This window comes from Lynx rufus, unplaced genomic scaffold (assembly GCF_022079265.1).
Source record: "Lynx rufus isolate CCGP_SWC_20201006 ecotype Redwood Valley unplaced genomic scaffold, mLynRuf1.p SCAF_15, whole genome shotgun sequence".
NCBI lineage: Eukaryota > Metazoa > Chordata > Mammalia > Carnivora > Felidae > Lynx > Lynx rufus.
In genome coordinates, this window is record NW_025814829.1 from 58,341,181 (window position 1) to 58,412,575 (window position 71,395).

The following is a 71,395-nucleotide window of genomic DNA, read 5'->3' on the forward strand; positions in this document are numbered from 1 at the left end:
CAACCCGGTACCATTCGTGCACTAGATGTCTTCCTCTTCTTACCTGGCCCTCAGAAATCCCCCCCCCCATCTCCTACATCATCAATTTCTCTCTCTTTACAAACAACTATACCTTGGTATTGCTCATCTTAAAAATGTCCTCCATTGGCCACATAGTCCTATCCCACTATTGTCCCCAGTTGCCTGTGGGTCTGTCTCCATGTCCTCACCTTATATTCACTCCTCAAACATTCCAGATGTTCTTTGGATCCCACTCTTCCCAAGACTGCTCATGTCAAGATTACCAGTAACCTCCAATTTGATACAATCTAATAGTCTTGTGGCTCCTGAGTTGCATGTTCTCGTGTCTCTGCAGTTCCTTTTCCTTCCCAACTTGACCTCTAAATGAAGGATCCTAGAACTTAGCCTTTGGCCCCTTCCTGTGTTTTTAGCTACACATTTTCCTAGGTCATCCAATCAGTCCCAAGGCTTAACAGTCTATTTATAATGGCCGTGTCTCCAGCTTACGCCAATGCCTATTTGATATCATGGATGTCTAGAAGGCATTTCTAACTTAACACGACCAAACCATAATTCTTGATTTCCCTCCTCCCAACCGTTCTTCCCAAGTTTCACATCTTATAAATGCCACCACCACCCACACAATCTCCTAAGTGAAAAATCTAGAAACTGCCCTTGAATGCTTTCTCCCTAACAAACGCAACTCATTAGCAAGCCCCACGAGACTCCACTTTCAAACTATTGCAGATAGAATGTTCTCAGTGTTCCCCACTACTCCCAATGCCCAAGCCACCTTTTGGTATGCACTGTGGAACAGCTTCCTAATTGGTTGAATGTTAGCTTTGCTGCTCCCCCTTGATGCGGTTTTTGTCCGGATGGATAGCCGTCCTTCAGATCTCAGTCTAAACCAGACCTTGTCACCAAGACGTTCCAGATGCAGCCACCCTAAGATTACTGTCAATCACTTCATCCCATTTTGATTCTCTCCAAGGCACATACCACCCATATTTATTCTTCCTCCTCTTATTACGGTATTCCCCAGGGCTCACAACACTGCCCGGCATACGGCAGGCACACAAAGATTTGTTGAATTAAATGCAAAAGCAGCTACTGTGTCCTAACGTTATGCTAATCTGTGAATGCTGTACTCTCCTCCCATTGTCAGCAAGACAGTTTCATAAAACGTAAGATTTCATACTGAGCACTAGCTGGACGCGTGTTATGCCCCCCCCCCCCCCCCAGCAACCTGCCTTCCTCCATTTCCGCACCTTCTCCACGTGCAAAAAAATAAGCAAGGAAGGAGGGTTTGGAAAACAGGGTCATCGCTACGGTCTTTTGCCACACTCCGCTGGCTTCGGCGTGCTCAACACGACGGAAACTAACAGCAGTGGCCCCGACCAAGAAGGGTTGAAGGTAGAGGACTTCACCTGCCGCCAAGGGCGGACCGCAGAGGACCGGCGCAGATCCCCAGCACTGCACGCTGGGAGCTGTAGTCTCCGGGGGAGGCCTGGTGTGGTAGGAGCGGGATGCCCCGCTGCATGCTGGGAGTTAGAGTCGACGGCTGGAAACCGTACTTGTGAGATTCGGCCTCTGCGCTGGGAGCGGCGAGCGACGGAGTCCTCGCTGCATGCCGGGAACTGTAGTCTTTCTGGGACCCCTCTCTGCTTCAGCGTGGAGAGGCGCCATCTTAGGTCCCGAGGTGCGGCCGCGCCGAGCCAGAGCGCAGGCGGGCTCAGCCCCCGCGCCGGGCCGGCCCCGCCCCCGGGGCGCCTGGCGCCCGCCCCCCGCTCAGGCCCCGCCTTTCCCCACGTGTCCGCCGCCGAGGGGAGGCGCCTGAGCCGGAGCGGGCCCGCCAGAGGTCCGGCCCCGTCGGCGCTGAGGGTCCTGTCGGCGGCGCCCGGGAGCGGCCCGGCTCCCCGATGCTCCCGCGCCGGCTGCCGCGGGCCGGGCTGTGCGCTTAGTGCCCGGCTCTGGCCCCCCGAAGTGCCCGCGGGGGTGGGAGCGGCCTCGGCCCCGCGGAGACGGAGCGGCTGGAGGACGAGGCGGCGGCCGCGGGGAGGAGGATGGGGGCTAACCAGTTAGTGGTGCTCAACGTGTACGACATGGTGAGTGCGGCCCAGGCCGGCGTCCTCCGGCCGCGGGGCTCGGACCCCGGCCCCCGGCCCCTGCGCTTCCTGCCGCGCGTCCCCGCCTCCGGCTTAGTTCTCGGGGGTGGGGGAGGGGAGCAGGATTAGGTTTTAATCCCCGCGCACGTCGGCGCGCGGGGAAGCGCTGCCCGGTCCGCCCGAGGGCTCCGGCCGGGGTTCCGGGCGCCGGGCCCGACAGCTGGGCGGGCGAGCGGTGTCCTTTCGGCGAAGCTGGGGTCGCGGGTCCGACCTCCACTCCTGTCCCCGGGGACTCCGGGGCCGCCCCGTCCCCGAGCGCCTGTCCGCCCCGCTCTGCCGCTTCTCCCAGCCGCACGGCTCCCGGTGCCCGAGTCTCCAGAAACTCCCAAGCTCACGGCTGTCGGTGCTTAGGCTAGACTCTCTCCAAAGGCGCACAGGGGCCGACAGCCCCTTGCCTCCGAGGCAGCCTCATCCGGATGAATGAGGCTCTAGTTTACCGAGTAAAATAGCCCAGCTGAGTTACGTAGATAGAGATCAAGGTGGTGCTCCTTTGCTAGATTCTGAAGACCACTCTGCAGGTGATGCAACAGGTATCCGACGTGACCGCAGGAGAGGGAAGGGGAGTTTATGAGGTCATCTAACTTCGGGGTGCCGCAGGCACCCGGGATCGAGTCCGAGGACTGGTTTGCCACGGAATTGCGCCTGAAGTACCCGGCAGAGAAGGATCGGGGCAGTTAGATGCACGCCTGGGTTTGTTGCTTTCGGTTGGCTAGTTTTCGTTTTGCGAAGGGTTCCCTCCGCCTGCGTGTGTAAAATTTCTTGTAAGTGTTTTGGCAGGTGAAAAAGCCCTCCTCGTTATTTCTGTGGGCTGAAAGATGCAGAAGGAGCTGGAATACGAGAGGTCAGGAGTCACGGTTCGCCCTCGCAGATCTAAACTTTGTATTCCTTTGCTCTGTGTAAATTTCTACATTCACAGTGCAGCGTCTTGGGTAGAAAGGAATTCCAGCGTCCTGTTCTGGGAGTTATGTCAGGATGGGGTAGAGACCGCCTGGGACTTGAGGTGACGTCTCCGTTGATTTGGTGGAGGGGTTTGGGGGTGGAAGGAGATGGATGGACGTGCGTGAAACGTGGTAGGAAAAAATTAGAGAAGCATAGAGCTGGAGGGCCTAGAAACGCAAGGCACTAGTTAATAAGGTCTTTGGCGTGTGTCACTGGTTAGGAGTGGTTCTCTGGATTTCAACTTTTTGTGGTCAGTGGGATACCTTTACTGTTCAAGACTTTTCATTGCCCTTTTACTGTTTCATCGCCTGCCCCCTTCCCCCCACCGCCGTCATCTGCATTCGGTATCTTGTCTATTCTTGAAGACTTACAAAACATCTCACGGCATATATTCTGCTTTTGAGAACACAACATGCCTCTTCTTCTGGATCATTAAGCCCCATTATAAGTTAGGGTTATGCAACAATGACCAGAGCGTCATAGACTAAGAGAAATCTGAAAGTCGAGGCAGGGAGAAGTTTTGCTGCTTTCATAAAACTGAAAATACATTATTTGGCCTATGATGGGCTTCCTTGCACCTCAGGTGCTCTATGAATCACAAAAATCGTTGCTAATTGTGGTGAGTGTAGGAAAAGCTAGAGGTGATATTTAAACCGATACATTTTAAAGGGAGGAGTGTTCTGAAAGATGTTAAAAATATTGTTAGCAAAGATCTTATTCCTCACATCACTTTTATAAAGTGGGTAGTTACAGAGGAGGCAGGTAGAGAAAAGGGTAAATTAAACCTGCCCAGATAACCAAAAATAGGATCTAGAATTTCTAGACCACAGTCTGATTCGTGATCTCCTCTGCTGAATAATTCCCGTGTTTGTTTCTTAACGTATTGCTTTTTCCTCGCAATAGGAGGAGAAGCAGCATATGAATGTTTATCAGAATTGTAAATAGTTGAACTGTTAGACTTCTGACAATCTTGCCCTTGTCGTGTTCTTTTGAGGGCTTTCAAGCTGTGGCTGTTTGATGTCAGTCATTCAGCAACCTACAATTTTTTATGACCTTGTAGAAGTCACAAAAATGAATGAATGATCTTTCCCTCTTTGAGGAATTTAGAATACCATGGGAGAGGTACAGCAGTAGTAATAATTCAAAACAGAATAGTGTGATTTTGTGATTTTGGTAAGAGCAGAACAGGTTGTAAAGCAGACCACGTGTGGTTGTGGGCTCAGGAATTGCTGGAAGGTGCAGGGACCTGTAAAGGCGGAGAGCAGTCAGCAGGAATCGTGGTGGCCAGAGGAGAGCGCACGTCGGCCTGGGAAATAATCAGCTGGCCCAGGAGAACTAGAGTGTAGGATGCATGAAAGAGACACATTGGAAAGTTTTATTAGAACTTTATTAGTTTGGGGCTGGAAGGAAGGGCTAGGGGTGGGGGGTAAGGCTCTGAACCAGGGGGGCCATCTTCGCGGTAGGGAACAGCGTGATCAGAGGTATGTTTTTGAATGAAGACCAGTGTGTTGAGGAGCAAGTTTGTTTCCTTTATACTCCCTTTTCCCAAGTTGTATTGGTTTTGGAAACCTTTTTGCTTGATGTCAGGGGCAAATCCTTTTATCTTTGATAGTACTGCCTGTGCGTCATAGATGCCTTTGATGGGGATTGCTGTTGTCTGTACAGGCCCCGTCTAGCAGCATTCTGTCTCGTCCAGACTTCACAAACATCAAAATCAACCTTTGGTTTGCACTTCTAATCACTGTTTATAGGGACCCCTTGCCTGTATCCCTGTGTCTCCTTGTCTGTGAGGCTGTCACCAGCTCCAGCCCTGACTGTTTGGTTCCTATTCCCTAGATTGGGAATCGCTGATCATTTCTGTTTGTCCCTAACTGCCACATGTAAGAAGAAATTGTATCAGGGTCACCCGCATTAACTTCTTCCCACAGAGGGATAGTATAATCCTTAAGAGGTTACTTAATCCTACAAAGTGCTGCTAAATTATTGCTTGCTGCTTTCTCAGTGATTATGTTCCTCTTTGTACTTGGGGATAATCTACCACCAATAAAACCTGTCCTGGGTGATTTCCTGAGTCTCTGAATGAGGTGATTCGCATATTCCCAGTTTGCTAGCATCCATAGTAGAGCAGGTGATTCAGACTAGTTTCAGCTGCTGGGACAGTCTCTGCTGGAGCCACAGATCCAGATTTTGTGCTTTTTCAGGTTATCTTGACTACTAATGAATTGTTAGAAAAAAAAATATGCAGTAGCTTGATAATATTTGTAGATTCATTCTATAAACAGTTTTCTTCCTGTTTTCAAATAGCATCTGTACATCTCCAGAGCCTTAATAGGAAAAAAAGAATGCATCCTAAGACTCTTCAAGCAAGGAAGTTTGGTGCCATACTTTAGACGATCCCACCTCCATCCTACCTCGAAGAGAACGTGAGGGCACGCACATGGGAGAGGACCTGAGTTCCCACACATCTTTAGATCTAACTCAGACTTATTTTTAATGTTTTATTTATTTTGGGGAGAGAGAGAGTGGGGGAAGGGTAGAGAGCGAGAGAGAGGATCCAAAGCGGGCTCTGTGCTGACAGTGGAGAGCCTGACACGGGGCTTGAACTCATGAACTGTGAGATCACGACTTGAGCTGAAATCAAGAGTCGGATGCTTAACCGACTGAGCCACCCAGGTGCCCCCATAATATCTTTATATCAACATGTCCAGAACGAACTTTTTCCTTTCCCTTCTCTCCATAGCTCAGATTTTCCCCTTTACTCCATTTAATACCCCCCCCCACCGCTCCCCTCACTAGCCTCCCCCCACCACTATTGTGTTGTAATTTTGTCCTGATGACCTTCTGTTTAGTTTCCCAAGCCAGAACCCTGGATGTAAAACTATTAATTCTTCTGTGTTACAAACCCCTCATAGTCCAGTCACCAGGCCCTGTCTCCTTTAGTTGGGTTGATTCTGTCTAAAAGTAATTGAGAGCTTAACAGTCAGTAGCTAATACTGGAAGGGTACTTGTTTTGAGTCCAGATATAAACAGCCCCGGGGTTGGTTCAGCAGCTCTGCTGGGACATCGGGGACCCAGACTCTCCATGCTTCTGCTCTGCTGTCTGTCCCCATCACGTTGGCTCTTGTTCTGGTTTGTCCCGTCATAGCTGTGAAATGGCCATCGTAGCGGCAAACATAGTATCTTCAGTGGGACGTGAAGGAAGACGGGTAAGCAGGGCCTTCTGTGTGCACCTCTCTCCTAATAGGCAGACGAGGCTTTGCCAAGGCTGCTCTCCTTTGCCGAGAAATGGTCCCAAGTTGGCTCCACCGTGACTGGGAGGAAGCTACCTGACTTTCCCGGCCTGAATGGCAGTGAGCTGCAAACCCTAGTCCCATTGTTCTTTAAGTCGGTTACCTTATCATTATTTCTGCTGTTGCTTCTCAAGTTCAGGTCCTTGTTATCTCTGTTCGTAGAACAGTCTTCTGGCTTCAGTCTCTGGCATTACTTCGTTTTGATCCATCTCCCCTTCTGTCACCAAAGTCATCTTTCTGAAACATAGATGACTGTGCCATTCCTGTGCCTAAAATTCACTTGCAGGGTTGGGTCTAATGCCCTTTATGATGTGACCCCTCCCTGACTAATAGGCCCACCTCGCACCAGTCCCACACTCTGTCCCACCCCAGCACAGACACTTCGTGCTCAGAACTGACATGTTTAGTTCTGCAAGCAGGCTCTGCTACAAGAGCTTACGCCTCAGTGTCTGTGCTTGTCTTACCTGGAATGTCCTGTTCTGGCATCGGCCACCAGCCGCCTCCTGCCTGCAGCCTTGTCTTCATTCGGCAGACTTGCGCCAACTTTTGCGCCCTAGTTGTACTTTGTACGTATCTTCCACTGTGTGTATCATAATTCTGTGCGTCCCATTAGACCAGGTTCCTCGATGGCAGTATCTAGAACTGGGCCTGTCGTGAGAAGGTGTTCTGTAAATATTTACCAAATGAATGGGACTTCAGGCAGTTTTATTAGGAATGGTGCCAGTACTTAAATGGCATCAGACAGTCTTCCAGTTTCCCTTCCCTTTGTGCCAAAAACCTTTCTGTATTTGTCCGCCTATTTAGTACATTACTGGATTTTAGCTTTGGTTGTTGTAAAGGGGTGATCGAGTGAAGGGGGGGAGGAACACGGGAAGCGGGGAAGGAAAACTATCAAATATTCTTCTTTGACATAGTTGTTTTGTTTTGTTTGTTTGTTAAACACTGTGGGGCTAGACTGTTGATTCAGTGAAGTTGGAGCCGCAGCCACTCCTTGAGAGGCCCCCCTCACCTTTGTCTTCCTTTACATGCTGCCGAGTGAGGATCCCGCAAGGCTCTGATGGTCCTGTTGCAGCCGTGACCCGCAGACCAAGAACAAGTAGTTGCTCCTGGGGAGATCATCTTTCTGAGAACATTGTCAGAATTTCAGCATGGATGAACCAGTTAATGGGAACTAGTCTTAATTCCCTTGCACCACGTCTGCTTCTGGGCCCAGGTCCGCTTCACCGCTTGACATAGAAACAGTGGGTCCGTGAGTCTAACCAGAAAAAAAGGACGGTCAGTCATAAATCTGACCTCCTACGTTATCTGTGGCGGTATCGTTACTTTTTTTGTTTAGTCTGTATGAGAAAAGAATTTAATCTCTGTACGGATTTGTGTTCTGTTGCTAGAAAAACGAATTGCCAAAAATGTAGCGGTTTGAAATGGCTCGTGGGCCAGACGTCCGGGTGGGCGGGGCTGGTCTCACAAGGCTAAAGTCAGGGTGTCGGTGGGCCTGGGCGGGGACAGACAGATTTGCCACCAGGCTCATCCAGATGGTACCAGGATTCGGTGGCTTGTGGTTGTAGGGCTGAGGTCTCGTTCCATGCTGTTCCGTGCAGTTCCGTGCTGGCTGCCAGTCGGAGCCACTCTGGGCTGCTTGGAGCCTCTCACGTTCCTCATTTGCATCCTTGGTCTTCAGACCAGCTGGAGGGCCTGGAGCTGTGCCGTGTGAGAGTCTGACCTCCCTTCCCCTGCGTCTAGCCCACCTCCATCCAGAGAGCTCTCCTCTCGTTTAATTAAAGGGGACCCACAAGGATATGCCAGGGTAATGTCCCTGTGTTAAGGTGTCTCTAACTTAAATTACATCTGCCAAGACCCTTTGCCATGATTCACAGAACAGATTCACAAGTTCTGGAAACTAGGGTGTAGACACCTTATAGAGTCCTTTCCCTATCACACCATCTATGAAAGGTATTTTGTAAACCCCAAAATATCCAGTGCTCCCTTTTAGCAGGCCCTTGACTTGTCATGGAATAAATATTATCTCCGTAACTTAAAATGGAAAATTTGAAGTATTCAAGAAGTAAAGCATGGAGAGGCGTCTGGCTGGTTCACTCAGAGGAGCGTGTGACTGTTGATCTTGGGGTTGTGAGTTCGAGCCCCATGTGGGGTGTAGAGATTACTTAAATAAAAAAAACTTAAAAAGAAAAAACATGGAAACCTTTTATGAGTGGCTCATACTCCGATGTGAAAGGTCCAGGCATGTTGGTGAACACAGGCCCTTCGGACCGCAGCGGGATATTGTGTGGCAGCAACAAGGTCACATTCGTGATGATGGATAAAGCTAACAAATTAGAATTTAATTTAACAAATTAGAACAAATACGACTAAATACCAACGAAAACCTATTTTAGGTGAATTCTTCCATTGGATAGAATTTTTTTTAAATGTATACTTTAATTTCCTTTTGTTGACTGATTTTCTAGAAGATTATTTAAATTCCAAAGTATTATTGTTCAAGTGTCATCCAGTCGGTTGATAGAATATACAGGGAAGTCTGCCAGAATAAATAATCTTAAACTATAACAAAAGCGGAAAAATAATAAAGGGAAATGAGCTACATGAAAATAATTTTAATTTTCAATTAATCTGAAATGGATTTGGGTATATGACTGTGATTGCCCTTCCCCCAAAACAATAACATAAAAACGAATTGACCCCACATTATTTGGAATAAAAGTCTTGGCTCACTAGGTTGTGATACTACTAAATTCTTGCCCATATGGAATTGGGGAGTCTCATTACTACACTATTTGAATTATTATAATTTCACAGCATATCTTAGGCTGGACCAGTTTCCTTTCATTATTTTTCCCAAATTTTCTTGGCTATTACTCATTTCCTCTTCTAGGCTTTCTGAAAAATTCCGTACATTTTTTTTGTCTCTTTGGTTTTTTTTTTTTTTAAACTGTCTTAAAATACACATAAAATGCACTGCCTTAACCGTTTATGGCTGTATAATTCAGGAGCGTATATTCACACTGTTGTGCAGCCGATGTCCAGGACTTTTTCATCTTGCAAAACTGAAACCCTGTATTCATTAAATTCCCCTTACCCCTCCCCTCGCCCCTAGTTACCACAGTTCTACTCTGTCCTGCGAATTTGACTAGATACCTCCTAGATGTGGAATCAACAGGACTTGTCTCTATAACGAACTTATTTCACTTTACATAGTGTCCTAAAGTTGTACCCATGTTGCACCACATGTCCGAGTTTCCTTCCTTTTTAAGGCCGAAGAGCGTCCCGCCGTGTGTGTATCCATTCATGTGTCCATGGACATCGGGGTCGCTCCCACCTTTTGGTGACTGTGCATGATGCTGCTTGAACACAAGCGTACAAATAACCTGTTCGGGTCCCAGCTTTCAGTTCTTTCAGAGGCACACCCAGTCAGTAAGTTGTTGTTTTCATTGGAACTGCACTGGTTTTAGTGCAGTTTAAAGTAACTTGGGAAGAATTGGCATCTTTCCTATTAACATATTCTTTTTTTCTCAATGGTGAAAATGGGATTTTTTTTTTTTTTGCTTTTTGAAATTTTTATCGAGAAAATGCAAATATTTCATACATGCATGTAGTTGATAGGTTAATTCCAAGCCCATATATCTGAGCCATCTATTAACAGAATATACTTCATAAGTAAGTAAAATAACGTATCCACGCTGCATACGTTTTCACCATGTAAGTAATTGACTGTAGGGCAATTTGCTGTAAAAAAAAAAAAAACCCACAAAAAAATGACATTTCATTTGAAAGGACATAGTGAAACATGAAAAATGAATAACCAAATTAAAAGATCGTATTGCGAAATACAAAATATTTGAATACATTCAAAACGTGTGTAGACTTTTGACAGTATTGAGCAAATAACCGATTTGATTTTGTGGATTGTACCCAGGCATTCGTCTTCGAAGTCTTTCATTTGTAGTATTATACCTTTTTTTTCTTTTTTTTTTTTTTGTCTATTGATTCATCTCAGCATCACTGTTTTCCTTCTTTCACTTCCTTCCTTCGTTAAGAGAGGTATCCGTTCCCAAACACGAAGATGCGGATTCGTAACCGAGCTTTGCATTGTGCAAGCCACCTGCACTGCTTTTTTCTCCTGGCATGTTGTCACATGTTGGTGATAGTCTGGAATTCTCTGGGAAGTGTGGACGATGTGCCGGCGCCCGGATGCGTTTGTGATGGAGCCCTGCCATCACCATCGGTGCCACGCTCCCCTGTCCCCAGTACAGCACGGGGTCTGGCCTGACCCTCCTGTTTCACACTGCCCGTAGGCGGGCTCCCTCACTGTGTTTTTGTCAAGTCGATCCATATAGTCGTTACCATCCAGTCTTTCAAGAACACTACGTCCGTGCATCACTGAATAGATCGTCGTGAGAGCGAGCTAAGATTTATACAACATCAAAACAGGAGTTTTGTTAATGGAGAAATAAACCGACGGCCAACTTCGATACGTTAACCCAGCCAAGGGCAGTCGAGTCATCCATGGGGAGATGAAGCCCGACCACCCACCAGTTATTTTAGCTTTTATGGCAAAATGGTCTTACAGCCAACTGGTGGTGCAGCAGAAATGCTTGTGGCAAAGACGTCTGTGGCTGAGACGCACAGGGCGAAAATCCCGGACGTGACTAAAAGGCATTTGGTATATTAAGTGGCAGTAGGACTCACCGGGAAAATAAAGCAGGGGGAGGGGAAGGAGAGCGTAGGCCGGGATGGGGCAGTGCGGTTTGTACTACGGTTTCAAATCGAGTGGTCAAGAAGGGCCTCGCCAAGAAGAAGGCATTCCTGAAAGGTGAAGGGGTACACCGTGTGGATACCTAGGGAAAGAACATTCCAGGCAGAGTACGCAAGCACAGAGGATAAACCAGGCCACATGCCTCCAAAGTAAATGTACAGCAAGAAATAGAAGCTGTTAGGGGGAATTTCTGATTTATGTTCTCAGATAGGTTCATGAGGGTCATTGAAAATTGAGCAGACAGTACCAGAGAAGGAACAATCTGAGATCAAGAGAGATTCCGCAGAGGTGAAAAGTGCCATTGCCTGACTGAAAACTGCAACAGGAGATTGAAAACTAAAGAGAAAGTAGCAAGATTTAGAAAACCTCTCAAGTAGAAGCCTCGCCAGCCTCCAAAAGGATCAGGTGCCAGGCAGTGTTTGTTAAAAGTTAGGAACGTTCAGGCAAAGCCCGGTTTAACTTTTAAATGTTAAGGATGAAATAAAAAGTCCTACAGACACGCACAGGCAAAAAAAAGGTACCTCAAGGGAACAAAATCAAGACTTCTCTGTCCTGACACCAAACCCCAAATACAATGGAGCGTTATCTGTGGAGTCGTGAAAGGGAGAGCATTTCCGTCTGAATGCCCTGACGTCTCTAGTGGTCACTCGCGCAAAATGACGTGGAGAGTATCTGGCACCTCTGGGGGGGCTACTGGAGGTCTCAAGAACTTAAGAATGGGGTGGTGACTGTAGAGGAAAAGCCATGGTCTCCAACGCTAGTTGGAGTTAGCAAAGCTAGTTCCTATGATATATATGGTTATGGACGATGCCAGGGTCCTGAATTACTCTTCAAAGAGAATGAACATGATGTTACGATTAAGTCCCAGGTTGTGTTGACCAAATCTGGAAGAGAGGGAGGGAGGGAAGTCAGCAGATACGGTTGGTCTTGGCCCGTATTGGAAAATTGTATGTGTAAATGCTTTTTGTCATGTAAGTGTAAGTAGTGTTGGGATAAAGTTGGATCTAGAGGGGAAACAGCAGAGAAAACACAGTTCGTACAGTGGAGGAGAGAAAACAGAAAAATGGAAAAGGAAGACAAATAGGCCCAAATACAAAAATTATGAGATGGTCGTAAATAAATTAAATCCCCTATTAAGTTTGTTAAGTATGTTTATGTCCTTTCCTTACAGAAATTTTAAATTACACATGGTCAAAACTGTCATCATTTTATGACCATTCAGGTTTATATCATCCCTAGAAAGGCTTTTTCGGGTCTGAAATTATAGAAGTAATCCCCGTGTTTACTCTCCAGGGGAAAATCAGTTACCCCAGCACTGTTGATTGGATGATCGATCGTTCCCCATGTTAATTGGAGGTGCATGCCACATTTATCCTCTAACAGATTGTCATGGATGTAGAAGTCCTATTTCTTGACTCTCTGGGCTTGTCCTGTATTTAGTTGCCTCTTCCCACACTCTCATCAGATGTTTAGTTGCGTATTCCAGTGTTTTGACACTGGTGATGGAGGTTTCTCTTGCTCTCTCTTGGCATTTTATGTTTCTCACACATTCGTTTTTCAAATAAAACTTAGAATCAATTCATCAAAAAAACTCACTGAAATTTTCAGTGCAATGACATTAAGTTTATGAATAATTTGGGGGGAGAATTGACAGATTTAGAATATTGAGTCTCCCCATAATATAAGAACTTTTGTATTTTAACACTCATTTTTGAGAGAGAGACAGTGTGAGCAGGGGAGGGGCAGAGAGGGAGGGAGATACAGAATCCGAAGCAGGCTCCAGGCTCCGAGCTGTCAGCACAGAGCCCGACGCAGGGCTGGAACCCACGAACCATGAGATCATGACCTGATCCGAAGTCAGACACTTAACCGACTGAGCCCCCCGCGTGCCCCAAGAACTGACCTTTTTGAGTGATTATTACAGGCCAGCCATTGCCTCATATCATCATCCCTTTTTAAGATGATGAAGCTGAGGCATAGTTGAAGGGCCTGCTCAGAATTGTGGCCATAAGTGGTAGAGCACAGTCCTGCATCCCGAGCTCTGACACTACAATCTGTGCCCCTAACCACCACATTACAGTTAGAGAACTGGAGTTTCCATCCCTGGAAAGTGCTGTTTCTCTATTTGTCTTGATTTCCACACCCCTGACCCCACTTAACTTCCACTCTGTGCTTTCTGGAACTCCTGAAGGGGCAGTGGCAAAAAACAAAACAAAACAAAACAAATCCCTGACCTCTGAATATTCCTGTGATGGCTAATTGTATGTGTCAACTTCACTGGGCCAAGCTAGTACCTGGGTTTTAGTCAAACATTAGTCTAGGTGTTGCTGTGAGGGTATTTTTTGGATGCAATTTACATTTAAGTCAGTAGACTTTGAGTAAAGGATAATGGGGGTGGGCCTCATCCAATCCGTTGAAGGCCTTAAGAGCAGATACTGGGGACCCCTAAGGAGGAAGGAATTCAGCCTCCAGAGGAGCTACAACATCACCTCCTCCTAGATCTCCAGCCCCCCCCCAGCTTGTCCCGCACATTTTACACTTGCCCCCCGCCCCCCGCATCATGTGAGCCAGTACCTTACAACGACCCCTCCCTTCCTGCACCTTCATCCAAGTTAGATTCTGGCGTCACCGTTACTGCCGTTCCCTCTGGCATACTTGTCTGGCAACCCTAGTGAAGTTGAACTCCCCATCTCAGCAGCTGAGCGCGGCTCGAGAGAACCCCACAGGCATCCTGACTGATCTCACTTTGAAATCGCGGCCACAAACCCCAAGGGGACCCTAAATGCTGTCTGGCAGTGCTTCCATATTTCTTTGGTCAACTGACTTTCCCACTCCAAGGCAGCTCCGGTGCCCCTCCCCGGTCGTCACTCTCCGCTGGTGACTTCACTGCTTGCTTCACTTTAAGCAAGAAAGTAGGGGCGCCTGGGTGACTCAGTCAGTTAAGTGTCCGACTTCAGCTCAGGTCAGGATCTCACAGTTCATGAGTTCGAGCCCTGCATCAGGCTCTGTGCTGATGGCTGGGAGTCTGGAGCCTGCTTTGGATTCTGTGTCCCCCTCTCTCTCTGCCCCTCCTCCACTTCGTGCTCTCTCTCTCCCTCTCCCTCTCTCAAAAATAAACATTAAGAAAAAATTCAAAGAGAAAGGAGCAGCTGAAGAGAATATGATCTCCCCCCCCCCCCCCACTGCCTTGGTACAGTCCTCCTGCGCGTGGAACGGGAATCACCCGTGTCCTTACCGGAGGTCAGACCTCCCACTCTGTACTGGATCCCAGCCCCTCACTTCGGTGCAAGGACCTCTCAGAACCGTCCACACTCTCACCTGCTGTCCTCGTAGTCGCTATGGAACGTGCTATGATAGTTTCCGGTCCTTGTCCTTCTGAACTGAGGAGTTAGTGGACTTATTCTGACATTCTGTCCGTTGACCATGCACCATATGGCACCACGCTCTCAAGCCAGAGGTTTGTGTCTTTTTAATCAACTTCTTTAGAAATGTGTTACTTTAAAAGACTAACAAGGAAGCGAGCAAGAGCTGGGCTATTTCAGGCCTGTTCATTCATTTCTGTTGCTGTTTTATCTGGGCATCAAACGGTAATTCACACACGGTCAAGTTCCTCACTCTGCAGTGAGCTTGAGGGCAGAGACAAGGTCTTACTCTTTATTCCCAGAACTTGGTGCATTGTCATTGCTTTTAAAAGGTTTGTTAGGCTCACCTGAAGTTCTCCTAGGAGCCGTCATCCTGAAATTGTTCCTCTCTCCGCTGTGTCCTCTTGTTCATTGCGGCTGCCTGCGGGACGATGGAAAGGATGGACGGACGGACCTCCCCACCCTGTCAGGTGGCCAGCGAGAGCCCCAAACATCTGTGCCGGTTCCGAACAGGACCATCAATGTGACACAGAGTCATGGCTAAGGCAGGGGCAGCCGGAAGCTGTCCTTGACCTCTTCCTTGATCAGGCCTGCCGTCTGCCGTTTGGAATCTGTTCTTTGTCTTTGAGGTGTAGTCTGGAATCCCTCAGACCGTGTGGATTTGCATCCCACCTCCTGCTTTTTACCTGTGTGACCTGGGAAGGTTTCTTAACTTCTCTGTGCCTCTGTTCCTTGCTAAGATGGGAATCGCAATTCATAGAGTTATCGTAAGGGTCGATTTATGTCCAATGCATGGACAGGGAGCTGGCACATGATAATCACAAGAAAGCACCAGCTGTGTGTTAGTGGTGTTATTTGCAGGATTAGAAGAAGCTGAGCGAGCTCCCGGTTGTATTCCTTCTGCAGTTGCAACACCTCGTAACTTGATCTTTGGAATTTCCTCGCTTTATCTTAAGGAGCGTTCCGCTACCGAGGACAGGAAAGCAGGCTGTTGCGTGTTTGACATTAGCTCTAAAATCTCCCACCACGGTGTATGTGTAACTCTGGGGCTAATTATGTAAGCCTTTTCTCTTCCCTTGTGCGTTGAGAGCCTTTGAGCCACGTGAACTTAATGGAGCTGATTTCTCAGTCTTGAAACATTTGTGGAAGTTGTGAAAACAAACAGCTTGGCCGAGACTGGTTTGTACGCCATAGCGGAGTTCTCATTTCTAGCTCATTGTCCGGCAGTCAGTTGAAGCAGCCCCCAGGTAAGCACACTGGTTCTTCCCAGCCCTTCTCAGCATAATCTGCGTGTGTGCCCTAGTTTACTGCCCAGTAGTACGGGAAGTTGTCTGCTTGAAGGACTCTTGCAATTCTCAGGTCCAAAACGAACGTATCTTCTAGATTTCTCCTCCTGATGTCCTAGAGAGGAGTTTCAGATACGAAGGTTCGTTTCCAGAACAGGTCTCTACATTACTGAATTAGTGACCAGGTGGGCACATTACATGGCATTTAAGGCAAAGGCTAGGCAGTGACTCTTTTTACTTGCAGTGGTGCGGGAGGGGTCACCATAACTTCACACTTAAGGAAAAATGATGAATAGTCATGATCTCCATCTTACTCCGAAGTTGTTCGGGGCGCTTCCAGATCATGTAAAGAAAAGGAGGGGCCCATGAGGCTGTCTGCTGGAAGCCAAGCTGTGTAATAGGAGCAGCAGTAGGTAGAGGCTATGAAGCCTGGGCTGTTTATGGTTTGGCCGCTCATCATGTGACCATGGGCAAATTACTCCTAAAGAGATTTACGTGTTTTACATGGACCGTTACTACGAAAGAGAGTGAGTGAAAGTACGTTTTAGGGTAGCGTTCAAAAATGAGTTTTCAGTTTACTACATATGCGCATATTTCTGTTTTAACACTTACAGGTTTGTGATTGATTGCTTACATGCTTAATGAGTTCCTTATGGACAAGGACTGTGAATTAACCGTCCGTGTAACCCCAGCGCCTGGCAGCCCCTGACACATAGGTGTGCCTACATTGTATTGAATCAGGGTTGTTGAACTTGCTTCATTTATGGCTTTGCTGCAAGTAAACATTTTTAAATGAGATTTAAACTGAGGTGCAATTTAGGAGACCCTTCTAGAACAGTAGCTCTTCTTTTAAAAAAAAAAATTTTTAATGTTTATTTATTTTTGAGACAGAGAGAGACAGAGCATGAACGGGGGAGGGTTGGAGAAAGGAAGACACAGAATCCGAAGCAGGCTCCAGGCTCTGAGCTGTCAGCACAGAGCCCAACGCGGGGCTCAAACTCACGGACCGCGAGATCATGACCCGAGCCGAAGTCGGATGCCCAACTGATTGAGCCACCCAGGCGCCCCTAGAACAGTAGCTCTTGATTGTATCCTAGACCAGCTAAGAAATCAACTTACATCACACCGTTACGCACACGTGTAAACTGATACCAAACGTTCAGGAAACACCTTACTCAGTGTCTTGTCCTCTGATAAGTCCTATTCCATCATATTTCACTCATTGGAAATAATGCCGGTGCCAACCCACCGCAATGATTTCGGGATCCTGTAATGGGGTGCAACCTACAGTTTCAAAGACGCTTCTCAAGAATGCAAGCTCTGTGAAAACCAGAACTTCATCATATTTGCTACCGTGTTGCTAGCGCTTGGCACATAGTAGGTGTTCAGTAAATATCACCTGCATGAGTAAAAGAATGGAGATACTCTTTTCCATAGGTCACAGTCGAAAAGAGAAAGCATTAGAAATTCCTTGCTGCATTTCAATTCATCCAGTATTTGAGCAGTCTACTAGGTAGGTGCTCTCAGCACCATGGAGGATCCAGGAATTTTTTTTTAAGTTTATTTATTTTGAGAGAGAGAGCAGGGGAGGGGTAGAGAGGGAGGGAGAGAGAGAGAATCCCAAGCAGGCTTTACACCATCAGCATGGAGCCCAACACAGGGCTCAAACTCACGAACCGCGAGATCATGACCTGAGCCAAAATCAAGAGTTCGATGCTTAACCATCTGAGCTACCTGGGCACCCCTGGAGGATCTAGAATTAAAGAACACTCAGCCTCAGGCCTCGCTCAGTTTAGAGCCCAATCCAGAGTGCAGGTCAAGTACAGATAGGCCATGAAAGAAGTTTCAAGATTTTACCAAAATATCTGACATCAGCTATTGGGATAACTACACCAAGTGCCTCGTAGGAAAGATTTGCCAAGAACTTAGATTTCTGGTACAGATATGCCGTCAGGACGAAGAATTGACAGTACTCTGCCTCATCTATACCAGAGGTAACATTCTCTGGTAATGAAAATCGAGCCAAACTGTAGGTTACACGCAATAGGCTTAGTCTTAAAAATATTCAAGGAGCATTTGGTTCACCGTTGATTTGACTTGTAAAAATCTATTCTCCTTTAAAAAACAATTTACAGTCATCCTGGGTCTAGCTTGTGGTGGGTCCTAAAAATTAGGTTTTTTGACAAGCACAGGAATTTGTTTTTGAAAATTGGTTTGCCTAGTTGATAAAGTGGAGGAAACTGACGTTATGTGAAATGCATAGGAGCACATTTTCCTTGGTTTTAAGTTTCCTGTGAGTGCGTAGTGATGTGTACTCATGCTCGTGAACTTCAGGACAGTGCTGTGGAGCTTTAAGTCTCAAAGCACAGTCCTTGGGAAGGCCAGCTTTGGACTAACCTTAAAATGGATCGTCAAAACTGAGACTTAACAAAAGAGGGTGCAGGCTGAATAGTTCTGCTGAAACAAACATACACTGGGACTCTGTGTGTGTGTGTGTGTGTGTGTGTGTGTGTGTGTGTGTGTGTGTGTGTGTTTGGTTACGCTGTCTCAAAAAAAGCTTTACAGAACATTTACAAAACTTGAAACCCTATTAACTAAAAAATTACTAGCAAATAAAGATCGAGGCTTAATACCTAAGGTTATCAACAATTTATAGATAGCATGGTAATGAAAATGTTAATGTTATGTAAAGATTTTTTTCCCTAAGACCCAGAAAGTGAGTGATGTGCTTATTTTTATTGTTTTAAATTTTTTAGCGTTTATTCATTTTGAGCAAGACCGTACAAGCGGACGGCGGGGGTGGGCAGAGAGAGGGAGACACAGAATCCGACACAGGCTCCAGGCTCTGAGCTCTCAGCACAGAGCCCCACGCGGGGCTCGAATTCAGGACCGCGAGATCATGACTTGAGTCAAAGTTGGACGCTTAACCGACTGAGCCACCCAGGCGCCCCAATGTGCTTATTTTAGATAACATTCTCTGGTAATGAAAAAATTGGACATTCTTAGAAATAATGATAATGGAATAGAATATGTGGTGTGCCATCTTTCTCACGGTATAAAGCAAATTAACAGATAGATATGGATGCTTACAGTTTCATCTAGAAAAGATAGTAGTCTGTCTCAGTTCATTCAGTGAGTTTTTATTGACTCTGTTTTACGATTAGCCTGATGCTAAGGCTCTATAGATAGCATTTTAATATGATTTACTATTAAGTAGCATTTGCTGTAAGATTATCTAGGACTCAATCCAGTGGTACCAAAAAGACCTCCTGAGGTAGTCAAACAGTGTGAATGTCAAAGACGGCTTTATATGAGATGGCACTATGGGAATTACCCCAGTCTCCACTACTCGCGGTTTATTTTTAATTTTTAACTCAGTAAGTGAAAGGCCTTCTCTTTTCCCCTAAACACCTTTTTTATGGGAGTTAAGTAAAACACTTGCCTTAACCCACACGAACACGGGTTTTTTTTAGGGGAAACCGTCATACTTTATACTTAGATCAGTTAATACTACCTTTTGAGGAAGTCAGGCCCAGCACCTAAGTGGTTATATTAAATGTTTTAAGTTCCAGACTAGGGAGATAGCATGTATCCTCACTGCTGCTTTCAAACAGGAAGCATAAAATTTTATTACATTGATAAGTCAAATCACTGACTGAAATGAAGTTTAATGAAAGTTCTCTGTCAGAAGAATAACGTAACATTTTAATATAGGACTGTAATACACCACAGTCAATTCACTTCTGTAAACAGTGCTTTAAAGTAATAAATGGAAATGTTTAGGTCAGTGTTTTGCATTGAGGCAAGATGGAGCTCAAAAGTAATTGCAGTTATCGATGTATTTGTTGCCTTCCCACATATTTTAAGATGATAGGTTTCCTGTGAAGTGTTTCCTTTTACCTTTTATTAATACTTAAAAAGCTTCGAAAAGCCCTCTACACTTCCGTGGCGGTTGGTGTCGGAAGAGGTAAAGCTGGAATCCGTGCTCCTTCCTCGGCCCTCTTCTGTATGCTTGGGAAGCACCAGGCCGTGATGGCCCAGTGCCGAAGTGACGTGTGGCTCTCCAGTTCCTCGCTCCTGTTCGTGACTGTAGGAGCGCCCTGTGACACCACTGGCATACTTATGGAGACCTGTTCCTCAAACCTGTGCTCCTCCAGAGGATAAATGATCGCGTGCGGGATTCTTAAAGCAGACTCAAATTAATTCTGCCGTTGTTTGCTATTCACTGTAATGAGTCACTGCTCCTGGGAATTTGACATCGGCTCCCAAAGATTCTTGAAAATTCCGAGATCTAGCAGATAGCTGGCACTGAGCTGCTTATTTACATGAGCGTACGGCCGTTTCCCGGTAGTTAAGACGAAAGCATGAGGGAAGGATCACATGGTCAGTAAACGTGTTTGCTATTCCTGACGCTTCCTGTTTCCCGGGTGGGTCAGGTAGCGCTCTGAGGACGTCACGTGGTGTATGCTATCTATTAATAATCCCCATTTTATAAATAAGGACAGAGAAGATAGCGTCTTTTTTAGGTTACGCACCTAGCGGAACAGTGAAGCCAGAGTTTGAACCGAGGCTTTCAGGCCCCAGGATCTGAATTGGAATCCAAACGCTCTTTGAGACCAACAGGGGACCTTGAAGAAGTTCTCATATACGTGCATCAGAAGAAACCAAAGCAAAGAGCTCTGGTCTCCTGACAGCCCAGTGTCTTTTCCACTATCATTCAGATTCTTCAGCCCGTGTGGGTTGTCGTACTTGGATCAACCTCTTTCTATCCAAGCGATATCTCTGTAGTCAAGTCAAGTGTAACAGAAGCCACGTCCTTGGGATCTAGCCCGGAATAAAGGAACACTGTGGGCTTTCCTGTTAGACCCGAAGGGAAGGAGCGCCCTGGATGAAGCCAGCTGACCAGGCGATACCCTCCATCCAGATGACTTAAGTAGGTGGTTGATGGGGAGACACTGTGGTAACTTGCTGGTTTCGTGGTTTGAGAGAGGACTAATTCGTGGGAGCGTCTGGCAGCTTGACCGTTTCCCTTTGCGACAGAAACATCTGATTTCTCATATGATCCACTGAGGGCCTCTCTTCCTCAGCACTGGGTGAATTGGGCACGTAGCCACCTCTTGTGGATGTGCCCCTGACATTCTGTGTCCCTTCTCTCTCGCAGTGTGGCCTTTGTGTGATAAACTCTCTGTGACGGCCAGCCCCGGCGTCAGTCTGTAGAGCTCTGGGAGCGACAGTTCTCCAACTAGTCCCCTGAATGCTAGTTGTACTCTTACACTTGAACCAAGCTCTTAGGAGTAAAAGTGGTCTTTTCCAGTTGTGATGAACGGCTTTTGGGAGAAACACTTCTGGGTTATCCATCTTTCCCAAGTACGTGACTGTAAACCTTGGCACCTGCTACTGTTTAGACAACAAAATCCGGGAAGACGCATCCAGCAGAAATTTACAGAAGTCTTGCGTACATCCAGCCATATCTAACTCAGCAGCTTGTTTTGTTTGTTTGTTTTTCGTGGACGTGTGTTCTTGGCTGGGAGCTCATGTTGTGTATTTTTTGTTTCTTTTGGAAAATGTCAGTGTTTTATGGTGTTCTACAAAAGCAAGAATTTCCATAGCAGGTTTGAGAAGCTCTGTTAAAGCTCTGTGGGGAGATAAAGTAAACACAAAGGATGGAAACCATGTCAGAGAAGGACTGAGAAACCCTACTGTTAATTTCAAAAATCTTGGACTTGGGGGAGGATAGCGGTTAAATCACGGTAGGGAAGTTTTGCAACTGAAGTCATTCAGGAAAAGGCTCAGCTGTCATACAGTTTTTTGTTTTGTTTACGCTTATCTTATTAAACCCCCACTTAAAACAGGCACCATCCATATCGTCTGCAAAGCCTTGGCAGGACTTTGAGGGCGAAGGATTCGACAAGACATGCTGACCTTGAAGGCATGTTGACCTGTCTTCCACAGGCAGCCGGCCCGGTTTTTAAAGATGGAGCCTCTCAGGCCTGTGCTCTAATAATAGAGCCAGGAAGCCCAATCAGAACAGACTCATTTGGAGGGCATCTCTCTCTATGACCGACCCCCCCACGGAAGCTTTCCCCTCTTTCCTTCTGAATTCATTCAGGGAAAAAAAAAAAAAATTACACCAAAGAAAAACATCTAATCTCCTTCATCATGTAAATTCTAAGAATTTTGGCAGTAATATGCTGCTGTTCATATGTTCATTCTGGTCGCTGACCAGAATATATGTATTTAGAGTTGCTTTTTGTCTGTTCTTTTTTTTTTTTTTTTTAAATGTTTATTTATTTTTGAGACAGAGGGAGACAGAGCACGAGTGAGGGAGGGGCAGAGAGAGAGGGAGACACAGAATCTGAAACAGGCTCCAGGCTCCAAGCTGTCAGCACAGATGCGGGACTTGAACCCATGAACCGTGAGATCATGACCTGAGCCGAAGTCAGACGCTTAACCAACTGAGCCGCCCAGGCGCCCCATCTTTTTGTCTGTTCTTGATGTGTTATTTGTTTATAGCCTGGCTTCTATGTGATTTTTGAAGGCAGCTATCCGAAATTTGAGAAGTAACCTATTTAAAGGCTTTTGACTGGGGATAAGAGTTCAAGAACTAATTGGACCACCTTTTGTGTCATTAGAAAATGTTTTACAGGGGTGCCTGGGTGGCTCCATCGGTCAAGCATCCAACTTCAGTTCAGGTCATGATCTCATGGTTTGGGGGTTCAAGCCCCATGTCAGGCTCTGTGCTGACAGCTCGGAGCCTGGAGCCTGCTTCAGATTCTGTGTCTCCCTCTCTCTCTGCCCCTCCCCCTCTTGTGCTCTCTCTGTCTCTAAAATAAATAAACATTAAAACTTTTTTTTTAAAGAAAATGTTTTACAGTAGCTTGTATATTTTTCATTGTTTTTGTTTTGGTCGAAAGCCCCACAGTCATGATCTGCATATTTTATTTCACTCAGATTGAAGTTTACATTGGACCATTTGTTAGAGTAAGCACAGGGAAATGGAAACTTTTTTTTCCTTCATGAATTTTTTTGGTTTTCATTTTGCTAACAGTGGGAAAACTTTCCTATAATGCCAAATTTCCTTATTTTTTTTTTCCAAAGGAACTAAGTATGTATTGTATTCAAAGGAAAATTTGTCCTTGGGGGACACTTGGTATTTATAGAACAGTTTTTAAGTTTGCCAACTACAAGATGACAGGCTCTTCTGCTGTTCGTCTGCAGTTCATAGATCCTTTCTTTCTGTTCTTCGCGTTTTTTGAACTGTTTTCTTGAGATATAATTCACATGCCATCCAGGTCACCCTTTGTGTGCAGTTCAGTGGATTTCAGTGTATTCACAGAATCCTACAGTCATCATCACACTCCATGTTAAAAATTTGTCTTCACCCTGAAAAGAAACCCCATCCCATTAGCAAACACTTCCATTTCCCTGCAGACCTCCCAGCCGAAAGTAACCACTGCTATACTTTGTTTTCTTAAGTTACCTGTTCCGGGCATTTCGTGTAAATGAAATCATACGCTATGTGGTCTTTCCTGACGTGGCATAATGTTTTCACGGTCCGTTCATGTTGTCCCCTGCATCAGTACTCCATTCCCTTTTGTTGAGAAGTGGTGTTACATTGTATACATATATCATGTTTCATTCATTCATCGGTTGATGGACATTTCAATTGTTCCTGGTTTTTGGTTATCGTTAAGTAATACTGCTATGAATGTTGATTACAAGTTTTCATGTCACTGTGTATTTTCAGTTTCTCTTGGTGTAAACCCAGGAGTGAAATTGTTGGCTCATAGAGTAACTTTAGGTGTAATATTTTGAGGAAATGCCAAACTTTCCCAAAACTGCCATGCCATTTTGAATTCCCGTCAGCAGCATATGAGGATTTGTTTCCCCACATCCTTGTCAGCTTGTGTTTGTCTTTTTGATTATTGTCATTGAAGTGGGCGTGAAGTGGTATTTAATGGTTTTGACTTGTGTACCTTCTTTAGAGAAATGCCTGTTTAGATCCTTTGCCCATTTTTTAAATTGGATTATATGTCCTGTTCTTGAATTCTAAAAGCTCTTTATATATTCTGGATATACATGCCTTACCGAATATGTGATTTGCCACTATTTTCTCCCATTCTGTGGGTTGCCCTTTTACTTCTTTGTAGTGCCCTTTGAACTTTGAACGTACAGTGTCTTAGTTTTTGTGAATCTGATTTATTCTGCTTTTTTCTTTTGTTGCTCGTGCTTTTGGTGTCACAACTATGAAGCCATTGTCTAATATAAGATCATGAAGATACACTTTTGTTATTCTAAAGGTTTTATAGTTTGCTACTCTTACATGTAGGTCTTTGATCTATTTTGAGTTAATTTTTGTATATGGTGTAAGGTGGGGGTCCTGCTTCATTCATTTGCATGTGGATGTCCAGTTCGAGTTTCTTTCTTTCTTTCCTTTTTTTTTTTTTTTTTTAATTTTTTTATGTTTATTTTTGAGGGAGAGAGAGCATGGGCAAGCACGAGCAGGGGAGAGGCAGAGAGAGAGACACAGAATCCAAAGCAGGCTCCAGGCTCTGAGCTGTCAGCACAGAGCCTGACGCGGGGCTTAAACTCCAGAACTTGGAGATCATGACCTTGAGCTGAAGTCAGACACTGAACCCCCTGGGCCACCAGGCACCCTATTTGGCTTCATTTTTTAAAAGAACTTTCTTTCCGTCATTGAACTGTCTCAGCACCCTTGTCAAGGATCAGTTAATCATACATGTAAGAGTTTATTTCTAAACTGACTTCTTCTCCATCGATCTGTATGTCTGCAGTCACTATAGCTCAATTCTAAGTTTTAAAGTCAAGAAGTGTCAGTCTTCAGACTTTTTCAAGATTGTTTTGGATATTAGACTTCAAGCATTATCTTACCAATTTCTGCAACAACAACAAAAAATTGAGATTGCAGTGATTCCACAGGTCAACTTGGGGAAGATTGCCATCTTAACAATATTAAGTTTTATATTCTGTGAGCATGGAAAGTCTTTCCATTTATTTAGGTATTTAATAATGTTTTATCATTTTCAGATGCAGAGTTACATTTTTTTGTTAAATTTATCCCTAAATATTTTTTGCTGTAACTGTAAATGGAATTTTCTTAGTTTCATCATTGCTAGGATGCAGAAATACAGTTGATGTTTGTATATTAATCTTGTGCCTTACAATCTTGCTGAACTTGTTTATTAGTGTTAATAGATTTTTAGTGGATTTCTTAAGATTTTTCTATGCAAGAGTACGTCATCTGCAAATAGAGATAATTTTACCTCTTTTTTTCCAATCTGGGTGTCTTTTATTTCTTTTTCTTCTGCAATTGCCCTGGCTGGAATTTCCAGTACAGTCTCTTGGAAGGGGCAAGAGCAGACATTGCTGTTTTGTTCCTGATCTCAAAGGGAAAGAAAGCCTAAAGTGTTTCACCATTAAGTATGATGCCAGCTGTGGCTTTTCATAGATGCCTTTTATCAGACTGGGGAAGTTTACTTATATTCCTAGTTTGTTGAGTGTTTTTATCCTGAAAGAGTGTTGGATTTTGTTAAGTGCTTATCTGCATCTAATGAGATGATTGTGTGGGGCTTGCCCTTTATTCTGTTGGTATGGTTTAGTACATTAATTTGTTGAATATTAAACCCACTTTACATTCCTGGAAGAGATCTCACTTGGTCACAGTGTATAGGCCTTTTTTATATGTTGCTGGAGCCAATTTGCTAGTATTTGGTTGAAGATTTTTGAGTCTGTGTTTATAAGAGATGTTGGTCTGTAGTTTTCTCATGAGGTCTTTGTGTTTGGTGTCAAGTTCATTGTGGCCTCGTAGAATAAATTGGGAAATGTTCCCTTTTCTTTCTTCGGGAGTAGTTTGTGAAGAATTGGTACTAGATTCTTAAGTATTTGGTGGAACTCACCAAAATCATCTGGGTATAGTCTTTTTATTCATGGGTAGTTTAAATTACTATTCTCTCTCTCCCTCTCTCTCTCTCCATTCTCATTTGTTATAGGTCTAGTCAGATTTTTTTATTTCTTCTTGAGTCAGTTTTGGTAGTTTGTGTCTTTTCAGGAATTTGTTTGTTCTGTCTCAGTTGGTATACGGTTGTTCATAGCATTCCGTGTAATCCTTTTTATTTCTGTAAGGCCAGTAAAGAGATCTAGTCATAGATTTCCAACTAGTAAATAGTTACTTTAATCTCACGAAGAAATTAACTCTTAAACTTGGGGGCTTTCTAGGTATAGAAACTACAAAGAAACATGAGAGTCAAAGTACTGTCGAGTCTCTCATTGTTATTGCTAACAGTGAATAAACAGCCTCAACTTTAATGCCTGCCCGGCACAGAATATTGAGACACAGCCTTTGAGAAAAAAAATGATGTTAGGAGGGGGTAAGCTTCTGCTGTTTAATACTGTCCAAAGGAATGTCTCTGGGTTAAGACCTCCTCTTCCTGGCAACTTGTAGGCTTCAAAACCTTGAACAAAAACGCTTGACCTGATGGTCCAACTTTCCATCCAAGAGTGGAGGTGAATGCTACCAAGTGTTCATTTGCCATTGTCGTGTGTCAGCAATTCATTAGAAACGTTATGGAGATCAGATCTCCTTAGAGTGAACTCCAAGGGACTGGCCAGATGTTTGGATAGGACATTTCTCTCTCATTTTTATGTTTCTCATATTTTACAGATCTTCCAACTCTAAAAATGCATCAAAACGTACACATTTTTCTTTTGTAGAATGTAAAGTCTCAAATGCAGGGACATTTCTGACTCTAAAGCAGTAGAGTACCTACCCAGGCAACTTAAGGGAGTTCTAAGCATCGGAGAGGTTATTTTCAGTTGTGAAAGGGCAGAAAATAAAAGATCTGAGTTCAAGATCCCCACTCTGGCAAGTGCATTCCCCTCCTTGCCCTCCCTGTCTTAACTTCTGGCCAGAAGTCACCGTTTGTGTATGATTTTTATTTTTGTGAAAACCTTTCCGTTAATAAAGCATTTAGATTCCCATTATAGAAATTTATTATAAAAGCTCTTTTGGAAAAAGCTATTTACTGCTCACCTAAAAGATAAATTGTTAAAGTTAAGCGATACTAGACATTAAATGGAAATAAATGTTTCGTTTCCTAAGAGTGTAAAACCTTTCGAGTTATCGCAGACAAACCATTTTGGATATATCTCTATGGAGAATATTCTATATTTTGAAAGAGAAGCTACTCTATAAAAAGAGAAAAGGTCACATTTAAAGCGGAGCTGTCTGCATCCAGAACAAAAGCCTGTCAGTGCTGTTGTTAAGGAAATCAACAGTACACAGACCAAATTATTGGTTGCAAACAGCATAAACAATGGAATTTTTCAAATGGAAAAGGCAGTTTAAGTCTTAGAGAAAAGGAAACCAGCCAGTGACTGCAAAAGCCTAGCAAAAACTGTGTGCAGACTAGCTGATCCCCTTGTGGTGTTTTCTACTCTTTCTCTGAAAAGGGAGAGAAAGGAGGAGGATAGCAAGAAAAATGGAAAAAGCCTCTCTTCTCTTGTAAGGAGGCAAGAACCAGATCATTTTCTTTAGTTCCCCCTAACTTTTTATTTTGAACATGTTTATGGCTTCAGAGAAGGAAAACTGGAAAGAAGAGTGGTCTGTATACTCTTCACCTGGAGTCACCAATTTTTAACCACGTTTGCTTTCTCATACCCTCTCTTACACATACACATACCCGCATTCACACCCACACAGAGTTAAGTCACAAACATTATAGCATTTCATCTCAAAATACTTGAACATGCATTTCCTACCTAACAGGGCATTCTCTCTACCTAACCACAGTACTGTTATGACACCCAAGAATTTTCCCATTCGTTATTATTTCCCCTAATAAAGTCTTGGGGAAGAAGACGGGGGTTTAATGTAAGATGCAGTCAGGGTTTCTTCATTGCATTTAGTTGTCATATCTTTTTCATCTTCTTTAAAGAGTAATAACCACTCTTCTTTTGACTTTTATGTCACTATTTTTGAAAAGACCAGGTTACTTATAGAATATCCCATAGTCCAGGCTTACTGATTTTTTTTCCTTATGGAAGCATACGATATGTTAAACATATCTTGACAAAACCAGCAAAGAAAATGTTGTGGCCTTTCTATTTTATCACATCAGGAGGCACGTAACATCGGTGTGTCCAGCTGTTGGTGATTCTGTTCAGTCACCCACATAAGATATTCACCATATTTTTTTTCATATTGTCAAAGGTGTCTTTCTTTTTCTTATAATTTAGAGAAATGTGGGGTACGATACTTTGAGACCCGGTAAACATTGTTCTCCACCAACCTCCTCCTTTTTCTCCAAAATCAGGAAGAAAACAAGGATGCCCACTCTCCCCACTTTTATTCAGCATATAACTGGAATTGGGCAAGAAAAATAAATAAAAGGCATACAAATTGGAAAGAAAGAAGTAAAATGGCCGCTATTACGGATGACGTGATACCATATATAGAAATTGTTAGGACTAATAAAAAACTCAGGTTGCGGGATACAAAATTAATATGTAAAAATAAGTTGTGTTTCTGTATACTAGTAACAGACTTGTCAGAAGGAAAAATCAAGAAAACGTCCCATTTACAGTTGAATCAAAAAGAGTAAAATACCTAGGAATAAATTTAGTCAAAGAGGTGAAAGACCTATACACTGAAAACTATAATACATTCATGAAAAAAATTGGAGACAAGTAAAAAGCAAAGATACTTCATCCTCAAGGACTGAAAAAATTAATAGTGTTAAGATGTCCATGCTATCCAAAGCAATCTACAGATTCAGTGCAGTCCCTGTTAAAATTCCAGTGGCATTGTCCACAGAACTAGAAATAATTCTAAACAGATTTGAGACCTGAGTAACCAATTTTGACAAAGAAGAACAAAGCTGGGGGCTATCACACTCCCTGATTTCAAATACTACAAAGGTCTAGTAATCAAAACAGTATGATATTGGCATAAAAACAGACAGATACATCAGTAGAAAGGAGTAGAGAGCATGGAAATAAACCCGTGCATTTTTTGGTTAGTTGATTTACCACAAAGGAGGCAAGAATAGAGTATAGGGAAAGGGCAGTGTCTTTAATAAATGGTGCTGGGAAAACCAGACAGCTCCGTGCAGAAGGATGAAGCTGCGCACTGTTTTACACCATATACAAAATCAGTTCAAAATGGGTTAAAGGCTTGAACGTAAAACCTAAAATTATGAAGCTCCTAGAAGACATAGGCGGTGATAAGCTCTTTGATACTGGTCTTACCAATGTTTTTTTTGGATCTGATTCCAAAGGCAAGGGCAACAAAAGCAAAAATAAACAAATGGAACTACATCAAACTAAAAAGCTTCTGTGCAGTAAAGGAAATGATCAGCAACATGAAAAGGCAACCCGCTGAGTGGGCGAAATATATGTAAAGAACTGACACAACCCAGTAGCAAAAAACAGTCTGATTAAAAAATGGGGAGATGATTTGAATAGATGTTTCTCCAAAGACGTACAGGTACATGAAAAGATGTTCAACATCACCAATCATCAGGGAAACACAAATCAAAACTACAATGAAATTTCACGTTACACCTGTCAGAATGGCTGTTACCTGACAAGGTATTTCCTCTGACAAGAAATAACAGAATATGGAGAAAAGGGAGCCCTCCTGCATTATCGGTAGGACTGTAAATTAGTGCCGCCACCATGGGAAATAGTATGTAGACTCCTCAATAAATTAAAACATGAGCAACTTTATAAGCAGCAATTCCAGTACTCTGGGTATCTATCCAAAGAAAATGAAAACACTAATCCAAAAAGATACGTGCATTCCTGTGTTCATTGCAGATTTATTTACGGTAACCAAGGTGATGGAAGCAACCTAGTTGTCCATCTGTGAATGAACAGCTAAAGCAAATGTGGTTGATTGACTGATTGAGAACTGAGCCATATGAGTAGTATAGCATGTAAATATTACTCAGCCATAAAAAAGAATGAAGTCTTACTATTTGCAGCACGGATGAACCTTGAGTGTATTAGAAGTGAAATAACGCAGACGCAGACGGAAAGAGACAAATCCTGCCTGCTTTCACTTATGTGTGAAATCTACAAAACAAAACAGAACAAAAACAGGGTGGTGGTTGCCAGAGGGGAGGGTCTTTGGGAAAGGGAGGGCAAAATGGGTGAAGAGGAGTAAGGAGTGCATACTTCAAGTTATAAAATAAATAGCTCACTGGGATGTATTGTACGTCAATAACATTGTAAGGTGAAAGAGGGGAACCAGACTTACTAGGGGGACCATGTCACAGTGTGTGTAAATATCAAATCGCTGTGTTATACAGCTGAAACTCGTGTAACATTGTCAATGACACCTCAATAACTGTCTTCAAATGTTTAGGTAAAAATGAAAGTATCCCTTTATACTGCACCCCCGCCCCTGCTGTAGCTACGCCCCTTTCCCAAACTGTGAACAGAGATTGAACTGTATCCTTCGAACTTTCTTTTGCTGCAGTTGATGGCAGTTTTGTTGTATTTTTTCCATATTTAGCGTGTAAACATGCACGAAGGGCGTATTTATTTATTTTGCAAATAATGTGACCATGCTACAGATAACATATCGTGACTTGGTGTTTTACTTTATGTCCCTTTGTACTGAGTTACCTCACCCTTAGGAGCTGTATGATAGTTTATACTACGGATTTACCGTAACTGATATTTATGTTGTTTCTAGGTTTTCAGTATTCTAGACAGCTGCAGTGAATATCCTGGAGTATGTCTCTGCATATGTTCAAGTATTTCTATAGAATAGATTTCCAAGAGGTAGAATGGTTAATTAACTGTCATTGATTCACACTTCTGCAGTAGCTTCCTCACACCCTTACCAACACCGGCAATATTTAGCAATATTTTTTATATTTGCCAATCTGATGGGTTAAGAAAAGAATGGTAGCTTACTGTTTTCATCAATATTTTTTTGTTTTCTAGTGAGAATGTTCATTCATGTTTGTTAGCCACTGATTTCTACTGTGATTTCTCACTTGTCCATGGGGGTTATTTTTTTAATGGAGCTTTCGTACACTGTATCCTTTGTGGTCTGAATTTCTGCTACCTAAACTCTGGAATTACGTAGATTGGATAAAGTCTTGAGAAATCCCTTCCTATATGTACCCTCACTGCTGTATCCAAAATCAAACTGATTCAGATGACGACGTTCCTGACTTGCTGTCAAAACTCAGGAACCAAAGAGAATCTTTTAGAGAGGAAGACGCAGCTCATTCTAATCTTTGCTATGGAGTGTTACGAATTTGCCCCCCTGTGTGTGGTTTATCTTTTGATGTCATTCATGCGGTTTTACCCAATAAAAAGTTGGAAGTGTTTGTCGAACGTCTGTGGTTTTCCGGTGTAAGTTCTAAGGTTTTGCTTTTATCTAGATCATCTTTTCTCAGTTAAGATTTTTTTCAATCTATTTTATTTTCTTCTCTATGGTTATTTTTAGGCACACTGGAATTCTTAGGTACATGAAGTGTATCTTTATGCATAATGTATTTTGTCAACACATTTTTAATACTTCATCCTTTATCGTTAATCATAAACACCAACTTTATCATACACCAGATTCTCATGTACGCAAGGATCTTGTTCTAAAGCAGTTTAATGAATGTATCAATATCTAGATAAGAAAGTTCCTTATTCTTTTTCAAATATCCCTTGCTTATTACTGCTTCGTTTTTCTTCCGGGTACATTTTAGGACAAAATAAATCGATTTTGCCCATTTATGCTTCCTGTGGCAATGTATGTGAATGTGCGCTCCCCTGGGTCTGGGAGAAACTGGTTAGGGGTCTGGAACCAAGGGTAAAACTTGAATAAACCCAGAAAAATTAAAGACAAATTATCCTCTACACCTGGAAGAAATCTAATGGGTTTGTAACACTGTTAAGTGCCGCCTAAGTGTTTGTTTAATGAGCTCTTGACTCATCGATTCTTCTAGGTAGACCCTTTCTAGTCCTTGTGCTTCTCCGCGGTCACCCCCAGCATTCACATCACGATGCTGGTGCACTCCCTTCACTCTTCCAGACATCTCTCCCCATCCCCCTATGCCCCATCCCACCCCCCACCCCCCCCCCCCACTTTCTATCCGAGGAAGTTTCATTGGTTCCTAAAAACCCAGTTCAGATACTACCTTTTCTGGGAATGTTTTCTTCCTGCCGACGGTAAGAAGGTTGTGGGAGCCTTTGTGCCTCTTCTTATTTGTTCCTATATTATCATTATCCAGCTTTGGACTGAGCCAGGACAGAAATGCCATATGGGTGTTTTTCAAGTGTTTTTGAAAACTAGTAAGACATCTCCCGGTCTTCAGGGAGCTCACCAGAGAATGGAAGGAAAAGCTGAAGCTAGAAGAAAAATAGATGTGAAAGCATAAATTATATGTGATTTTTTTTTTTTTTTTTTTAAGTCACAGGAGAGCTTTTATATCCGTTTTTCCCCCCAACCTGACCAGGTTTAGGTCTTATGGTTTACGCTCTAAGCCTTTGCAAATGGAGGCATTCATAGTACCAGCAGAGGCGCAGAGATTGGACCAATCCTTTATCACGGCGTTTGGAGGCCAGAAGGAAAAATACTGAGAAATGGACTTAGAAAGACCTAGATGTTCCGTGAAGCACTTAGGGGTCATAATTGCTATCGTGTGGCACTGTGTTTTAAACGAACAGATATTCTGAATCTCTCCTTTTTTTCCTAGTACTGGATGAATGAATACACCTCGTCCATCGGAATTGGAGTTTTTCATTCAGGAATTGAAGTATACGGCAGAGGTACGTGTACCCACCGTGTGAACAGGCTTTCCGAAGACTGTTTTCTCTTAAAGCGCTCGCAAAATCAGCACTATAGGTCCTCCTCTTTTTTTGCAACTGCTTCCATACATTACTGCAGAAAGTAGAAGAAAATCCCCACATTTTGTACTGCAGTCTGGGAAAATGCCCAAAGTTGAATGCATTTGAGGAGAAAGTACTCAAGTTCATGAACATAACGTTCGTTGAGTTATCTTTTCTCCCAAATCCAGCGGCTTAAAAAGCAGTTGCTTCTTGGATTATTTCACCGCCACAGTTTTGCTCTGACAAATACTGGAGTTCCTAAGAAGCCTTGTGCTTTGAAAAACCGTCATTCTGGTTGGAAGAGTATTGGTGCTAGAGTGTCATACTTGAAATACCAATTTCCTGAGGGAATTTCAGTATTAAATTTTGTTTTTGGAGACTTGCAAGTGTGTAGTTATAAGTTGGAAAATATCACTGAGCAAATCCTGCCCCTGGTTCCATCTAGCTTTTTGCTCAAGAATGATGGCCTTTGTCATTAGCCCAAGCCCTTTTATTCTTCATTGCCCTTAATTATGATAAATATGACAGGAGCCACTCAAACCAAGCAGCTTTGTTTTTAACAGCTTTTTCCTTTGTTCTAATTCCCGCTGCTGGTGCAGGATAATTTCCTCCAGGTCAAGCTGTAAGCAGTAATGATCTGCATAAGACGGACCACATTTCCAGTTTTGTCGGGGTTGTAAAAATACATTATTTTGAATCCTAAACTCACCCCGTAGCAGAAATGTCTGTCACGTGCTTAAGTCAGGCGGCCTTTGTGCAGGCCCTGAGAATATGCGTTGCAGTCCACCCGGAGTTCCCCATGAAGACCGCATCCCTGCTGTAGCTGGTGCAAGGAAGAGGCTCCATTACCTACCTGGGTCGGTGTGGTGCTTCTCCTGTCCCTTGCTTACATTCCACACCGCTTCTGGGTGCAGCGTAGCGTATCACACGTTCGCTATAAAGATGTGCCATTTAAGCTCCGTGTGAGTTGGAAGCCTGCACTGTCTGTCTGTCTCCCAGATAATTAATCCCCAAAAGCAAGGAGGCTCTTGCCCAAAGAGTCAGCAGTCACTACGTGTTGCTGCGGGTGGCCTCGTCATCTGTGGGTTTGCGCCCTTGTTTGACTTGGCTTTTGCCAGAGTTGCGTGTTTCCCCTTTAACTGAATCTCTGGTGTTATAGTTTTCTAAGTGCTACCAAGTTGTGAACCGCTTGATCCCGTTGCTGTGAAGTAGAGAAGGACGTGTGGGCCTGTGGCGCTTTCTCCATTTTCCAAGCGAAGAAACCAAAGCTCAGATCAGCTGGAAGTCAGATCAGATCAGCTGCTAATAGTTCTTAGAACTAGGACTTGAACCCAGGTGTTCTTACGTGCCAGTCATTATTCTGTTACCTGTCTAACCATTGCGCCCCTCTACCAAATGATTCAGGAGTCTTCAGAAACGTGGTTGGAAACGTGTTCGTATAAGTTTAGCAAAGCTAAGGTCAGATGTCTTCCTGAAAGTAAATGACGCTTCTTGAACAGATGAATAAATGGCTCTGTGACTTTCCTTAATGGACTTGAGGAAGTTAAAAATCTAAACATAATCTTTCCATATCCAACCTGATTATCGACAAGGTTTATTATAAAGTCCTATCGTTAAGATAAGTTTTAATGTGTATTTCAGAACTGAATGCCAAACACTTCCTTATCCAGACCTTTGCTTTTTTTCTGGAAGGTCTGAATCAAAAGTAAACTTGGTATGTGCCTTGTTCTCACCCATGCTTTGTTCTAAGACCTTTCACGATTAGATTTAATAAATTTTAAGAGATGAGATTAATTTAAACATTTGTTTGTAATTTTTTAAGTAAGTCCACTAAGATTTGCCACTTAAATATCTAAATATCTCATACCAGAAATTTGAATTCCTTCCTTCTCCGCTTCTGTTCTGGATGAGAGTTTATATCCCATGATCCTTCAGTACAAGTAGTTCCCGCAGAGCTGAAAGATCTTCCGCGAGAGTGTGTGTGGAGAGGTGTATACGTTAACTCGGCAGCTTGCTTGTTTTCTTGAATGAGGGGGATTGAATTCAGTTTTCCAGGTTTGGTAATGTTTCATTATTCAAAGATAAACCAAGAGCCTTCAACCCATGAGCCATGAAAGCTCATTACTGTTAGTCAGTTTCTCCAGTAAAGTGTTGAGTTTGAAATTTGATGCCTTCAATTTGGAAAGTGGCAAAGTGCAGAACTGACCGCCCATGTCTTTTGACACGACACATGGGCAGAGAGACCATGGTCACCTGCGATAGTCACCCTCCTCCTGCCAACGAGAGGGGACGAGTCAGGGTCACCTTTGAGTGTCTTTCGTTATCAGAATCAGGCCTTTTGTATCGACTGTTGTTACACGTAACAGCTAAACGAGACTGAGATGTTTGTGAAAGCATTGATAAACTGGAAAATATTTAGATGGTGTCGTTATTATCCTCATCATTTATTAAAGCTAATTCAGCATTCTGGTTAAGTTTTGTGTGATAAATACTAAAAATCATGAGTTTTCTCTTTTCAGAATTTGCTTATGGTGGCCATCCTTACCCCTTTTCTGGAATATTTGAAATTTCCCCAGGAAATGCTTCTGAACTAGGAGAAACATTTAAATTTAAGTAAGTAGGGAGGATAATTTTTATTACACTGTCTTAGGTGCCAAAGCTTGTTTTCAGGCCTATGGAAGTCACTCTGTAGACTAAAATCTAGGAAGTTAAAATGTTTCTTTAACGCTGTTTTAGTTGCTGACATTTATTTTAAAGTCGAACCTATCGGAGTTTGTGTAAAGATGAGAATCGGCCAGATGAAGTGCCTGAAATAACCTAGTCTTTTGCTTTTTTTCAGGACCCACGTGAGTTATTTTGTGTACTTTAGAAATGTTCTTACTTTAGTATGTAACTTGGATTCTGCCTTAGAAAACGTGTGTATGTGAGTGATAGCTTCCCCCTCAGACTCCCGTGCAGAGAGATGGAAGAAAGGGTCGCTGTGACCTACCTGACACTACTAGAAACCTCTTTAGTCTCCTGGCGAGTGCAAGCACAGCATACAAAGATGTAGAATCGCTGTGTTGTACGTCTGAAACTAACGTAACGTTGCGTGTCAACTGTACTCCAAACAAATGAAAATTTTTTTCATAAAATGCATGAAGAGAAAAAGAAATGGTAGGATTTTTTTTTTTTTGTAATCTTTTCATTTTTCCCAATGAAAGGGATACTGTTGATACATTTGAAATACCCGAACAGTTGATTAGCTGAGAAGCTATTGTTAAGGTGCATGCAGTACGCCTATTGAGAAACCAAAATACTCTGGACCTTACCGAGAATTTGAATGCTTAATGATCCAAATTTCCATTTCTTAGTTAAGGTTTGTATGTGAAGAGATACTTAGAACCTTAGTTTCAAGGAGCTCTAAAGAACCTTCTGGGCCTATAATCATTAACTTGCCAAGTGGAAAATAGCGAAATGAGGTTGTTAACATTGAAATTCAGGGTAGGGCTACTACCCATGTCGATCACTACCAAGTTCATGGTTCTCCCAGCCTGTCACTGATTTGCTCTAGTGCCGTCCTGAGTCTGTTCCTCAGGTGTCCCTTTTGGCAGGACTGCTAGATGAAAGGGTTTTCTAGGTATTTGTAGTTTTCTTGGATGCCTAATTTGTATCTGACTTAACTTCTGCTTTCTGTTGGATATCATGTCTGTCGCATTTCCAGGGTGGGGGTTGGGTGGAGGGTGTTTGGTTTTTAATTTGGGGGTTGGTTGGTTGGTTTTTATAATGCTGTAAAAAAAAAAAAAAAATGTAGTTGTTTGGTAGTTTGTGTCCCCGTGGCACAGAAGCCAATAACGTAAAAGACTATTTCTGAATGAGATTATGGCCAGCTCTTCACTGGCCAGTATTATTGAGCAGGAATATTTGCAGCATGATTTGGGTCTGCAGTAACCTGGCTGCTTCCACGGTGCTTGTAAAAATAACGGGACCGTGCGTTTTCAGTATATGACGCGCTGCTTCCTAAAGAAAATGACCAAGTTTGCATTGGTATGGTTTAGAAGTAACAGACTTAAGAGTTTATGGTAGAAATGCAAAAGCTCAAGTAACACAAAATGTAAAAGTATCTGATTTACCTTCTAGTCATAGTGCATTAACTCCGCTCTGTTAACCAGTCAGAATATCCCTGGAAATGAGCAAGTCTTGAAACACGCTCTTTCTCCATACCTGAAACTTACACAGCTGTGGTTTCTCTTTCTTTCTTTTCCTTTTTGTTCTTTAAGAGAAGCTGTAGTTTTAGGGAGCACGGACTTCCTGGAGGACGACATAGAGAAGATTGTGGAGGAGCTGGGCAAGGAGTACAAGGGCAATGCCTACCACCTGATGCACAAGAACTGCAACCACTTCTCCTCGGCGCTGTCGGAGGCAAGTGTCACCCTGCGGTCCTTCAGGCACACGCCCTCCGCTGTCACCCTGCCTCCTTCAGGCACAGAACCTCCGCTGGTGTGCCCACTGCACTGCTCTTTCCTTTGCTCGTTTCCTCCTTGTCTTCCCGCGTCTTCGTGTTGTGTAAAGTGTGGCATTCTGGTTCTTTGCCTCATCTGAGTGGCCTTTCTGAGGTCGGTGGCTTCCGAGTGGGCACCGCGTTAAACTGTGACCCCATTCACGACTTCGCCGTGGGGAGGGTGAGCGCTGATAATTGTCCCTTCTTATCCTAATCCGTTCCCTTCCAACCTGAACTTCCTCTTTAAAGAAATTAATGCTGGGGCACTGGGGTGGCTCAGTTGGTTAAGCATCCAACTCTTTTTTTTTTTTTTTTTTTTTAAGTTTATTTTTGAGAGAGAGAGACAGCATGAGTGGGGAAGGAGCAGAGACAGAGAGGGAGACACAGAGTCTGAAGCAGGCTCCAGGCTCCGAGCTGTCAGTACAGAGCCCAGCGTTGGGCTCGAACTCGGGAACGTTGAGATCATGACCTGAGCCGAAGTCGGACACTCAAACGACTGGGCCACCCAGGCGCCCCAAGCGTCCAACTCTTGATCTCAGCTCAGGTCACGGTCTCACGTTTGGTGAGTTCGAGCCCTGAGTTGAGCTCCGCGTTGGGCTCTGCATTGACAGTGTGGATGGAGCCTGCTTGGGATTCTCTCTCTGCCCTTTCTCCCCCCCACCCCACCCCCCTTCACATGTGCCCTTGCTCTCTCTCACTCCCTCTCAAAATAAACTTCCAAAAAAAAAAAGTCTCCACTGCTAAAAAAATTTTAAAAAAAGAAAGAAATTAAAGCCTGAACCACTTCTGCTACTTAGCCACAAGATTCTTCTTTTTCTGTATTAGTTGCCAGTATGATTTTTCTCCCTGGCGCTTAAAATTATTAACAAGCCGTCCATCTCTGCGGTCTTGAAATTTCGTTCTGCCAACAGAACACCCCACAGGCACTTACTTGCCTTCCCTGTTCTGGACTCCCAAGCCAGGAGACCTGAGAATTGCAGGACCTGAAAACAGAAACCAAAGGGAAGACATGAGACTGTGAGATAAGGGCTGGAGAATCCGCTAGCCCTGAGACAGCTTCTCCGCTTGTTGACCTGTGGCGGCTGGTGGCAGGGCAGTGTCCCATCCTGCAGAAACCGGAGGGTGTGAGGGACAGAACGAGCTGCCATCCCGGTGGTCCTCATCCCTTCCCGCGTGGCTCTGGACAGGCCCGGGCTTGCGTGCGGCCTGGAATGGGTCCCTGGGACCTGCAGCAGATAGGACGCAAGATTCACGTCGCTTCCACCCCTGCACGGCCGGCTGAGTCAGAATCTTCTCGCTAGTGATTGTGCCGACATGGGAGTTACAGAAGCACCCCCAGGCTCGTGCATACGCCAGTTCCACGGAGGCGACCCGGTTGTTCCCCAGGACCGAGAGAAGGTTCAGGCCTCCTTGACCCCATCTGCCGGAGACGCGTTCAGGGATCCATCGAACGGGAGAATCGGCAGAGATCCTGGATGGCACCAAGTCCCGTGTCCTCGGTGTGCAGACGGGGCAGCTGCTGTCCGTTGCGAGTGGGGAAGTGGCCTGTGGAACTGGGAATGACAGATGCAGCCCCAGGACACCTGGCCGTTTTAGCCAGGCCGCTGACGTGAGGCAGGGACGTGTAGCCCGGGTGATGCCTGAGCTTCGTTCCCTCTCCGGGCAGGAAGAGAAAAGGGAAGCCCCTCAATTCCCCACGTGGAGTTGTGGGTGAGCCCGAAATGCTGACCATTGGTTGCTGCCTCCTCCGAGTGGATGGGGGCATGATGAAATCGTTCCTGGGGCCAGAGCAAGGTCAGAAGGGGGACAGGGGGGCCCTGCTACTGGGCCCCCACCCCCTCCCAGCTCGGCCCTCCCCCGACAGCTGGAACAACAAACTGTCTTGGCTAAATTTACTGCTGGGGGTTTGAAGAAATTCCCAGTCAGGAAAGAAAAGGGGAATTTTTTAATGGCTTTGTATTTTGTGATTATACGATAGGAGTTGATGTAAAACGATTCGTGCTTGTAATTGTATAGGGGATGCAGGGACCGTCTCGGGAATACTGGGAGAAAACGCGTTAGTGGACACAGCTCTCTCACTTCTTGCAGCCGCAGAGTGGGCGGATTTAAGTCTCAATTATTAAACGAACGCCTGTCTCCACAACTGGGATTTTTTATAGGGTTTTTGCCTCTCGCAGCCTCTAAAGGCAGACGACATACAGAGAGAGACAATTTCCAGATGAACTTCGGGGTTTTAAAACGCGGTTTCTAGATACTGATTAGCCCTTATACTGTCAGTTATCTGAGGCGGGGAGGTGAGGATTTTCCGGCCAGACGTGTTTATTTGTCAGCTGGTCTTGAAAGGGGCCTAGGAAAACCTCAGTTGATTAACCTTAGAAACGTGGCTCCCTAGCTGTGCACCGTGTTCACTCATTACTGTCCTGGCCTTTTCTCGAAATCCTCAAATCACGATCCCGATTGCCTGCACCGGACTGTCGGCCGAAACCCGCCCTTGTCTGCTCCACGCCGGGCCAGACTGAAAGCAGGTGCGGGCCCAGGAACCGGCCTCCTCCTTGGGGACCCTTGCGGGTCTGGACCCCTGTCCGCGGAGCCCTCCGCCACAAAAGTGTCGTGGACGTTGACCGCTCCGTCCAGGTGGCATGCAGGTGTGCCCCGGGAGGGGCTCGTTCCCCAGCAGGGCCCCCTGCGCCCAGCCGCTCGGCCCCGTGCCGCTAACCAGGGATTCTTGCCAAAACCCGCAAGTGGGGGAGAGCGGAGCCCCTCGGCTGCTGCAGTGGTGGCAGCAGGGGGGCATCCAGACCGCCTTCCCCCCACTCCCCCCGCGCTCCTTAGTGAGGCAGAGCCGTCACCCAAATGCAGCAGCCACGGAATTGGGGTGTTCCTCCCTAGGCCCTTCACAGGCTAAACGGTCAGGGGGAAGGAGGGGTGACCTGTAAACCCGTTGTGAAATCTTCTGCAAACTCAGGATTTCATCCTGACCAGTGCCTGATAACGATGTGTCCATCTAGTTTGTCACATAAAAATATTTTCCAGTGACAGCTTCTGTTCTCATATATGTCCTTTCCAGACCAAAAAAAAAAAAAAAGTCCAGATGAGAGCAAAGGATAATTTTTAAAGCGTAAAGTTAGGATTGCCAAACGGCGCACACTGATTTCGTGACCGCGAAAACCAAAATCCTGGCACCTGGGAGGCGTGCGGGCAGGGAGGCGGCCTTCATGACCTGTTTCTCGATGCTGCTCCTCCCCTCGTCCTAAAGACCAGCCGTTTGCATCTTGTCTTTCTGAGCTGCTGCGAGCACCTTGGATCCGCCGGGCTGCTCACCTGCGAGCCAGCGACAGTGCTGACACAGCAGAGAGGCTGTTCCCGCACCTGCCGCACAGAGCGGAGGCCGATAACCTGGTCTCGAGGACGGACAGAACTGTTTGGGTCTGTCTGTGGGCAGACCCTCCAAGACCCGACTGACCTTTCAGGCCAGATCGGAGGCCCTGTCAGTGCGTTCGGGCAGCGGTAACAGGGCAGCACGGGCCCGGTGGCTAAGAGACAACAGACCGTTCTTTCTCACGTCCAGGATCCAGGCGCTGGCAGATGCAGCCTTCTAGAGAGGTCCTAGGCCGCTTCTTGCCTTGGCCTCAGGTGGCAGGAGGAGTGAGGGGCTCTCAGATCCCTGGTAAGGGCACCGATCCTATTTGTGAGGCCTGGGCCCTCATGACCCGCCCACCTCCCGGGCTCCCCACTTGCACCAGCGGTCAAGTTCGAGGTTAGGATTTCAGCCTACCGGCTTTGGGGGGACAAGAATCCTCATCCTCGAGCGAGTCCCACGGTGTTCACTGCCAGTGAGGAAGCACGCTGGGGGCCTTGCAACCGGTGCTGCCTGACCCATGCGTGCCCTGCTTGGGGGCCCTCACACTGTAAACCTCCCGTTCTGGGGGTGTCACGTGTGCCCTCTGGGATTGGTTCTTGTGTGGGTGCCCTCTCGTGACCCCATCTCGGGCCGGGTGAAGAGGGTTCCCACCAAAACTCAGGTGGAAGCCACTCGGCTTTCTAAAGTCAGCCTTTACGGGTTTGCTTTAGTGGGGTTTGCTCTAACTGGCTAGGTCCAGGAGCCCTAAAAGGTGTGACTGAAATCAAAACTCCAGGTTGGCCTCACCCTGCTGTGTAGGGTCCTTTGGTAATATTTGCTGCAACAGCTTGGCTAAGTTTGGGGAGGGGGGGGGTGTAGAAAAAGAGTTAAAACGGGTCAGAGGCTGCTGTCCCTATAAAAGACTGGGGCCTTGGATGGCATCTGAGAACTTGACTTTCGGAAGGGCCGCCAACAGTCGCAAGATAGAAGGGCAGCTCACCAGGCCTGACCTTGTGTGCATAGCGTGATTTCTGCAAGACACCTGCTCCCATTCCAGGGAACCCCAAATCTTGGCACATGCTGAGAAGCAGGTGCCTACACGAACAGGCACAAATACAACCTTGGATGCTGGGTGTCCAGTGAGTTTCCCTGGTGGACATTTCACATGTGTTGTCCCCCCTACTTGCGGGGGGGACCTGAGTGTATCCTGTGTGACTCCATGGGGAGAGGCCCTTTGACAGCTTGTGCGTGGTTTCCTCTGCACTTTTCGTCCATTTCCCTGTAGTAAATGAGAGCTGCGACTGCAGCCGTGTACCCAGTCCCGTGGGTTTCTTGGCAAGTCACAGTCTAACCAGGAGCTGGTCTGGGGGACCGCTGGCACAGCTCACTTCTCCAAAAGTAATCAAGAGGTTTTTGTTGTGTTGTTTTGTTTAAGTGTCATGAATTTCCCCTCCTCCCAGATTTAAGAATACTTGACTTCATGAGAAAAATCTCAAACAGCCTAACCTTCCACCAAAAGAATTAGAAAAGAACAAACAGAGCCCAAAGTTAGTAGAAGGAAGGAAGTACTCAAGATCAGAGGAGAAATGAATAGAGACTAAAAAGACAGTGGTAAAGATCAGTGAAACTAAGAGCTGGTTCTTTGAAAAAGATCAGCAAAATTGACAAGCCTTCAGCCAAACTCACCAAGGAAAAAAGAGACAGGGTTCAAATAAATCCAAAGTGAACGAGAAATCGCAGCTGACACCACAGAAATACGAAGGAGCTTAGAGACTATGGCGAACAATTCTGTCCATAGATCGGACAACCAAGGAGAAGCAGACGTTCCTAGAAACATACAGTCTCCCGAGACTGTATCGTAAGTAGAAAACCTGACCAATTTACTAGGGAGGTTAAATCCAGCAAACAGTAGTCCACGACCAGACGGCTTGACTGGTGACTAACACGCAAAGGTGTAATACCTAACCTCAAACTTTTCCAAAAATGAAGGAGATGAGTACACTTCCAAACAAATTCTGTGAGGCCAACTTCACCCCGATACCAAAACCAGACCAGGACGCTACAAAAAAAAAAAATCACAGGCTGGTATCCCTGATGAACAAAGATGGAAAAACCCTCTACAAAACATTAGCAAACCAAATTCAGCAATACATCGAAAGGATCTGTACCGTGATCGAGTGGGATTTATCCCAGGGGTGCAGGGTGGTTCCACAATCGCGAACCAATCAGTGCGATATACCACGTGAAGAAAATGAGAAAAAAGAATCATACGGTCATCTCAGTAGCTGCAGAAAGGCATTTGACAGTATTCGGCGTCCACTGATAAAACTCTCAACGAAGTGGGTATAGAGGGGACGTACGTCAGCATAATGAAGGTCGTAGAGGACAAGCCCACAGCTCGCATCATACTCAGTGGGGAAAAGATGAGGAACAAGACTGGGGTGGCCACTCGTGCCGTTACCAACAGTGCTGTGATGAATATCCCCTTACGTACATCTCTTCGTATTTTGCCAGCGTGTCTCTGGGGGAGATCTCTAGCAGGGGACTCACTGCTTGAAGCTTAAGTGCAAAAGTAATTTTGCTACATAAACCACTACCCACAGTAAGAAATATGTTTTACACCATGACCCTGTCTAAACACACATGTACACGTAACACGTTAAAACAAGTGTCACAATTGCCCCACCTCTCTACAGTCTGATGCTGAATGACTCACTGGTGGGTCTGGACTCAAAGTTTACAGACGCTGGCTTGGTACAGGACCAGCACACTTCTGAGAGGCCGGGCGGGAGATCTTTTAGCCTGTAGGACTGGTCACGGACGGCACTCTGCCGGGGAGAACTCAGCTCCCGGGCACGGCTAATGCAACTTCACCTATGAAATCAGGAGGCTGTAGTTTGCTGTCCTCTGTTTTAGCCTGATCAGGGCACGGACACACACACACACACACACACACACACACCCCACCCACCCCGGTTGGGATGAAGTCAGCCTCCCGGGAAGCACATGGACGTGGGAAGAAGGGAGGGTGCCTGCTGAGTAAAACCAGGACTTCGGAAGCAGGATGGAGGAAGTGGCTGTTGACAGTCAGCGGTGGCTGTACGTTAACCTAAATATCCCTCGTCGCCTCTTCTGTGGTCAGCCTTCGGGTATGCAGATACCTGAACGTGCTGTGGGTATAAAATACATGAAACGTTCCCCCGTGTTTCTTAGCGCAGAGGGACGGGCATGGTGTTGTGTAAGGTCCATTGCTCGGCTTTCCTCCAGGTGTAGTTCATGGACATGTTCAAGTATTCTTAAGTACTCTCTACCTCTCTGTGCTGCCGGGCCAGCTGATCGGATTTGGTCAAAACATGCCATCTTCCCTCGAGTGAGGCCATCTCACTTGTTAAGACAGAGACTGCGTATTAAAGGAAATGTAACTTGTCTTGTAAGGCTAACCCCTTTAGGAAGGAAAGCTACATGGTTGCTTAATTGCAAGTACCAGTTTACTTACATTTTAGCTAATTTGGGAGCATAAGATATTTTGAAACCTTTTTTCAAGGTCATCAATTCAGATATGATGTCAGGATCATGATTTTTGACATGACTGAAGGCAGGACTACCAAGGGGACAATGAAGCAGGGACACAGTAAGCCAGCCCCGTGTTGTCTGCAGACGGGAAGGAGGGTGATAAAGAGTGAGGTCCGCGGTGTCCGGGTGGCTCAGTTGGTTAAGTGTCGTACTCTTGGTTTTGGCTCAAGTCATGGTCTCGTGGTTCGTGAGTTCGAGCCCTGCATCGGGCTCCATGCTAACTGTGGAGCCCCTGCTTGTGATTCTCTCTCTCTGTCTCTGTCTCTCTCTGCCCCTCCCCTGCTTGTGCTCTCTGTCTCTCTCTCTCTGTCTCTCTCTCTCTCTCTCAAAAATAAATAAACTTTAAAAAACAAAAAAGTGAAGTTAGTTGTGGAAGACCCGATTCTTACTGTTTGAGATTGGCGAGGGTGTGGGTTATGGCCCAGAGTCCTCTAAGGACAGGGTAGGGATGGGGAGTGGGCAGAGAGCCGCCACAGACCGTCAGCTGGAAGGGAATCCCCCCAGCCCCACGCCTGCACCCCCACACCCCTAGCGGAATCTGCGGACGAAAGCTCAGCCTGGCCTTCCAGCCTGGTTCTGACCGCAGAGTCGCAAGGCCAGGTCTGAATCCGTGGAGACGTTTCTTTCTCGAGCAACACGAGAAGTAACGGTTTAGAACGCAGGCCCGGACAAATGGGGTGGCGGAGACTGGACGGAAGTAGGAAAGAACCTGTGAAAGGGGACAACTGACGGCGGGGAGGATACCCAAGACCGGCCGCTCTGACCGTCTGGAGCGTGTTACTCTGGTCCCTATGTCGGCAAGGCTTCCCTGCTGTGTTGTTTGGAGCACTTGACGTGGAGTCTCAAAGCAGTTGCGGGGAGCCAGACGGAATTAGCTTGATGCTGTAGGTGGAGAAAGTGAGCCACTTGACAAGCCTCCGGAGGTGGCGGCTGCCTGTCATCCCAGCCTGTGTGCTTCCCTGCACCCCGCCTGCCCGTCCCCTGGCACCGGACCGGGGACCCTCAGCCCGCACCCCGCCTGCCCGTCCCCTGCCCCCACCCCGGCACCGGACCGGGGACCCTCACCTCGCTCACCTGACACCGCCCCTCTCTCCTCTGTAGATTCTTTGCGGGAAGGAGATTCCTCGCTGGATCAATCGTCTGGCCTACTTCAGCTCCTGCATCCCCTTCCTCCAGAGCTGCCTCCCCAAGGAGTGGCTCACCCCCGCGGCCCTGCAGTCCAGCGTCAGCCAGGAGCTGCAGGAGGAACTGGAGGAGGCCGAGGATGCGGCCGCGGCCGCCTCCGTGGCCGGCCCCTCGGCGGGCTCCAGACCCGGGCGCCACACCAAACTATAAAAGGTCTCCCAAGTCTCACCCTCAGAACTGTCTCCGACCGGTGACTGTCCCCAGAGAAAAGTAAGAGAGTAAGAAGCGTCCTTTGGGTATTTTGTATGCAAAGATGGCTCTCCCCCAAATCCCAGTTTTTCAGCTCAGGATTATATTTGTAATCAAAAGAATCACTTGGCGCAGGAGGGAGAACTTTGTACGAAGCCGCCCTCGGTTTTTTTTACCCACTTGTAAATTGGGGTTTACTTCTGTTTTCTACAAGCTCTGTTAAGTTATGTTTACAGTATTTTGTATCGCTGTTTACAAACCTTGCATGGACTCCTGCCACCGTGAGAGAAGACAGCCTTCACGTCTCGGGAACTTCGGTGGATCACCTTCCTCCACTTGCGACAATTTCCAGAGCCACGGCGTCCGCAGTCGGCACACGAAGGGCGCTTGAGCGGCTCTGGCCACCACTACCTGCTCCAGAAGGGTCGTTTAGGTTCGCGTGTGGTTCTGTTTGCGTTCGGGCACCGGGACGCCGAGGCCAAGGAGCTCCCGCAGCCCAAGGGCTCGGGGCCCGGGTCTGCGGGAAAGGCTCTGCCGGGCGGGGGGGCCTGCACCCCTGACACCTGTCCCCCCAGGCGGGCCAGCCCGTCCCATGACGCCTCTGATTCTGCCGTTAGGATGGTTTTCGTTCGAGATAGTCTTGCTAGGAACCGAGGGGTATTTTTGCACACGTGTTGGGGGCTTCATCGATATTTTAATACGGACTGACCTCCCTGCACACGATTTCGCCGACGGGGCGGGAGTAGCAGCAGGAGTTGACATTCAACTGCTTTTGAACTATTCAGGCTGCCTTTTATACTAGACCTTGAAAACTGGAGCCTGAAGTAACGCCCTCCACAAAGTTCACGATTTGATATCCCGACACTTCGTGTACCAGACGGAGCGCGTCAGAGTTCTGTTGCTTCGTTCCGGGGGTAGTTTGACCTCAGAGTAGAAAAACCTAGTCTCATTGACCTCTCGTTAAAGGATGTTTGTGTGTCTTAAAACTCATCTTTTTCTGTTCTCTCAAGTGTGTGTCTCTTACGTGACCTCCTCCCACAAGGAAATTGTCACCACCGATAGATAAGTCCTCGTTAGCAAGGACTCTGCTCACATCTACTCCCAGTTTGACCCTTGGATGTAAGAGCCAAGTCACTACATGTCAGATTCAATTTTTCTGCCTTAAGAATGAATGTCCTACATAGAATATTGGGTGAGCGCATACATTGTCCAAGGCAGTGACTTCAGCTTTATATATATTGTTAGTTTTAAAGTCACCTCCTTTTATTTAAACTCCTAGATCGGATTGTTTGCTATTTCTCTTTGTAAAGATACATATCTTTCAGTAAAGGACATTTTTAACTTTTCCATCAGCTGACTCTGATTCATTGTATCAACCTAAGCACACCCTGTTCGAGGGGAAAACGGAACCTTGGGTTATAAGCTGTGACCTGAGGCAGATGAAGCCACTTAACCTAATTTATGCTTTTGACTGTTCTGTTTCTGGAGAGGAAAGCCTTTACGGTTGTATTCTCAGTTCTTCAGGGGGTGCAGAGCACCTGTTTAAGAGATGTGACAGCAAGAAGAGACGAGCATCTGATCTTTGTGAGAAGTAGGCTTGGTCCGGGCCCGAGAACGAGATTCAGAACACGACACTGAGACTCGGGCAGGTGTCCTCGCTCGGAGGACAGTCCTGTCGCCGAAACCCGGGTTAGTGAAAAGCGTTGGATGCGGTTTGCTGGGGAGTGTTTTTAAAACACGTGGTGGAGGACCGTTTTCTCTAACCCATTCTGGCATACGCGAGCGAAGTCTGTGCTGCTCGCGGCGGCGGTCAGTGAGACCCTGGTGCGTAGCCCAGAACCCCCATCTGCGGTCCCCAGAACCCAGCGCCTCAGCACACGTGATTTCACTGTCGTCATACTTCCTCTCCTCAGCATCCGGAGTTAGAAATAGCGTAAAGGGTCCTCAGAGAAATCCACGGCGGCCTGAGGCCCGTTGTCACGCCGGCAGCCAGCAGATACGGTTCTGGGCGTGAGATTGCCCGCAGCCTAAATTGTACTCGAGGCTGAAAGATACAGAAATGTCTTCACTGTAGAAAATCTCATTTAAGTCCGTTCCAGGCTGCAGTTCAAAATTGAGACTGGACTTAATTAACTAGCATTTAACCAGCGTCTCCCTGCCCTTGGAGGAAAAGAATTGTGTTCTCGCAATTGTGATCTCTGCTCAGAAAGACCCAGTCGTGAAGATACACGTGACGGGATGGAGTCAGAGACTCTGTCATCGTCACCGAGCGAAACGCGTTTCTCACGGTGGGTTGGACAGAAATAGAGTGTTGGAGGGTCAGGAGCGGTGTTTTCAACGCCCTTGGGTGGGTTGGCGGGGGGGGGGGTCTGTCCACCCTGAGAAGGGGGCGTCAGCTCTGGAACGTGGCCTCTGGCCTTGTAGGAGGCGGTGATGCCACAGTGATGCCTGAAGCCCAGCCGGGGTTGCTCTGACCCACGGCTCTGGCACAGGCTCCCTTCACCAGCATTTATTTGCACAGAGCAGGGAACTCTGGTGTTAGCCGATCGATGGCACCGTGTGCACGAGGAGACAACACTACAGGCAGCTCGGGCCTCTGTTTCCACGGCTTCCCTCCATCACAAAACGGGTAGAAACACATTCACTGCTTCAGGGCTCTAACGTGTGCGTCTTCTTGTGGCTCGGTTTCTGCAAGATACTCCATACCTTTGACACCTGCTGTGTTTTCTTCGGGTTCTGTTCGGCAAGCTGGCCATACTGCCATCGCGTCCCGTTTTCCCTTCAGTGTGGTTTTAGGGCTCAGCTCAGTTGTTAGACTCGCATTGTCTCCGCAGTCGATACACATCTTCGCTGTTTGAAAGGTGTTACAGCTGTTAAAGAATCTTCATGAACCTGAAGATAATCTCTTGTGAAGTTGAATGCAAATGTACTGTCATTCATAGTGTTTATATAAAAAAATACCAGGAATTTCACTTTTGCTACCTTGATATATAGCATTGGGCTATCATGTTAACAACATTGAAATACATCGATTTATTAAAAAAAATACTTTTATAAGAAACGTTTTATAGTGCTTTCTGACCTCCAGACCACGAACTCTTACGTGTTTGTGTTGGGGGGGTGGGAGCTAAACTTTTAAAATCCAGGGATCCTGGGGCACCTGGGTGGCTCAGTCAGTTCAGCATCTGACTTCGGCTCGGGTCATGATCTAATGGTCCGTGAGCTCAAGCCCCATATCGGGTGGGCTCGAGCCCCGCGCTGACGGTGCGAAGCCTGCGGGGGATTCTCTCTCTCTCCCTCTCCCTCTCCCTCTCCCCCTCGCTCATTTGCACGCTCTCAAAAAAAAATAAAACCAAGGATCCCATCTGCTATGCAGACATGGTCAGCCATCTTGTGAGCCCCGGTGTATCTACTCACATGATTGCTCTTGGCCCAAGTCTAGGGCCCGGTTCCTTCGCTGCCAGAGAGGACAGCCACATCCCTCACAGGCAGTGTGTCAGCCCCTGCTCTTGGGCAATGAAAGCAAGCTGAGAAGGGAGACGTGTCCTCTGCTGTCCACCCAGAGTGCGGAGGGGAGACCCACAGAGGAATAACCCCCGCTGTGTGCGCACACGCGCATGTGCATGCACGTGAGGCGTCGAGCAAGCAGAAGCCAGGGTGCTGGGACTCCCTGTTTCCTATGAACCTGTTCCGCTTCTGTTCACCTCCGGCCCAACCCTTCCCCCTTCCCCACTGGACTTTTTGTACCTAGCCAAGTAGTGTTCCCTTCCACTAGCTCAAAAACTTCTCTTGAATTAAGTGTCGTTAAACCAACTGGCAGTCTTGTGGTCAGTGCCTGTCCATGATCTGCTAAGAAGGAACAATCTAGAACATATCTGTTCTCCCCTCAAACACAGCCACAGGAATGGAAGAGAACCCCCACCCTGATCTAAATAGGTTCTCATAGGATTATAACAATTCGCAGGGCACGTGGCGGGGGTCAGTTGGTTAAGCGTCCAACTCCGGATTTTGGCTCAGGTCACCATCTCCCAGTTCGTGAGATCGGGCCCCACATCGGGCCCTGTGCTGACAGTGCAGAGCCTGCGTGGGATTCTCTCCCCCCTCTCTGCCTCTCCCCCGCTGGTGCTCCTTCTCTCTGAAGATAAACTTAAAAAGAAAAGATTATAACAAGTTGGCCACAAGCTCAGATCTGGTAAAGCAGCTGGTCTTGGCTGCAGAAGAGATGCCACATACACTGAGAAACTGTCCTTACCATCTGCTCCTGAAGCTCTCATCACCCAGACGTTGACCTTGTTCTAAGTTTGCAGAAGCATACGTTGATAAAGATAAATGGCTTCGTGCTATACTTTCCAAGAGTCACATGAGACGCGGGCAGTTTCTTTCCTTACAGATTCTGAACCCAGAGAACTGCCGAGCCCTCTCAGACTAGTGCCTTTGATCCTTCTCCCCAAAAGAAAATCCTCCCAAAGATCACCCCTAGACCCTACACTGGGAAGTGTGGATAGTTCCCTTCTTGTCAAGGCCACGGGGGAAAGCTAATGAGAAGAAGGGTCTTGTCAAGTTCATCACAGAGACATTCATTTCCAGAGGCCAGACAGGCACGCCTCCTGATGAGGAGGGCTCTGTGACCCCAATCAGGAATGTTCCGGTCCCAGGCTGTTGAGCAGAGTAGAGCCCTTTATGTACCTTGAGCTCCTCCCTGACCCCCCTCATTCAGGAGCAGTTGCCTGGTTCCACAAAACACTCCTGGCCACTTCACGGGCCCAGTTAGGGGAGCCTGGCTGCCAGGCTGTTTTCCTCACACCCCTAACTCCCAGAGAGCGGTGGGAGCTGGTGCCTGGGCAACCTCCAGGTGCTTCTGGGGCTGCATCTGTACAGAGGGAGCCACCAGCCTTGACAGGCTGTCCTTAGAGCTTTGCAGGCAGGTGGACTCGGGAATACAGTTGGCAAAGTTGCGAAGCCAGACCCCTCGGAGGGAGGGAGAAACGACCTGTTGTGCTTGCTCTGCACTGGGAAACGCATATGGGCAGAGCGGCGAAAACTTAGACAAGGAAAAGTTATTCCGTCCACCTAGGACCCTCCGTCCATGTGGCCAGTGATCATGCATCCAAATGGGGACGGATTTTCAGATCACCAAACTGGAATAGGAGAGACGAAGGCATTCTGGGCTGCCAGACTCGGCCCTAATCAAAGACAGAAGGACACCCTTGCCTCCCTCTTCCCCAGGATCAGCCACCAGGCATCACGGGAAGGCCATGGCCATGGCCCCTAGCAGGTAGTTGACCATCCTCAGAAGACCAGCATCCCCACAAATACAAAAAGTTGTCATCTGGAGTCTGAAAAGGCAGTGGATTTTGTGGCCAAGACAATGGAGTAAAGGGACTCTTGTGCCCCTGCTGTGTACTCCCCGGGGCAGCACTGGGCACCGTACCCACATTACTTCAACCACCGCAACAGCCTAGGCCATGCATGATTCCTGCTTTGCACAAAAACCATCGAGGGGCGATTAGCCCAAGACCACACGGGCGGCTTAGGAAACGCCCACGTTTCAACCCAGCCCATCACAAAGCTTCTCCTTGCATTCAAACACACTGCTTTGCTGACGGGGGGATCCCTGGCCCACCCAGGACCTGCTGAATCAGATCCAGCATTTGACAAGACCCTGGGGTGATTCCCGTGCACTAAAGTCTGAGAAGCCCTGCCCTGTACCTCAGGACTCTGTTCCGTGCGGTTCCAGCCCCTCTGCCCACCGAGGTGAGAACTGCTTAGAGGTGACTGTCCGGCAGGTGTCGTCAGTCAGACACACGAATGTCTGCAACACCTGGTGACTGAATCTCCAAAATTCAAGAGGTGTGGTATGGTTTTCTGAATGTCTCCTGGGTTTGACGGAATCCATCTAAGTTACTCAAGGAGCAATCCAAAAACGCGAAGCATAAACTTGACCCCGTCCAAGCTGCCAACAGGAAGCCCCGGATTCACACACTAGGATTCTGGACTGTGCTTTGAACTGTTGTCCACCCCCCTGTGAGAGGCCACCAGGGTGGCACCCAGCACGCGGCCAGCCCAGCCAGTGTGTCACCCAAGTCCCAGCTCACGGGCCGCCCTGCCCCAGTCTGCACACCCCACGACCCTGAGCGTGGCCTGCTGTTCATCCTCCTTGGGCCCCCCCGTTGGCCACAGGCAAGTGCCCCAGTAGCCTTCACGTCTTCAAACGTCTCCTGGCCTCTCCGCCTCACGTGAACCCCGCTGTCCCCTGCAGGCGTGCCCCCCCCAGAGTGTGCACCCCCACCCCTCGTGGCTGCTTCCACAGACCTCCTCCTCCCTCCCAGCTCCCCAGTGCTCCGCCTCCTCCTGCCTGTCTTCCCCTCCACCCCAGTCCTGTCCTCATCCATTCCCAGGGACATCACCCACACGGGTGACGCATCCCACACCCTTTCCCCGCATTTCTCCCCAGGGCTCTGTTGCCACTGGGTAAGACAGTCCCTTGTGCTAGACCATCCTTCCTATCACACATGTGGCATCTGTAGACTATGGACTAATCAGAGCACTCCCCACCCCCAGTCCCTGCCATGTCTAACGTCCCCAGGGGGTGGGTGGTCAGTCCCTGGTTGAGAACCACTGTCCGTGTCCCAGTCCCTCTTTCGCCACAAGCCTGTCACCACCTCCTGACGTCTGGGCTCAGCGAGCACCAGGCCCTGCGGGAGGCTCGGCCCTACGGTCCGCGGCCAGCAGTGAAATCAGCTCCGGGCCGGGACACTCCACGCCTGGGCCCCTCTCTCTGGCATCATGGCCTGGCAGGTCCAGCCCCAGTGGCCAATCCACCACGTGGCCCCCTCCACGCAGCTCCTGTGGGAGCCCAGCACTACCCCGGGTGACACCTTATGTCCCATCACGGCTGATCCCTCACCCACATCAGCCCAGAACCTCACCGTGTGCGTCTTTGAGCCCGAAGGCAACCTGGGCAGTTGGGTCTGTTAAGAAGACCCGGGCTCGGGGCGCCTGGGTGTCGCAGTCGGTTAAGCGTCCGACTTCAGCCGGGTCACGATCTCACGGTCCGGGAGTTCGAGCCCCGCGTCAGGCTCTGGGCTGATGGCTCGGAGCCTGGAGCCTGTTTCCGATTCTGTGTCTCCCTCTCTCTCTGCTCCTCCCCCGTTCATGCTCTGTCTCTCTCTGTCCCAAAAATAAATAAACGTTGAAAAAAAAAAAAAATTAAAAAAAAAAAAAAGAAGAAGACCCGGGCTCCAGCATCCCCTGTGCGCCTCTAGTGTCACAGAACATCTCACTTCTGACACGTCTGGTCCCCACACCAAGCAATTCTGTGCCACACCGGCAAGGTGTCCTGCGATGGATGTCAGTGCTGACGCCGGGTGCCCGGAGAGGATGCCAGACCACCCCCCCCAGTTCAGGGCTCCGCTCACTGCAGGTGTCCCCAGTGACCACAACTTCTGGTTGCCGTGGTTACAAATCAGAGGTTCCCACGACCCCTTCCTTGAGTCCAATGCACCTGCTAGACCGGCTCACAGACCTCAGGGTATTAAAGGACATGATGAAGGACACGATGAACAGCCACACGAAGAGATACATAAGGTGAGGTCTGGGAAGGTCATGAGCGCAGGAAATCTGTCCCCGTGGGGCTGGAGTGCGTCACCCTCTCTCACGTGGAAGCATCCACCCCCTGAAGCTCTCCAAACCCTGTACCATTGGGATTTCTATGGAGGATTCTTCAGGAAGGTGTGATGGATCATTACCTCCATTTCAGCCCCTCCCCCTTCTCTGGATAAGTGGGGGTGGAGGGGGAGGTGAAAATCCCAAGCTTCTAGTCATGGCTTGGCCTTTCAGATGACCAGCCCGCATCCAGGAGCCGTCCAGGACTCCCCCCGACCCCCGAGTGGCCTCGGTAGAACTAAAGGTGCCCCTAGTTCTCTTACCACGTAGGAACTTACCAGAGTTTCAGGAGTCCTGTGTCCAGAACAGGGGCGGAGACCAGCGTGTGTGTTTCCTATTAACTCCCAGCCTCCAATGTCCCAATCTGCAAACACATGGATTTGTTCCCAGAATCACCATCCCTGTCACCATGGGAGGCGGTCTCTACTGTTCCCGAAGGCCAGCTCCTCCCTTGTCACATGACACCCATTTCCCTTTCTCCACTGGGGTCATTTCCTAGCAGCATAAATTACGTTCCGTGGTTTCACAGCTAAAAGCAGAACCGAAAACACCCCGACCCTGCCTCGACCCCCTCCCTATAACAGCGCCGCGTTTCCGTTTCTCTGTGCAACAGAACGCCCTTCACCTTCACGTCCCAGTCATTCTTTTAAACGGCATCTTTGTGGCAAGATACGTATGCAAAAGGATGTGTGAGATGCATGTGTACAGTTTAAAAATAGTAAAATGCGGGCGTCTGGGTGGCACAGTCGGTTAAGCGTGCAACTCTTGGTCTCAGCTCCAAGAGTTCGAGCCCCACGTCGGGCTCTGTGCTGACAGCGCGGAGCCTGCTCGGGATTCTCTCTCTCCGCTCCTCCCCCACTTGTGCTCTTTCTCTCGCGCAAGTGCGAAAATAAACTTTTAAAAATAATAAAAAATAGTAAAACGAACAGCTCCCTGTACCCACCACCCAGCTTAAAAAGCAGAACACAGGCAGGACCTCAGAAGAGTCATCCCGTTCTGTGGTGGCTTCCTCCTCCCTCCACAGAGATGTCGCCATCCTGAGCTCTGTGTTCATTATTTCTTTGCTTTTCTTTATGGTTTTAACACCCACATAGGCATCCCCTTGACAATATGTTATTTGGTTTTACTTTAAAATGTTATAGGGGCTCTTGGGTGGCTCAGTTAAATGTCTGACTCTTGATTTAGGCTCAGGTCATGATTTCACAGTTTGTGGGATCGAGCCCCACGATGGGCTGTGGGCTGGCAGCAAGGAGCCTGCTTGAGATTCTCTCTCTCTCTCTCTCTCTCTCTCTTTGCCCCTCGCCCCTCAAAATCAATGAATAAACTTTAAAAATTTTTAAATGTTATATACATGAAATCACACTGTATATGTTCACCTGTGACTTTTCAAATTCCATATTCTATTTTTTTTAATTTCTTTAATGTTTATTTATTTTTGAGAGAGAGAAAGAGACCGTGTGAGTGGGCAAGGAGCAGAGAGAGAGAGAGAGAGAGAGGGAGACACAGAATCTGAAGCAGGCTCCAGTCTCCTAGCTGTCAGCACAGAGCCCGACACGGGGCCTGAACCTCAAACCGTGAGATAATGACCTGAGCTGAAGTGGGACGCCTAACCCACTGAGCCACCCGAGCCCCCCTCCATATTCTATCTTTTAATTCAGGCATATGAATGTGTGTAGCTACAGTTCATTTTTCACTGCTGTGTAGTATTCTGCCACAGAAATAAACCACAATTTTATTTATAGGTTCTACTTTTATGGGCATTTGGGGCCATTTCTGGTTTATTGTATTATGAGCAATGCTTCTATGAATATTATAATGCATATCTCCCACTGCACGTGTAAAGATTTCTCTCGGAACAGAATCGCAAGGAATGTACCTGTTCAACTTTATTAATGTAGGAAAAACAAGGCACTCTTCTTGTTACACTTTTATTACATAAAATAAAAAAAAAAATCCTATCCAGCCCTCTCTCCACCTGCTAATCAGAGCCCCACAGGCTAGCTATTTTCTTATAATGTCATACGATGAAATTTCAGAGCCTGGCCTTCAAAAAGGTTTTCTCGATGCTAACTACATCACAGTCACAGAGGTGAGAATCGTGCCCCGCTCCCACAGCTCTGTCGCCGGGACGGAGGACGTTCAACAGCACAAAAGTAGTGCCGAGAATCCGGTTGGCTTGGTTTTAGAACTCAGAACAGAACGCCTTGTTCTAAGCCAGTCAAGTGGACATGTGCGAGCATTCACCACCATTTGCGACTCTGGTTGGAGCAACAGGGGTTGGTTAGACGCCCGCCCGTTAGAAATGGTTGCCGTGCCCCGTGAACATAACCACCAGGGGAAGGCAACCTTTAAGGGACACCTGCTGTCCGTCTTACCCCATAATTCACGGGCTTAATTATAGCGCTGTAGACGACATCTCAGTATTCCGAAAGGTTATAGATACTTGAAAAAAACGTCCCCCGCAGATCAAGAGAGGATCGTGACCCTTCTCTCCCGAGTGCATTTTTGAGACACCGGAGCCCCTGCGAGACTTGTTATTTGACACATCCTCTGAAAGTCACATACTTGCGTCATCTCGTCAGCACGTGGTGATGGAAACCGTGTTGCCAGTGTGGCTGCAGCGCTGTCCGCGCCCCGGAGAAGATTCCCTTTCCCACTGCTGCGCACCCCTGCCGGTCCCCGATACTGACTGACTCTCCAGCGTTTGGCAATGTGCCAGCGTAAACTGGCACCGAGCTGTGCTTTCGATCTGCGTTTTCCTGCTCAGCTAACAGGATTGAGACTCTTCAGTGTTTCCGGGCTACTTACGTTTCCTTTCCTGTGACGTGTCCGTCCTACCCCTTGTCTGTTTCGCTATGAGGTTATGTGTCTTTTTCTTACTGATTTGTAGGAACTCCTGACATGTTGTGGCTACTCTTCTTTGACAGTTCTGTGTACTGCAAATCGTTCCTCCCAGCTTGAGGCTTCTCTTTTCGCGGTCTTTCAGGCGTGTGTGGATAAACAGAAGTTCATTTTAAAGTAGTCAAAAGCATCAGTATGTTTCTCTATGGTAAATGTTTTTTTGTCCTAGCAAATTCATCTCTCCCCCTAAACCATAAAGATATTCTTCTACATGTTTTTCTGAATATTTTAGGGTTTGCTTTGTGCAAGGCTTCATCCAGAATCGATTGTATGTGTATGTGAGGCAGAGAGAGACCCGATCTGGTTGTTTTTCTTACGGGTAACAAGTCGCCCTAACACACTGCACCAAGTAGCCTGTCCATTACCCGCTGATTTACAATTCCTAGTTTCCGTGCATATGTGAGTCTCTTTCTCGTCTCTCTCTACTTCCACTGGTCTATTTACTATCTCCAGACTAATGATACACTGTCTTAATTGCTAAGACTTTAAAATAAGTCTCGGTGTATGTTAAAGCAAGTCTCCCTAACTTCTTTTTTTTTTTCAATTTTTTTAATGTTTATTTATTTTTGAGAGAGAGACAGAATGTGAGCGGGGGAGGGGCAGAGAGAGAGGGAGACACAGAATCCGAAACAGGCTCCAGACTCCGAGCTGTCAGCACAGAGCCCGACACGGGGCTCGAACTCACGAACCGTGAGATCATGACCTGAGCCGAAGTGGGACGCTTAACGCTCTGAGCCACCCAAGCACCCCAAAGCAAGCTCACAGGTTAAGCAGCCTGTAGAATACAGACAAGACTCCTAGGAGGGGTTAGAGCACAGAAGTTTCCTCACCTGTGAGGCGCGTTAGGCACGGGTGAAATAGAGCACCTGTGCGCTGACACAGATGACATGCGTGGAAAGCCCACGGAGGCGCCAAATCCTCACGAGGAACACAAAGCTCCAAATATTTATTATACGCCACATCACGCACTTGGACTCCAAAATCCCACGATGCGGCAAATCTACCTGAGGCAGCCGCGGCACCAAAATGCCTAACCAAATATGCATAATATACATGAGGCACTCGACATTCACGAGTTAAATTGGCCACTGTTTTAAAATGTACCCAAGGGGCGCCTGGGTGGCGCAGTCGGTTAAGCGTCCGACTTCAGCCAGGTCATGATCTTGCGGTCCGGGAGTTCGAGCCCCGCGTCGGGCTCTGGGCTGATGGCTCAGAGCCTGGAGCCTGTTTCCGATTCTGTGTCTCCCTCTCTCTCTGCCCCTCCCCCGTTCATGCTCTGTCTCTCTCTGTCCCAAAAATAAATAAACGTTGAAAAAAAATTAAAAAAATAAATAAATAAATAAAAAATAAATAAATAAAAATAAAATGTACCCAGATTGGGACGCCTGGGTGGCTCAGTCGGTTGGGTGTCTCGCTTCAGCTCAGGTCATGATCCCACACAGTTCGTGGGTTCGAGCCCCGCGTCGGGCTCTGGGCTGACAGCTCGGAGCCTGGAGCCTGCTTCGGATTCTGGGTCTCCCTCTCTCTCTGCCCCTCCCCCGCTCGTTCTTGCTCTCTCTCTCTCTCTCTCTCTCAAAAGTAAGTAAACGTTAGGGGCGCCTGGGTGGCTCAGTTGGTTGAGCGTCCGACTTCAGCTCAGGTCACGATCTCGCGGTCCGTGAGTTCAAGCCCCACGTCGGGCTCTGTGCTGACGGCTCAGAGCCTGGAGCCTGTTTCGGATTCTGTGTCTCCCTCTCTCCGACCCTCCCCTGTTCATGCTCTGTCTCTCCCTGTCTCAAAAAACAAACAAACAAAAAAAAAAAAACGAAAAAAAAAGTAAGTAAACGTTAAAAAAAATTAAAGAAAAATGTACCCAGATTGATTTTAACCAGGTACAGTAGGACACGCAGACACAGAAACGAGGGCCGTGCAGGAAGACGTTACACTCACCGATCCCCAGAAGCAGGCACGCCGGCCCCGTGGGGGAGAGCCAAGGGCCGTGGGGAAGCCGAATAAGCAAGAGAAAGCAGGAGCAGGGGCCTTTGTTGTGGTTTTCCCAGAAGGAGACAGGCAAGGCGGGGTCGGCAAGCTGAGCGGGCAGAAGACTGGAGAGTTTGGATAGCTGAGCAGGCCCCGGGCTACAGAGAGGTCCTAGTTTTCCAGAACCTTCCCTGGGCTGATGTGGAACAGGAGGAGGGTGCCCCAGACCGCAGGATCCTGATGGAAGGATAGCTCACCCTGACGTGGGCAGCCCCTGCCGGGTCTACAAGACCCAAAGGTGTCAGAGCATCAGAAAATACAGAAAATAGGGGTGCCCAGGGGGCTCAGTTGGTTAAGCATCCGGCTTCAGCTCAGGTCACCATCTCCGGGTTCATGAGCTTGAGCCCCACGTCGGGCCCCGTGTGGACAGCTCGGAGCCTGGAGCCTGCTTCGGATTCTGGGTCTCCCTCTCTTTCCCTCTCTCTCTCTGCCCCTCCCCTGCTCACACTCTCGTCTTTCTCTCAAAAGTAAACGTGAAAAAATTAGAAAAGAGAAAATACAGAAAATAAACAACAGGATTAGCAGGGTCACCCCCTCCTGGGACCATGCGGGCTCTAGCGTCCCAGGCACCCTCGCCAGGTGTTCTGTGGGCCACCTGGTGGCTGTGGCCAAACGTCCTGCCTCTCCTGGGCACCGTGAACGTCCATCTCAAACATCTTCAGTCTCCTTCGCCGCCCTGGGTGTCCTGAGCTCTGGTCCCCACAGACCCCTCCGAGAGCTGATGTGACAGAGGGAGAGACTGTGGGATTCTCTGTGAACCTCATGGAGCACAAGCCTCGAGGCCCCTCAGCTCCAGGCGGGGATCGGAAGCCAGGTTGCGTCCCCGATGAACGCTGCGGAACCCCGTGTTCAGGCGGCTGGTCCTTCCTCCCACCTGGGCCCTCCCTGTGTGTGTGTGTTACTCCTCCTCCTTGCTTGAGGCTGTGTGTTTACACCGTGGCATTTGGGCATCTCCCTGTGGGCCGTGAGCTCTGCCCCACGGCCCGGATGGCCAGCTTGGGGGGCGGGGGGTGCTTAGAGGCCACCAGCGCGTCGAGGTCGCTCTTCCTCTCCCGCTGCTGATTTGCCAAAGGGCGCTTTGGAGCAAGACGCAGCCTCGGGTTCGTAGTTGTCCGTGACCGCTGGTGCGTGGGTTGTGGGGTCTGAGGTTTACACTGTACGAAAGCCAGTATGGATCTTGAATGAGAACAGGAATTAGCACAAACGACCGGAGTCTCACAGATTCTAGTTCTTTCATTTTTTGTTTTTATTTATTTATTTATTTTTTAAATTTTTTTTTTCAACGTTTATTTATTTTTGGGACAGAGAGAGACAGAGCATGAACAGGGGAGGGGCAGAGAGAGAGGGAGACACAGAATCGGAAACAGGCTCCAGGCTCTGAGCCATCAGCCCAGGGCCCGACGCGGGGCTCGAACTCCTGGACCGCGAGATCATGACCTGGCTGAAGTCGGACGCTTAACCGACTGCGCCACCCAGGCGCCCCTTTATTTATTTATTTTTTGAGAGAGAGAGAGACAGTGTGACTTGGGAGGGGCAGAGAGAGAGAGAGAGAGAACCCCCAGCAGGGTCCGCACTGCCAACGCAGAGCCCGATGGGGGGCTCGAACTCACGAGCTGTGACACCAGGACCTGAGCGGAAATCAAGAGTCAGATGCTTAACCCCCTGAGCCACTCAGGCGCCCCAGTTGCTTTGTTTTTTAAGGTCTCTTTAAGCAGTTTACCAGGAGTCCTAGGTGGGAAAGCTTCCATCCAGATGGGCAGGTTCTAGGGGCCAAGGCCAGTGAAGGGCCTGAAGCTCACGCCCCGTGAGCTTCGTGGGGAACCCCATTTGCGGGTGCTCCCGGAGAAGACAGCCCTCCCCGCTGGACACCTTCCCTTCCCCTCCCTGCTCCTCGGAGTCCGGTCTCAGGGCAGACCCGCACGGGTCCCTGCAGACTGGCACAGCCGTGGGCAGGGCAGCCTGGCGGGAGCTGGGGCTGGGAGAGAGCCCCGGTGGCTTGTGGTGATGCCCTGAGGCTCCCCCCGCCAAAGGGCTCCCCAGCCTGTGGGCCTAAGAAGCATCTGGGAGCTGCAAACACAGATCCGCGCAGGCATCGCCTCTGAACAGTCTGGTCAATGGACCCCGAGGGGGCCCAGGAATGTGCATTTGTAGCCAGCACTCCAGGGGGTTCAGACTCAGGTCTGCCAACCCCACTTGAAGGCAGGTGGGCTTAAGGAGGGCTGGAGAGGCCTGGACAGGGAGGCTTTCGCGAGCGGACAGGCAGCGTCCTCCCCTCAGCCTGTTTCCGTCTCTCTAGTTGGACCGTTTGACCCCGGGCTCTCAGGTCCAGCGGTGCGGATCCAGAAGGAAGGACAGAACATTCGCAGAGCACTTCTCTGCACCTTCGCATCATCCCCTGTAATCCTTCCAGCCGAGAGGGAAGGGACGTTCTGAGAAGCGAAAATTAGTGGCCTGGGGACAAGCCCCAGTCCCGCGCTGCGACCTGGGCTCTGTCGTGCCTCTCGGGTGCCTTGAGGGAAGCAGTGGAGAACATGTTTACGGAGCCCCCACGTGTTCCAGGCCCTGTCATGTCCGTGTCTGCACGCGGTCCTCACGCTGGCCTGTAGAGACGTCGCTGTCCACATCGTAGGCACGGGGACTGAAACTCGGGGAAGTTGAATAACCTTCTCGTGGCCAGACAGCCTGTCGGGGGCAAGCCGGTGTCGGCCCACGTCTGTGACCGCAATCGGCCGCCTCCCATGGGCTGCCCACCCCCGGCTCGGTCACTTGGCGCCCCCAGGACTCATCTGCAATGTCACCGGTGCTGAGCGCCTCCCCGAGGCCGCAGGGAACAGCCCGGCGAAGAGCAAACTCCAGGCTCGCACGCCGGCTGCCATCACCGCCCTGCCACCAGGTGGACGGGGTCCGATCTCCCCACCCCCGGGAACCGAGGCTCGGCTAACGATCAGACGAGCGGCAAGGGGCCTAGTGCTAAAGGGGCCCTGCTGGACCTCAAGGCCGAGTGGCGCCATTCTGACTTTCTGGAACCATTGTCACCTGTCTCTGCGCAGTGCCTCCTGGGTCAACCCCCAACCCCTCTGTCAGGTGATCTAAGAAAATGTTTGGCCTGAATGGCGATAAAGCAATAGAGACCACTCTTCACCCATCTCTCTTCCATCTTCCCCCTCCTCTAAAATTCCCCCTTTAGGGATCTGGCCACCCCGAAAGCCCCAACTTGATTCAGACATCCGGAGAGCGGACCTTATTCCGCAGGCTGGGGGTGAACCCTGGTAGTGTCAGCCGTTGATGGCAATACGTTTCCCCTCTGGCCCTTGAGACATGAGGACACTGCTGGAGGGATTCTGAGGGATTCCTCCCTCTTATGAAGGTCCGAAGACGCAACCCTGTTCTTTTGGGTGCTGTTATACCCAGAAGGTGCGTGCGAACTGCCGCAGCCTAAACATGGAGCCAGTGCACCAGGGATAGAAATGGAGAGACTTGGGGCTTTGATGCTTCGCCGAACTGCTCGTCACCCAAACCCGGAACTGGTCTCCCTAGGGATTTCTTACGATGTGAGATGATCTCCCTCTTCGTATGCGACTTTGAGTCTCTTTTCTCGCAGCCAGAAGCACCCTAACTCATGCACCTGAAGCGGGCCAGGACTAGATCTGGCTTTGTGCACAGCTGTATCCTGCCTAGGCTCATATGATGTGTCGGGCCGATTTCTCTCCATTTCTTATCTCCACCTCCTCACGACTGGCTCCTGCCTCAGGCACACCCTCTCCTCGAGGGCCAGGCACGAGGTGTCCTCGTGTGGGGCCAGCAGGAAAGAGCCTTTGTACCGAGGTCCTAAAGTCTTTTCTTGACTTTCCCCACTGGGAAAACGCACTCATCCCTGACCTACACAGTAGCCGCGAAATGGAACATGCTGGTTGGCTTAAGACAGGCTCTCAAACAGGGCTGCGTATTAGAATTAACCGGAGCATTTAAGAAGTGCATATCATTAAGTGAAAGAAGCCGATCTCAAAAGGCTGGATACTGTCTGATTCCAATTATAGGACACTGTAGAAAAAGCAGTGGAAAGAAAGAAAGAAGAAAGAAAGAAAGAAGAAAGAGAAAGAAAGAAAGAGAAAGAAGAAAGAAAGAAGAAAGAGAAAGAAAGAAAGAAGAAAGAGAAAGAAAGAAAGAGAAAGAAAGAAGAAAGAAAGAGAAAGAAAGAAAGAAAGAAAGAAGAAAGAAAGAGAAAGAAAGAAGAAAGAAAGAAAGAAGAAAGAAAGAGAAAGAAAGAAGAAAGAAAGAAAGAAGAAAGAGAAAGAAAGAAAGAAGAAAGAAAGAGAAAGAAAGAAGAAAGAAAGAAAGAAGAAAGAGAAAGAAAGAAAGAAGAAAGAAAGAGAAAGAAAGAAGAAAGAAAGAGAAAGACAGAAAGAAAGAAGAAAGAAAGAGAAAGACAGAAAGAAAGAAGAAAGAAAGAAAGAAAGAAGAAAGAGAAAGAAAGAAAGAAAGAAAGAAAGAAGAAAGAAAAAGAAAGAAAGAAGAAAGAAAGAGAAAGAAAGAAAGAAAGAAAGAAAGAAGAAAGAAAGAGAAAGAAAGAAGAAAGAGAAAGAAAGAAAGAAGAAAGAAAGAGAAAGAAAGAAAGAAAGAAAGAAAGAAAGAAAGAAAGAAAGAAAGAAAATCAATGGTTGTCAGGAATCTATGGAAAGGGATGAACCGTAATGTAAACTATGGACTGTGGGTGATAAAACGATGTGTCGGCGACTATCACAAATAATCCACGCTGGTGGAGGATGCTGACGATGGGGGGAAGCTACGCAGGAGTGGAGGCAGAGAACGGGTATGTGGGCACCTGTGCTTTCCACTCACTCTTGTCGTGAACCTCAAACTGCTCTTAAAACAGAAAAAAAAAAGTCTATTACAAACAAAAACAAAGCCGGTGCCCAGGCTCCTGCCCAGAACCAACACACCAGAGCCTGTGAGGGTGGAGCCCGGGGCTTCTGAAGGACTCGGGTGGATCTGTGTGCAGCCAGGATTGGGGACTGCTGGCAGAGCCCAGGGAACCCATCCCTGGACCTTGGCATAGATAGTGTCAACCTTTTGCACACCTAATGGCGGAGACTGTTCCAGAAGAGAATCTGGGATGCTTTTATTACCAAGCAGCATGAGAGATGAATGCCACTGTCAGGGACAACGTACCCAGCTGGATTCCTATCCCAGGAGCTTACAGCTCCGGGAGGAAAAGAGACTGCGTTCCCCCCCCACACACAAAGTTGCTGAGGGCTTCTGTTTTGAATAAGGAGATAAGCGTCTCAGTCTACAGGTACAGATGTCCTTTCCAGGTGGGAGAACAGGGTCTTGTTTTCTTTCGCACCTCGTTCTACCCCCCAGATCCCCTTAGGGTGAGCGCACAGGCTAGGAGTCGAGGTCTAGGGCTGTACTGGAAAAACAGAGTAGTCTGTAAATCCAGTCGCCCCCTTCCAGGCATTGAATGTATAGCAGAGGCTTATTCAATTTAGAATGAAATCCCTTCCTGCTGCTTCCAGCTTGATATCACTTCCCAGCGTCCACAGATCTGCCCTCCATCAAAGAACGAGACCATTAAGCAACCCCACCCAGCCTCTGCTGGCCAGCATCGAGGACCCCGGGACACTGGGAGCAGCAGGACAGAAGGTCATGAAGGTTCCAGGCCTCTGCTACTCGCTGACCTGTAGGGTTCTCACAGGGACCACATGAGCCATCACGCAGGAAAGCATTTGCAAATTGTGAGCCCCTGTGCAAAAACAGAGCATTACTTTAAAATCCATATATGAAGATGTGCATTTTTTAAAAATTAGGAAAGGATTGGTGTCAGAAAGGATTCTTCACTTTACATCGTGTTTACCCAGGAGTCCTTTGAATGACAAGCTCCCTGTTCCTTCTAGTTGATTCTGTCAACAGAGCGTGTTGGGAAAACTGGATATCCCACACACAAAAGAATGAAGTTGGGCCCTTACTTGATGCCATCGTCAAAGAAATGAAGCCGGACATTAGTGAAAGCATTTAAACATTTAGATTAAAATGTTTTATTCAGAAACTACTGACAGTAGGAAAAGAGCTGAGCTCCATTCCCATTTGTGCAGAAGTGACTGGTCTTTTTGAGGGAGAAGGTGGGGGGGGGGATGTGCCTCAAGCGAAAAATGACAAAGGGCTAGTCAGTGTGAATGTGACTGGGCCAGTGGGGTCTCTAGCTGGCAGTTATGGAAGTTAGGAGTCTATCCTCCCACACAGTCTGGGAGGAGCCCTACTTCTCCTGATGATTACATTTCAAAGGAATGGCTCTCAGGTTCTTGAGAGAGATACACATCAGTTTTAGGAGACTTATAAACATCTCAAAGAGACAGAAGAACAATTCACACTTGTACTCCCATTTTAGTATGTGTTCTAAGAAAGGGAGGTCAAGGCCCTACCTTCAGGTGTTGGCTACAACAAACAATAAATTCTTTTGACAACGCTGAGCTTTTCCAGACAGAAACTCTACAGTGGGGCTGGGTTGCCTGAGGGCCACCGGCCTTAGACTGCCAAAAGCCAAGTTCAAGGTCTCACCAGATCTCCTAGTACAAGGGTTTAAATGGAGTGTTTGTGCTCAGAGTTCATGCTGTCCTCACGATAAGCAAAAATTAACTTAAAATGGGTAAAAGACCCAAACATAAGAACTAAAACTAAAACGCTTAGAAGAAAACACTGGACTTGGCAATGATTTCTTGGATATGACACCAGAAGCACAGGCAACCAAACAAAAAAAAAATGATAAGGTGGAAAACAGCAAAATTTAAAATGTCTGTGCTTCAAAGGACACAAACAACAGAGTGAAAAGGTAACCTACAGAAGGAGAGAAAATATTTGCAGGTTGTGTATCTGATAGAAGAACTCCTACAACTCAAAAAGAAAAAACAAGGCCAATTTTAAAAATGGGCAAAGGACACAAAGAGACATTTCTCCAAAAAAGATATACAAATGGCCAATACGCACACGAAAGATGCTCCATATCACTAACCATCAGGGAGATGCAATACAAAACCACAATAGGATTCCACTTCACACTCATCAGGATGGCAACCGTGGAAGGAGAGGAGAGGAGATGAGAGGGGATGGGAGGAGAGGGGAGGGGAGGGGAGGGAGAGGAGAGGAGAGGAGAGGAGAGGAGAGGAGAGCAAAGGAAAGGAAAGAAAAGAAAAGAAAAGGCAGAAAGAAGGAAGGAAGGAAGGAAAAGAAAGGAAGGAAAAGAAAAAAAGAAAGAGAAAAGAAAGAAGAAGGAAGGAAGGGAGGGAGGGAGGGATGAGGGAGTGAAGGGTGAGGGAGGTGCAGAAAGAAGGGGAAAAAACAGAAAATAACAAATGGTGGGGATATGGAAAAATTAAAACCCTTGCACTATTGGTGGGAATGTAAAATGGTGCAGCCACTGTGGAAAAGAGTATGGTGATTCCACTTGGGATGAGCACTGGGTGTTGTATGTAAGCCAATTGACAATAAATTATACTAAGAAAGAAAGAAAGAAAGAAAGAAAGAAAGAAAGAAAGAAAGAAAAAATAGTATGGTGATTCCTCAAAAAATTTTAAATAGAATTACTATAAAATCTAGCAATTCCACTTCTGAGTATATACCAAAAAAAATTTGAAAGCAGGGTCTGAAAGAGGTATTTGCACACTCATGTTCACAGCAGCATCATTCAGAATAGCCAAAGGTGAAAGCAACCCAAGTGTGTCAGATGAATGGATCATATATATATATATATGGCAAAAGGATATATATATATAGGATATATATATATATATATATATATAGGAGATAGATTAGATATATATGAATTAGATATATATGAATATTATTTATCCTTTAAAAGGAAGGAAATTCTGACATATGCTACAGTATAAATGAACCTTGAGGACATTATTCTAAGTGAAATAAGCCAGTCGGGAAGAAGGGAAGATGGCAGCGGAGTTTTGTGAGGCCTTGGTTCCAACAGCAGTGGTGACAGGTCTCATTTCAAAAGGAGACCAAAGCACACTTAGTTAAAATGTGCCACATTAAGGCCAGGGACCAAACACCACACCAGGCAAGGAGAGACTCTACAGATGACGGGCCCGAAGGATAAAGCAGCCAGACAAAACAGCAGAGCACACAGAGCCCATATTGGACACACTCTTGGAAGTGCCAGGCCCTGGGGAGCAGGGGACACTACACTGCAGGGCACTACAGGACCTCTTCTTCATAAGGCCATTACCCTCAAGAACAGGAGACGTAGCTGACTTTCCTAACACACAGAAACAGGCACAGAGGTGGCTCAGTCAGTTAAACATCCGACTTCAGCTCAGGTCATGATCTCACAGTTCCTGGTTCGAGCCCTGAGTTGGGGCTCTGTGCTGACAGCTCAGAGCCTGGAGCCTGTTTCTGATTCTGTGTCTCCCTCTCTCTGCCCCTCCCCTGCTCACACTCTGTCTCTATCTCTCAAAATAAATAAATGTTAAGAAAGGAAAAGAAAAGAAAAGAAAAGAAAAGAAAAGAAAAGAAAAAGGCACAGAGACCTAGATAAAATAAGACAGAGAAATTTGTCCCAGATGAAAGAACAGAACAAGACACAGCCAGAGATCTAAGTGAAACAGATATAAGAAACATGCCCGATGGAGAATTTAAAGCAATGATCATAAGGATACTCACTGGATTTGAGAAAAGAGTGGAAGACATCAGGGAGACTCTTACCACAGAGATAAAGAAAAACCAATCAGAGAGGAAGAGTGGAATAAATGAGATAAGAAACACGTTTGATGGAGTGAACAGCAGGCTGGAAGAAGCAGAAGAATTAACCTAAAAGATAGAGTAATGGGAAGGAATCAAGGTGAACAAAAGAGAGAAAAAAGAATTATGCAAAACCACAATAGACTTAGGGAACTGAGTGATTCCATTAAACATAATAACATTCAGATTATAGGAGTCCCAGAAGAAGAGAGAGAAAAGGGGGCAGAAATTTTACTTGGAGATAATAGCTGAAAGCCTCACTGTCTGGGGAAGGAAACAGATATCCAGATCCAGGAGGCACAGAGAACCCCCAACAAAATCAACAAAAGCAGATCCACACAAAGATATATTGTAATTAAATTGGCAAAACACACACACACACACAATTAAAAACAGCAAGAGAAAAGAAGATAGTAACACACAAGGGAAACTCCACAAGGCTATCAGAGGATTTTTAAGCAGAAACTTTCCAAGTCAGAAGGGAGTGGCACGTGCTAGTCAAAGTGCTGAATGGGAAAAATCTGCAGCCAACAATACTCGACCAGCAAGGGTATCATTCAGAATAGAAAAAGAGATTAGAGTTTCCCAGACAAAAACTAAAGGAGTTCATGACCACACTACCAGTCCTACAAGAAATATTAGAGGGGACTCTGAGTGGAAAGGAGAGACCGCAAGTTACCAGTACAAAGGTAGGAAACACAAAAGCAGGAACAATGACTATTTCTGCATAAACTCAGTCAAGGAACTCACAAATAAAAGGATATAAAATACGAACATATACCTGAAACATGGAAAGGAGAGGAGTAATGAATGGGTTCGAACGTAAACAGCCATCAACTTAATATAGACTGCTATATGCAGATGATGTTATACACATACCTAATGGTAACCATATATCAAAACCACTGACAAATATGCAAAGAATAAAGAGAAAGAAATCCAAAATATCTCTTTCAAAAAATCGAACTATGAAAGAGAGAAAGACAAGAAAGGTTCAGAAAATCTTCAGAAGCAACTGCAAAAAAAAGTAATGCAAATGGCAATAAATACATCTCTATCAATAATTACTTTGAATATAAATGCACTAACAATCAAAAGACATAGAGTGACAGAATGGATTTAAAAACAAGACCAATCTATATGCTGCTCACAAGAGACCCATTTTAGACCCAAAGACATCGGCAGATTGAAAGGGAGGGGATGGAGAAATATCTATCACACAATAGATGGCAAAAGAAAGCCGGACTAGCAATACTTATATTAGACAAACTAGACTTTAAAACAAAGACACTAACAAGAGACAAAGGACACTATATAATAATAAAGGGGACAGTCCAACAAGAAGATACAACAATTATAAATATTTATGCACCCAACATAAAGCACCCAAATGGATAAAATGGTTAATAACAAACATAAAGGAACTAATTGGTAATAATACAATAATAGTAGGAGACTTTAATGCTCCACTTAATTCAATGGACAGATCATCTAAACACAAAATCAACAAGAAAGAAGGGCTTTGAATGACACACTGGACCAGATGTATTTAACAGATACATTCAGAACCTTCCAGCCTAAAACAGCAGAATACACATTCTTTTCAAGGGCACTCAGAACATTCTCCAGAAAAGATCATGTATTAGGCCACAAAACAAGCCTCAACAAATTCAATAAGATCAAAGTAAGACCACGCACCTTTTCTGACCACAACACTTATGAAACTAGAAATCAACCACAAGAAAAAAATTGGAAAGAGCACAAATACACGGAGGTTAAATAACATGCTGTTAAACAATGAATAGGTCAACTAGGACATAAAAGAAGAAATACAAAAGGACATGGAAACAAGTGAAAATGAAAACACAAAGGTCCAAAATGTCTGGGATGCAGCAAAAGTGGTCCTAAGAGGGAAGTATATAGCAATACATGCCTACATCAAGAAGCAAGAAAAATCTCAAATAAACAACCTAACCTTACACCTAAGAAAAAAGGAACAACAAACAAACCCCAAACCAGCAGAAGGAAGGAAATCTCACATGGGGGGGGGGGCATCGTAAATCTTACCTCTCTCATTTGGCGGGAGAAGGCTGCCTTCCATGCCCAGCCATATACATATATATATGTACATTCCTTGGAGCACCGAGTCAGGTAGAAGCTTCTGGAACTCTGGGCACATTGACCTATTCACAGAGCACAGACCCCTCCTCTTGGGCTCATCAGTGGTGTGAAATGTACAGCACCCCTCCCCTTCTCTTTCAGAGGGTAAAGCAATTCACCATCTTGAACCCTTTTCCACGGACCCCAAGCACCACAGCCCGTCCCCCGTCGTCCCCAGGGTCACAATGAGCTGCCCTCTTCACTGGCAGCCACCGCCCAGAACTCAGAGGGTGAGGCTGCTCAAGAGGCCGGTGTCCTTCTCCATGGACACACGGAGGGGTTGGGGGTTGCACCAGAAAACAACCCAAAATGGCTAACAGAGAACTGCATTTCTTTTTATTGGCTTTCTGCTTGAAGGAGGATAGACGTGAGAGGAGGAACAAGTCTCATGCCGGTACTACTCCAGCCCCGGAGGATCAGAAGTAAAGACTGTCACCGTGAAATACTGTCAAATTCCTGAGCAGTGGGGGTGGGGTGTCTAATGGGGGAAGGGTCCACCAGCCCAACTCCCTGATACAGCACGTGCACCCGAAGGCCGTGTTTCTGCCGAACCTGGTCTTTGACAGGAGATTCCCGCTGGCATATGAGCCCAGAAAATCTAGTAAAAGCTACCACTCTCTTGGCCTGGGAGGCATCCATGATAGCCAATGGCTGGGAGACACCGATCACAGGGAGGCCGCCTTACCAAAACCATAAGTCTTTGTGGGAATACCTACGAGTGAAACTAGGAAGACAGAGGACACCCATTAAACCACTATAATAATTCTCTAACTGAAATATTTACATTACACCGTGCCTATACCCAGAGCTGACGTGTGTGCGTGTGTGTGTGTGTGTGTGTGTGTGGAAATGAGTGCACACAGACCCCAGCACGATCTAGACGAATTTCCTTAAGCCTCACGAAGAGGAAGGATTGTGGAGGCCACAGACTGTCAAAACAAAAAGGCACAGCTACACCCAAATTATGGGTCCGAGAGAATTACCTTCGCATTAGTTTGGCTAATTCTGGCCAGTTTTCTGAAAGAAAGAAACTCGGGGAACTTTGCACAGTTGGAATCTCTTAACGTATTATTCAACAGCACCTCTGTTCTGGGCTTTGAGGATTCAGGAATTTGGTCCTCTTCCAGGGACTTCTAAAAAAAAGTCTCTCACCTTCAACCTCTCCAAGCAAGGAAGAACTCACTGGGCTGCTCCCTACAGAACCGCTTTTAAATCAGGCATCCTGGGATCCGGTCTCATCAGCTACAGACAAGACAACAGCACTGATTTCCTTATAAGGATGAAGGCTGGCTACACAGCTTACTGGCTTTTCTCGTGGAAGCGCACCCCCTACCACACCCCTGAGGAATAACTTAGGGGGTCCGGGGCAATGGCAGGAATGGGGAAGTTAGCAAAGGGGCAAAATGCACCTAACCTGAATTACAGACAGCGCCCCCCCCCCCCTTCAGCAGCACCCACATCAAAGCAGGGAAGCTTCTAGGCCCCTCGCTCTGGGTTTCTGGCTTGCTGTTGAAAGGGCAGTTTGGGCAGGTGGGGGCAGCAGGGAGGACCGTAGGTGTGGGCAGTGGTCTCTGGGAACAGCCCCAGGAGAGGCAAGCTTAATAAGTACCCTGACTGCGGATGCCCTTTCAGAGGCCTTCCAGCACTTTCCCTTCTAGTATCTTACTTTCATCCTCCCATGCTTGTGGAGGCCGCGTATCATTAGCAGGTTTTTATTGATGAGGAAAAAGGAAGAAATTATAGACCCACCCAGGAGTCTCCCGGATTCCTCTCCCTTTCCTCTTTCATGTCCCATCACTAGTTTTCAAACTCCCGGCATGCAAACCCCAAACCTTGGTTTTCGTGTTGGTTTACAGAAGCTCACAAATGCCTGTAAACAAAAAAAATAAATAAAAGAGTTTGAGCACGTCCATGCGGGATGAAGAGCTCAGCAATCCGTTTAAAACAAAAATGGGGCGCCTGGGTGGCTCAGTCTACAGACTCTTGATCAGGTCTTGAGTTCAACGTTCTGAGTTCAAGCCCTGCCTTGGATTCCATGCTAGTCGTGAAGCCTACTTAAAAAACAAACGAAACCTTTTTTTTTTTTTTTTTTTTAATCCCCCAAGGGCTGTGACTTCTGCGGCTCTCACCCCTTCCCAGGGGTTGTCCAGGCCCAGAAGGCGCAACACGGGGTGCGGAACCCCAGGAGGTTGTGGGGTCCCTGAAGGGTGCAGGGGGTGGTGTAACTCCCCTGGTGGGTGCAGAGCTCCGGGAAGGTGAAGGGCCCCAGGGGGATAGGAGGTCCCTGGAGGGTGCGAGGTCCCCAGGGTGAAGGGGGTGGGGGTGGGGGACATACTGCTAGGCCCCTGGAGGGTGCAAGGCTCCAAGAAGGTGTGGGACCCCAGAGGGATACGCGGTCCCTGGAGGGTGAGGGGCCCCCGGGGCGGGGGCGGGGTGGCGAGGCCCCCCCCGAGGGTGCGTGGCCC

General features: G+C 47.0%; 1 protein-coding gene across 1 annotated transcript; it reads left to right on the plus strand.

Moving 5' to 3' along the window:
• The first annotated feature begins 1,852 nt into the window (after nucleotides 1-1,852).
• On the plus strand, nucleotides 1,853-46,787 carry DESI2 (desumoylating isopeptidase 2). Its single transcript, XM_047077102.1, has 5 exons — nucleotides 1,853-2,105; nucleotides 32,541-32,613; nucleotides 35,193-35,286; nucleotides 36,933-37,074; nucleotides 45,168-46,787. The coding sequence occupies exons 1-5, from the start codon at nucleotides 2,064-2,066 to the stop codon at nucleotides 45,399-45,401; spliced, it is 585 nt and encodes a 194-aa protein (XP_046933058.1). The 5' UTR covers nucleotides 1,853-2,063; the 3' UTR covers nucleotides 45,402-46,787.
• The last annotated feature ends 24,608 nt before the right edge of the window (nucleotides 46,788-71,395 follow it).

Bases quoted from the DNA above. Each gene is read 5' to 3' on its own strand.
- DESI2 (XM_047077102.1), top strand. From the start codon at position 2,064: ATGGGGGCTAACCAGTTAGTGGTGCTCAACGTGTACGACATG. The intron at 32,614-35,192 runs GTACGTGTACCC...TTCTCTTTTCAG, and splicing joins AATTGAAGTATACGGCAGAG to AATTTGCTTATGGTGGCCAT. The intron at 35,287-36,932 runs GTAAGTAGGGAG...TTGTTCTTTAAG, and splicing joins GGAGAAACATTTAAATTTAA to AGAAGCTGTAGTTTTAGGGA.